General features: G+C 43.3%; 4 protein-coding genes across 4 annotated transcripts; 1 reads left to right on the plus strand and 3 right to left on the minus strand.

Annotated features, from left to right (window-relative positions):
- Positions 1 to 5957: 5957 nt before the first annotated feature.
- Positions 5958 to 20254, minus strand: LOC140076986 (cytochrome P450 2C16-like). The gene is made up of 9 exons (XM_072123807.1): positions 19892 to 20254; positions 16670 to 16832; positions 16428 to 16577; positions 15088 to 15248; positions 13547 to 13723; positions 11311 to 11452; positions 10306 to 10493; positions 9322 to 9463; positions 5958 to 7350 (listed from the first exon to the last, which is right to left on the minus strand). The coding sequence occupies exons 1-9, from the start codon at positions 20069 to 20071 to the stop codon at positions 7166 to 7168; spliced, it is 1488 nt and encodes a 495-aa protein (XP_071979908.1). The 5' UTR covers positions 20072 to 20254; the 3' UTR covers positions 5958 to 7165.
- Positions 20255 to 23513: 3259 nt separating this feature from the next.
- Positions 23514 to 33515, minus strand: LOC140077734 (cytochrome P450 2C5-like). The gene is made up of 9 exons (XM_072125169.1): positions 33277 to 33515; positions 31467 to 31629; positions 31187 to 31336; positions 30076 to 30236; positions 29174 to 29350; positions 27460 to 27601; positions 26565 to 26752; positions 25264 to 25405; positions 23514 to 24912 (listed from the first exon to the last, which is right to left on the minus strand). Exons 1-9 carry the CDS (start codon positions 33454 to 33456, stop codon positions 24728 to 24730), a joined length of 1488 nt encoding a protein of 495 aa, XP_071981270.1. The 5' UTR covers positions 33457 to 33515; the 3' UTR covers positions 23514 to 24727.
- A 1140-nt stretch (positions 33516 to 34655) lies between these two features.
- On the minus strand, positions 34656 to 46337 carry LOC140077766 (cytochrome P450 2C20-like). The gene is made up of 9 exons (XM_072125210.1): positions 46155 to 46337; positions 44456 to 44618; positions 42164 to 42313; positions 41929 to 42089; positions 41611 to 41787; positions 41031 to 41172; positions 39294 to 39481; positions 38626 to 38767; positions 34656 to 37366 (listed from the first exon to the last, which is right to left on the minus strand). Exons 1-9 carry the CDS (start codon positions 46332 to 46334, stop codon positions 37182 to 37184), a joined length of 1488 nt encoding a protein of 495 aa, XP_071981311.1. The 5' UTR covers positions 46335 to 46337; the 3' UTR covers positions 34656 to 37181.
- Positions 46338 to 48571: 2234 nt separating this feature from the next.
- Positions 48572 to 60241, plus strand: LOC140077748 (cytochrome P450 2G1-like). The gene is made up of 9 exons (XM_072125184.1): positions 48572 to 48825; positions 49304 to 49466; positions 50358 to 50507; positions 51891 to 52051; positions 52585 to 52761; positions 54078 to 54219; positions 55140 to 55327; positions 57972 to 58113; positions 58702 to 60241. Exons 1-9 carry the CDS (start codon positions 48646 to 48648, stop codon positions 58881 to 58883), a joined length of 1485 nt encoding a protein of 494 aa, XP_071981285.1. The 5' UTR covers positions 48572 to 48645; the 3' UTR covers positions 58884 to 60241.
- The last annotated feature ends 5371 nt before the right edge of the window (positions 60242 to 65612 follow it).

Genomic DNA, 65612 nt, shown 5'->3' on the forward strand with positions numbered 1-65612 from the left:
GTAGTTAAATCCTGAACTTATACTTCATCGTTTGCATTTACTCCATTTTATCTTTAGAATATCAGCAGAGTGTCACATGACTGCTGAATCCGACTACGAGTTTGTTTGTAGTCTGAAACTATGGTGACATATGGTATAAATAAAGATGTACACACCAAAGAGAATGAGACTTTAAATCCAGACTTTTTTAATGTAATGCTCCACCACTCCCGTCCAGCCATGGTGCCCGCCTTCTCCACAGCCACCACACCCCTGCTTCGGCAGCAGTTTCAATGTGTGGCAGTGGTTGGGGTGGGATCGCTGCAGATGGACTGGAGCGCCGGATAAGATGTGTGTAAGAGTTTTATTGTTTTTACACAGCCCATATATACATTTTTTAAGACTAAGGCTGAGAACAAAATGGTAAATGTAATAAATCTTTTATACTTAGTTTGCTTCTCCTCTTCATCTCGGTTAAAAAAAGTGAGATAATGGGGGTCATTTGCTAAGGGCCCGATTCGCGTTTTCCTGTCGTGTTACCCGAATATTTCCGATTTTCCCTGTATTGCCCTGGGATTTTGGCGCATGCGATTGGATTGTGGCGCATCGGCGCTGGCATGCATGCGATGGAAATCGGGGGGCGTGGCTGAGCGAAAACCCGACGGATTCGGAAAAACCGCCGCATTTAAAACAATAAAAGTGTCGCTTGGGACGCGCTTACCTTCACTTGGTCCGGATCGGTGAACTCCAGCGCGTTCAGATGCTTTTCAGCGCAGCACCGCCACATGGTGGACGGCGGAGGAACTACCTTGATGAATCCCGGCCGGACCCGAATCCACCGCATAGAACGCGCCGCTGGATCGTGAACGGACCGGGTAAGTAAATCTGCCCCGATGTGTAAGTGTTTTTTTGACAATGGTGTGAACAGACTTCTATAGAGCATTATAGAGAAAAGAGGATTTTTGGTCTTTTTAGCTCTTTTATGGACTTTCTTCAGGGGTGAGAAAGCCGTCAACACAAATATACTCGGCATATACCAGTATGTTTTATTGTTCTAAGCAAATACCATGATAGCCAGAGGGTGGGTAACCTCTTCTGTTCTTTGTAGTTTGGGGGAGTTGTCTGTGGTCTGTAAAATGAACCTCCTTGGTTATACCTTTGTTGCCTTTAGCACAAGTTCTATAATATAATATAATAGCATGTTGTGCTTTGTATATTGTCCTTCTTCACCTTTTGGTCCAAACATTAATAGGAGTGAAAGGGGAACATGTTTTGGATATTTTTGTGGACCCATGAATCCCAAGTCTGGACACCCAGTCATGTGTTGACGTGTTATAATATTCCATGGACCATGTTGTACCCATAACCTTAGACATACATTCTCATTAGAGAACTTCTGTTTGCTGAGAGGTTTGATGAAACTGCAGTTTGCATTGGCTGAAGTCCATGTAATACAAAGATCACCATGGAGATACTTGGAATAAAGAATTTGTGGGGCCTGTCTTGGGGGCCTCCTCGCTAACTGTCTACCCTCCATACATCTAAGCTCATTTATAAGAACAAGTTATCGCTCTCTTATGAAACAATACAGGCAAGAAATACAACATAATGTATGTATGAAGAATAACAAATAGACACGTCTCCATTACTGTGCACACAAGCCCCGGTCATCCTGTCATACAAGAAGCTGAGATCATCTGTTTCCTAAGATTGTCGGGTGAATTCCTTGTCCCTGTTATGATGTTTCTCTTTGCATTCAATGCACCACATGGAGTAAAGCGATGGGGTAGGAGGAGGAAACAGGAGTCACAATAGGAGCTCAGCAAGGGGTCCAATGGGGTGGTCTGTTCTACTTTTCGGTATACTAAGGGTTAGTAGAAGAATGCGAAATGTGCTCACGAGCATCCAGAGCCATTCATAAAAGGAAATTGCTCTGCTATGCCAGAATAATAATAATTTACCAGACCAGAGTCGGCTCCAGGTTTCAGTAGGCCCCTGGGCGACAGAGCCTTAGTGGCCCCTAAAAAATTCAGAAACTAAAACAGTCTGCAGTTCCGTAAAATGTTCCCTAGTTTATCATCTCAAACGGCCCCCTACAGATTCATTAGATACATTAGATTAGAGCCTAGTTCTGGTAAACCTCACCATAGTGACCTGTAGGCTCTGCCACCCATGTGGTATGTCAGACATTTAGCAACACCCATCACCCACTCTCCAGGAGCCAATTTGTTGTAGAGATACCAGTGACATTATTAAGTACCTGCTAGGGTTGAGTGGACCCAAACCCAGGTTTCTACCAGAAGTTCTACCCAACCTCTGGGAGCCATGATAATCTGCAGAACCTATCATTCTGTTCTCACCATCCTGTTTTCTATCCCAGAAGACAATGGAGCACAGGAGGAACTTGTCTTGCATTCTATTAATTGAACTTACAGGAGGGCTACAGAATTACGTTTCTCCAAAATCCTATTCACTATAGAAGAGGTCAGGATGACTTTCGGTGATATGGTGACTGCTGATTTATATGGTCCCAGCAGTCGGACTCCCCGAGCAATCGGGCATTAATGCCCACAATTAGGCACTAGGCATCTTAATAGCTTTCAATTGTCGGTGGACTAACACTTAGTAAGTACACTTAGGACACTTTTTGTGGACCTAATGCAGCCATTGTAGGGTGAAACCTTTGACCCACTGATGGGTCCACGAGAAATCGATAGGAAATTGCTTGTTGTGAGAAAGCATAATCAATAACTCATCTCCTTAAAAGCAACTTGTTGATAGGTCTGGAACTCCTCAGGAACCATCGTGCCTTCATTCAGCCAGAGCTTGGAGCCAAGGTCCGGATCCTTCACCTTATAGCCATTTTTTCTTGGGTTCCCATGTTGCAGATGGGGAAATTGAAAAGGATCATGTGACTTGGGTCAACTTCAAACCAGTGGTTGCCCATTGGCTACAGCCAATACAGTAAACATCAATAGCCCATAATGTTTTTATCAGTGGGAATATGTCATCCAGTAATTCGGAGGAATGTTTTAGCGCACAGCTGACTGTAGGAGAATGTGGGGTTTCCTTGTTCCTCTCGTGATGTGGACCATTCTTGTGTTCCATTATGGCTCTATGCTGCCTCCTCTATAACTGCATACAGCAAACATAACACGCATGCAGAAATTGGTTCGAAAACAACTTTATTGATTTATTAACACACAACCCATAACAATACAGGCAGTCCCCGGGTTACATACAAGATAGGGTCTGTAGGTTTGTTCTTAAGTTGAATTTGTATGTAAGTCGGAACTGTATACTTTATCATTGTAACCCCAGCCAAATTTTTTTTTGTCTCTGTGACAATTGGATTTTAAAATGTTGGATTGTCATTAGAACCAGGATTAACAATAAAGCTTCATTACAGACGCCTGTGATATCTGTTATAGCTGATTATTGTAGCCTAGGGCTAAAGTACAGGAAATTACCAACATCCAGAGGTCTGTTTGTAACTTGGGGTCGTATGTAAGTCAGGTGTTCTTAAGTAGGGGACCGCCTGTATACGACAAATGCTTGGGGCAGTGATCGATTTGGCTTTCCTGGTGCCTGGAGCAAAGCCGGGCAGAGCAGGCAATTGCCCAATACTCCAGCCAGGGCAGAATGTTCCTTCATGTGGGTGACTCAAGCAGCCGTCCAAATCACCCATCACAATGACGGACCTGTCCCCAATGTCTCCGCCTCTCTCCTGCTGTTTGGGCTGTAATAGAGCATGGAGCTGGAAGCTCAGTAGAGCTGCTGTAAGCAAGAGGCGCGGTGTGATGACGTAACTGCAACTTACTCCTGCACTACTAGGAGAAGAGGAGGCAGAAAGACTGGTGGGAGAGAGGTAAGTATTACCATTTATTATTTAATGTATTATTTTTCATTGTCAAGGGGAAGCACATTGTGGGGGGCATTAATGGGGGGCTGTGAGAACATTATGGGGGCTTCTGTAGTGGCTGTCATTACTGGATGGCTGTGAGGACATTTGGGGGTTGTGGGGGATATTACTGGAGGGCTTTGAGGATGTTGCTGGGGAACTGTGGGGGCATTACTTGGGGGCTGTGGAGAACATAACTGGGAGCTGTATATACAAAGGGGATTTTATATAAACTATGAGGGGGCTACCCAAAGACTGGGGGTGGCTGTATATAGACTGTATGGGGCTTTATATAGATTGTGGTGGGTGGGCTGTATATAGACGGGGGGGCTGTTTATAGACTTGTGTTTTGAAATGCATTATGAAACGCATGTGTGTTATATTAGTAGGTACGTTTGTTTTACATTGATTATCCTTATTATTAATATTAAAAGACAAAACCCGTGTTGTAAATAACTTTCATATGCGTCTGGTGATTTGTTTTTCCTTTTGTTTTTGCACTTGGTTTTAAAACACATTGCATATATATTAATAATAATAACTAGGGGCTCCTGTATGTAAGCCTGTTATCCAAGTGACATTATGCTGTAAGTGACTGTGGTATTTTTAGGGGCACAGTGTGGAGTTGGTGAATTCAGCAGTGATAAACCGTGGCTGGGAGAAGTGGTAATAAAGTCCTCTTCCCGATGGAGCAGATCATATCCTGTAAGGTACTAGATGTCACTAATGTCTGTGTCACTGACTGAGTGTCAGATAGATTCAGCCTGTGTAGTATCAGTTATTAGTAATGTTGTCAGCAGTTTCTGATCAGGGTGTAAGTGCTTTTTAAAGATTTGTTTCTGATTTGTGAATTCAGTGGGTAAAATATGCAACATCTATATCAACTATCAACTATCTATCGCTTATTTGTCCTACCTACCTATTTGTCCTGATACCTGGACTGGAGTGCTGCACCCACATGTTGAAGACATATATCTATCACATACAAAATTCTCCTTAAATACCCTACTAAATTTGATGGCTCATAAAATTGTATTATTTTGGAGCTTCATTTTTAGTTTTGCCTACCGCACTACTTTGTCTCAAACCAAAGGACAAAGTGGGAGAGTTTTATCACGACTGGTACGTCGCTATCAAGACTGGTATGCCAAATGTACCAGTGCATTTTCTGATGTACTAACAATCAGCTGAAAGTCAGAGTTGGTGTGATCCCCTCAGCTCAGTCCAGCAGCTCTTCCCATTGCCTTATGCCTCTTCTCAGCATTCAGCACTTGTCATGTCATGTGACCAGGGTGATGTCATCTAAGGTCCTTTACACCCTAACGTTTGCAAAAATCTACCCCATGTATGTATCTGATCACATGAAATCATTGCCGCCTTCATGGACGTCTAGTTATCCCTATGCATTCATGGAGGCATGCTGTGATTTCATGTGATCAGATACATGCATAGAGTAGCTTTTGCAAAAGTTAGGGGGTAAAGGACCTAGTCACATGACATGAAGTGCAGAATGATGTAACAGACCTCTCTCTATCAATGTTTCAGCAAAGCGCTGTGTAAAACATATGACGCAGTATTTCCTACGGATCTGTATATGTCTGTAGTTGAATATTGGCAGACGGTTACTAAGTACTGGTAGTATAGACCTGTTAATCAGGACTAGGGAGACCGGGCAGAGCTGTGAACACTGCAAATGCAGGACGCCATTAATATCATTGGACTCAACTCAGGTGAGCTGCATATAAATTGAACATTGCATATAATTTTACAAACCTAATGTTGCAGCCATTAAGGGCAATGCGTAGATAAGCATAGTTTTTTATAAAGATTTTTTTTATTTCGGTGGGTTAATCTGAATGGCAGGTTCCCTTTTAGAGCACAATTATAAGCTGTGTAGCCCCATCAGGGGCCCCATATGCCCCATATGCCCCATATGCCAGTGCTCCTGCGCTAAATGATATGATAAATGTCCCCTGGTAAGACTATATGCTGGGAGGATAAAAATCATAGAATAGACATTCACTATGGCACCTAAGCGTTATACCTGGGAGCCTGTAGCAGGATTTATCACATTTTTGCGCCTTTTTTAGTAGCATTGGTGGTTCTGTATATTTTTTTTTTTTGCAAAAAAGGGTTGAACGGAATGTGCACAAGTTACTACAAAAACACACAATGGGGGTCATTTACTAAGGGCCCGATTCGCGTTTTCCCGACGTGTTACCTGAATATTTCCGTTTTGCGCCGATTTCCCCTGAATTGCCCTGGGATTTTGGCGCATGCGATCGGATTGTGGCGCATCGGCGCTGGCATGCATGCGCTGCAAATTGGGGGGGCGTGGCCCAATGAAAACCCGACGGATTCGGAAAAACCGCCGCATTTTAAAAAAAAAAAGTGTTGGAAACTTGCACTTACCTTCACTAGGAATAGGCCGGTGTACTTGAGTGCATTTCAGCGGACTTCAGCGCAGCAGCGCCACCTGGTGGACGTCGGAGGAACTACCTTAGTGAATCCAGGCCGGACCCGAATCCAACGCAGAGAACGCGCCGCTGGATCGCAAATGGACCAGGTAAGTAAATCTTCCCCAAAATGTCAGATTTAACACCCTCTAGGAAAAATGAAACAAGCCCAAAACTCCTGAAAAAAGACAGGTGCAGAAATTCCAGAATAAAGATAAATGGCCCCTTTTGATTCCCATCTGCATGACCCCCGTGGAATTACAGGGAACCAATGGGTTGTCACGGCAAACAGAGGTCTAATGAAAACTTAATTATCTGCCTTTTTGGTTAAATTAACTAATATAATCACATGGCCAATTAATAAACCCCTCCCATATGTGGGTGTGGTTTCAGTTATATCCAACCACATCAAGATGCAGAAGAGTTGAAAGCAAAGGATTTTAGGTCCCGGCTCTATAAAAAGTAAAAACTTTGACGCGTATATGCCCTCAGTCATGTCTATGACATTGTCGTCGTTGTCGTTGTATTTTAATAGAGGATGTTTTTATTTTTTACGGAGCTGGGGCCTAAAATCCTTTCAACTCGTCTACACAGTTTTGGCTGCTGTTTCAGGCAGTCTGGTTTCGAGCCTCGATTAAGTCAACGGGACTCAGCTGGATTAGACCAGTGGCTGAGCTCTGAAGGAACTTCTACAAAGAACTTATTCATCAAGAAACCATGGCCTTAGTGGAGACTCTACATAATATGAAGTAGAAATAATGTAGTGTTCCCTCAACAAGGCAAATATCTAGTGAATAGCAGAGGGCAGGTAAGTGGTCACTCAGCTTTTCTATGTACGAGCAATAAATCGAATATTATGAGATGGAGGAACATTTTCCAAGCCACTTTCTGTGGGAGAGACATCGAAATCCTTGGGGTCCACCGTGGCCTTTAGGGTAAATTTCTGCAGGATCATAGTGAAGAAGATGAAAAGCTGCAGGCGGACTATGCTTTCGGCTACACAGGCCCGTTTTCCTGCAGGGATGAGAGAATACAGCACCGGAAATTAGAAGATTTGTCATAACATATATGAAGATAATATTCATGTATGTGGTGGAATTTTAATATCAGCTACTTGCTTGCTTTTGGATTGGTGCTATGTTATGGTGCTGCCATTTAAAGTGCACCTAATGGGCCGGGGTAATGTTTAGACAGAGTTTATTTAATACAGCATTGTGTCGCTCGCTATATGTTAACGTTGCACCTAAATAAAGGTGGTGCACCCTTGAAGAGCAGAGATAATTGGAGACCATGAGGGACCCTGCACATTCGAGAGCCATACTTCAGTTTGTGCTACTTTTTATAAATCTGGGCCTATACCTTTTGTCTACAGTGGCCAACAGAGAATTATGGCTTTACTCTACACCAGATCAAGCATATTGGGGGTCATTTACTAAGGGCCCGATTCGCGTTTTCCCGTCGTGTTACCCGAATATTTCCGATTTGCGCCGATTGTACCTGAATTGCCCCGGGATTTTGGCGCACGCGACCGGATTGTGGCGCATCAGCGCCGGAATGCTCGCGATGGAAATCGGGGGGCGTGGGCGAACGAAAACCCGACGTATTCGGAAAAACCGCCGCATTTAAAAACGGAAAATGTGTCGCTCGGGACGCACTTACCTTCACTCAGCAGGCCTCGGTGAATTCCGGCGCGTTCAGATGCTTTTCAGCGCAGCAGAGCCACCTGGTGGACGGCGGAGGGACTACCTTATTAAATCCCAGTCGGACCCGAATCCAGCGCAGAGAAAGCGCCGCTGGATCGCGAATGGACCGGGTAAGTAAATCTGCCCCATTGTCATGTTTGGGGGTTAGTTATCATAAGCCTAGGAGCATGTCACAGCTCTTTCTGGGCAACCAGATACAAAAAGAGCTGCCGGGCTGTGCAGTAATTGGAGCTCATTTGCTAAGGGTCCGCGGACCGCACTATAGTCGGATATTCCGACGCTTTCCGTTTTGCACTGCATTTAGCAGGAGTTTTTGGTGCACGCAATAGGATTTTGGCTTCCATGTGTCAGTAATCGGGGGGCGGGCTGTTGGACGATACGACTTATTACTAAGCGCGGGAATTAAGATTTAAATTGTATCGCAAGACAATGCACTTACATGCACCTGGAAGAAGAATGTGAACTCCAGCCGGATCTGAGCGTGGAAGTGACACATGCAGGATATCAGGTGCACGCTCGTAGTGAATCGTGACACAATTTATGATCGTTGGACATTACGGATCGGGGATCGCGACGTGGACTGGTGTGGAAATATTCTGCAGCATCTAAACATTCACTACTTACGGTTCGCACGGGGTACAAACTCCCTGCGCCATCGTACTCAGCCACCAGCCACACCCATTTCACGCCCCTCCGCGCCCACAAGGCAATGAGCTGTCGGAATGGGGAAAATAATCACAAATGCTACCAAATCACAAGCATCACAGGCTCCCTGCCAAGAAGTCCTGCTCAAGTCCTGGAGTGAAGTCCTATTCAAATCCTAAAGTTCACTGGGTATTAAGCATAACACTCAGTCCGGCCCCCATTGGTTGATATTCAATTTCTTACCCTTCTAGGTCCTTCCTGTGAATAAACCTACCTTTCTGAAGTCGGCTAACTGCACAGGAAACCTCGCTGTGAGCTGCGCATGCGCACCATCTCTGCACTTTCTAACAAGGCTCACAGCGAGGGTGTACAGCTAACCGCGGAGGCTCAAAGTTTCCTGTGTGGTGAGCCGACGTCAGAAAGGGAGGGATTTGAATAGGACTTCACTCCAGGACTTGAGCAGGACTTCTTGGCAGGGAGCCAGGTCAGCTTTAGCCGTGGACATTACACAAATAGAGGAGAACTCAGTTGGGAAAGTGAGTGTTATGGAATGAACTATGCAGTGACCTGACTATTGGGACCTGTCACTTCTGGTGACAGGTTCCCTTTAACATATGACATAGCAAAAAATCCAAACCTGCAGAAAACGGCATAAATCCATTTATTTTCTTAAATTTGCCATTCTCATCCAAGAAGTGATTGATGTCAAACTCTTCAGGTTTTTCAAATTGTGAGGGGTCTCGCAGCACTGTAGTCAGCAAGGTGAGAACATCGGTCCCCTACAGAGAAGAAAAAATTAGAGATGGGCTTATTTACACAACCGATAATAAATAATTCAGAACCTTCAATCATATTTCTAGCCTACAATAGACGCATTGCCATAAAATATAATAAATGCAAATAAAGATATAAAGAACTACCGTAATAATAAACAAATGAGACCATTGGTGAACACAGCCATAGAAGGACAGTCCTCAGTGTAGCCAATTTGTTCCAATTCATTTTTTATGGGATGGAAAAATAATATTTAAATTCTTGAAACTTCTGTAGAACTTGAAGAAATCTACCATCCAAGGATTGCAAGCCAAGCAAATATCATTGCAAAAAATGTGGAAAGGTCCATGTAATTGGGTAACTTTGATCATATACACTGGGGCTGATTTACTTACCCGGTCCGTCCGCGATCCAGCGGCGCGTTCTCTGCGGTGGATTCGGGTCCGGCCAGGATTCATTAAGGTAGTTCCTCCGACGTTCACCAGGTGGCGCTGCTGCGCTGAAGATCATCGGAACGCACTGGATTACACCGGCCTATCCTGGATGAAGGTAAGTTCAAGCTCCGCGACACTTTCGGTTTTTTAAATGTGGCGGTTTTTCCGAATCAATCGGGTTTTCGTTCGGCCACGCCCCCCGATTTCTGTCGCGTGCATGCCAGCGCCGATGCGCCAAAATCCGATCGCGTGCGCCAAAAACCCGGGACAATACAGGGAAAATCGTCGCAAATCGAAAATATTTGGGTAACACGTCGGGAAAACGCAAATCGGGCCCTTAGTAAATGACCCCCACTGAGAACCACTACACGGTATTTGATCTTGGCGTTTCCACATTGAATGTAGAAGTTTACCTTGGGAAGGAAGTAGCCATGGAAGGTCACATCTCTCGTAGTTGCTCGAATTAAACCCATCGGGAAGACGTCACTATATCTCTGTATCTCATGTAGTAGGGCGTTTGTGTAGGGCATGTGGCTCCGGTCATCTGCTCTAGGTTCTCTCTCACGTCCAATTACTTTGTCAATCTCCTGGTGAACTTTATCTGTAAGTGGGAAAATAAACCAGATATGAAGAATTTTTTCGGCCCAAGTTTTTTTTTTCATTTGATTGACATTATTCACGTATGTGTTGTTATCATTTCACCTGATTCCTATAGCGACCAGTTCCAGGCAGCTGCCGCCAAGGGAAAAAATGATGGGAGATCTTTCTTAAAAATTTTGCCTTACTCTACCCATACAAAATACTATTTCAGCATCTACTGTAAAGAGCTGTGCGACTATGGAAATCATTGCCACAAGGGGTTGTGATGTTTGATCCAATGGACATGCTCAAGGGTCTGGAAGCCATTGTCGAAAGCAAAACATACAACATTATGGGAAATAGGTTCTAAGGACATGGTTCCATGTCCTAGTCAAAATGTTGGTATGTATGTCCTTGTGTGAGTTAGATTCATAAGGTTGTGAATATGACTCTATGGGGGCATTCATCATGGATTGTTAACAGCTCACGAAATAGGCACTGAAAAAGTCGCCATCATCATACCAAGAAGACAGGAAGTTAGGTTGGAGGGGCAGGAAGTGCACCGGTCAGGGCAGTGAGCTAGCATAGAATTCAAATTGGCCCCCGTTATACCAAGAGGACAGAGGCTCTAGATTAGATATTGGATGGTGAGCAGGTGGGGGGACTATCACACCCGGCACACTATGCAACCAGTCTTAATAAAGTTTACACTACTCTATGCCCTAACAAGATTCTCAACAAATCGGCCTATTTTCATTTTATGCTTTGTCCCATCAATTTCTTGTAAGAAAGATGATCTGCAAATATTTAAAAGCTGTGTATTATAAGTGGTTTCTTACCTTGTATCTCAGGATGCTTGATAAGCATTAGGAGGCCATAGTTTACTGTAACGGCAGTGCTCTCAGACCCTCCAAGGAACATGTCGAATACGGTTGATACAAGATTTGGTATGTGAAAAGCCGTCTTGGGGTTCTTCTCCTCCTATGAACAAAAAAGAAAAGTTTGTGTTTATTTTCCATGAGAAGACTGTACATTAAGGGGCAGCGCAATATGTTTTTGAGGATCACCAGAGGGTACCAACTCTTTTGGTACTTTTTGAAAAAGAATGTGTTAGAATGTAGATCCTAATTATAGTAGTATAGCTACCCCAAAGCGAATTAGATGGCACCAGTATTTCTCACAATTCTATTGTAGTTACTGTACCGGTTAAGACCACCAAGGGCCCTGCGCTGTATGAGAATTTTAGCCCCTACAAGTCTGGAATCACTTCCTACATCTGGTACTAGAATCAGCTTCTTGGGGATGAAAAGATGTGTCCCTTCTGCCTGCATTCACTCTGCAGTTTGTGTGCATGTGTATTAAGAGCATGAGGATTTCATGGGTGAAGTTCCTTCTTAGTATAAAATTTGGTGGAAGGTTTGGTTGGCCATGGGCCCCCTAGAAGGCTTGGGTCGTGAGCTTCCAACCAAACTGCCTACATTATAATCCACTACTGTATAAAGGATGTACTTAAAGTTAGTCATAAATATGGGGTCAGTGACCTGGCATCCAACCTCCTGTTGAAAGCTGTTCCACTCATGGCATGTAGAAGTTCAGTCCCACTCAAGTTATTATTATTCACACTGTTGTTTATTTATGTGTACGTTATGGCAGAAGTATAGGCAGTGTATAGCATCATTATTTATATGGCTGATGTGTGACAGAATTATTTAAATGAGGTTCAAAGAGAGGAATTCATTAAGGGGGAATTTATTAAGACTGAGGTTTAGTAAATGTGGCCGCGATGATCTCTGCCAGGTTGGATCTGTTTAGACAAAGTTTGGCCTGGTGTCAGGCAACAGGAGTAGTGGACCTACTGGACCACCATGGACGATGACGTAAGCCTACACTTGGGAGTGGAGTATAAGGGGCACGTGGTTTTCACCAGAGCCTGCAGCAAAGCCGGTTCGAATTGATGCCGCGTGTTACCACCAGGTCTCTCCAAAGGCGTGACTTTGTCCGCGGTGGTGGCCAAGGCGTAGTACAAAGTCGTAAGGCAAGATCGTGTTCAGGGACGAGCAGGAGGTGGAGACAGGAAGTACAGGATTAGAGTTGGGGCGTAGTGGAAGGTCAGGACACAACGGGAATTCGGAATACAAGCACAGGACATCAGTCAAAGCTTTCTCTAGGGCAGTAAGGCACAAAAATCCGGTGGGGGACACAGCAAGGGGGTGGCCGTTTAACAGAACTGGCAGCCGGCCAGTGCCAATTATCAGTCGGAACCAGCGCTGGAGCGAGGGAAGTGCCTGCGACCCGGTACATGGGTTGCATGTGCACCTGTGACACTTGGCAGAGAAGTCAACTATAGTCTCCGGTGGAGATCATAGTAAATGTGGCAGGCCACTCCCACCCTCCTCGTTCTCCGCCCTTAAAGTGCAGTTCTCCGAAGAACGGGGATATTTACATGCTTTCTCTGCCATAAAAAATCTTCATTTATTATGTCAATCTCATTGGGGCTTATTTACCAAGGGTCTGCAGATCGTAATTTTGTCAGATTTTAGAAATTTTCAGGATTTGCGCCGCTGTGACAGCTATTTAACTGTTAACTGTTGTGTTGTATGTGATCAGATTGTGGCGCAATTGCGTTGGCTTTCGTGCTCCAGAAATGGGGGGCATTGCCATCGGACAAACCATCTGATTCGGACTGAGTGCGGGATTTAATATTCAAATTGTGACGCAACCAATGCACTTACATGCACCGGGAAGAAGAAGGTGAAGAAGAAGGTGAACTCCGGCGGACCTGAGGATATCCGGTGCACAATCTTTGTGAGTCTCGGCAAAGTTCATTCTCGTCGGACAACTCACAGTGGGGATCGTGACAGGACCGGATAAGTAAATGTGCCCCATTATGTCAATCCACTGTATTGTGTGTAAAGTGTAACCTATTGAAGGGGCAGAGACAAATTTATTTCCTACTGTCATTCATATTGGTTCTCTTCTCAGTATGGGCTCTGTAGACATTGCTTGATATTTCTCGACCATTCAGTAGTTACAATATAAAGTTAGTTTATCCCTTTCCAGTACACTTTCACTTACTTGGTTCATGCGGAGGAGAAAACAATCGGTGTAATCTCGAGGACCGGCTGGATCCAGAGTCTTTTGGTGGCTTCTTATTGACTCTTCCACAGTGTCTTTAAGTGGTTTGAAAAGTCTGAATATTTTTTGGTGGGGCCCAGGTACATATTGCATAATATCAGGAAACATATCAAAGAGCTGCATGGAAATGAGAAACAGAGTTGAGCCGGATTCACACCCAGTGAAGGAAGTTCCCAATGACATGAACACATAGGGGTGTGGAGTCATTTACCAGGACTTCTATGCCCCCAAAGTGGTGTAGAAGACCTGAAATAATCACACATGCTAGCTTATTTTCCCCTTTCCACCACCTTCACGCCAGGGGGTCTTGGAGGAGCATGAAGGGAGGTGTAGTCCCGTGGAGGGGCACTCGCTACAGCCGGTGACTTTTCCTACTTGAGTAGTTACTAGCTGCGCTTATTAGGTAGGACCTGGGGTAGAAATTAAATGCTGCGAAAACACCCGCCAGAGGCTCCAGCTTCTCAATGTAACCTGGAGGGGTGGGGTGGCTATCATATGATAATGCACGAGTGCCCATGGTCCTCCATAAAAAAGTGTATTGTTCTAAGCATGAGAAGGAATTAAAGGTGGCTCTGATGTATCAAGATGTCACTATCAGAAAGCAACAACATTATCACATGAAGTCAGAGTTTAGAATAGAGTTGGATTCCTGAAATAGTAGGTTACCAACAATCCCATACATTGGAAGGACTAGAAGTCCACTTCTGGTTTAAACCATTAAATAGGTTCCAGTTCATAGAGGTTGTCAGAACAGCTACTCAATGTAGGGTTTGTGCATCAGACCCCACGAATCTGGCATGAATTACCTATCCTACAGACATGTCATCAGTTTCAAAATTGCATTAAGGGCCAGAAAAACCCTTTAAAGGGAACCTGTCACCAGGGACCTCATTTTCACTAAAGACAGGTTACAGAAGCCCATCACACCTGCAGTGCACATCTGCCTTTCTGCTTTCTCTAAGCATTTGCATTACAATATAATTGTGTGTTATACCTTGCATTGCACCCTGACATAATCCTCTGTGTAGTCCCAGGGATTGGGCTTTGATGTGGATGCATTTCATAAAACATGTGACTCCTTAGCTCTCAGCCACCACATTTGTGCTCCTGTACAGCTCCTCCATCCTGCTACTTCAAAGTGCTCACAGCCTGGTGAGCTGACATCAGTGGGGGAGGAGCTGTACAGGAGCACAAAGGTGGGGCCAAGGGCTGAGGAATGAGCAGCACAGATAAGTCACATGTTGTTTTTTGAAATGTATCCAAACCAAAGCCCAACCCCTGGAACTACACGGATGATTCTGTCTGGGTATAAGGTAAGTTATAACACACAATTATATTGTAATGCAAATGCTTAGAGAAGGCTGAAAGACTGCAGGTGTAATGGGATAGTTTGGTGACAGGTACCCTTAATACCAGATCATTGTTTAACATATTGGAAGATGAAGCCAAAGGGGAATATGACTTGATCTTTTCATCCTTACCTGACCCCAGATTGATGATACGATGTGAAAAGCATCATGTGAGTCCTGCAATACTCTATTCCACTTCTTGTCATCATAGTTATAGCGAGTTCCCAGGAGCATGTTTGCAATTACATTAGAGGTGGCACACATCAGAGATGTGCTGGTGTCAACTGGTTGTCCTATAGAGTAATATGATGTAATTTTAGAATCCTTAAATTAAAGAGGACCAGACACCCAAAGTAAGCAGCTCCCTAGCCTAACCCCAGTAATAGTAGTATTAAATCGCTTGCTTTATAGGAACATAAAGCTAGCAAACACTGCAGTTCATAGCCCTCTGGATGTTGGACCAAGCTTACAGCAGTCTGGATTATTCATAAGGGGCGGCCCAAGGAGGCGGTGACTGCAGCATGGAGCCTGCCAATCATCGCCGATATATGTTGTGGGAGTGGTGATTGAAGGGAGAAGCTAAAAAGAGGGGAGCGCCTTTGGACTGCCCCCTCATGGACTGCTGTAAGCTTGGTCCGGGGTTCAGAGGGTTATGTAGTACAGTGTTTGCTAGTTTTATTGGTATGTACCGATAAAGTTGGCATTTTAATACTGCTATTACTCGAGTAGGGCTAGGGAGCTGCTTACTAATCCCTCCTAGAGGGATTATTTGGGTGACAGGGAATCTTTACATAATTATGCTTATGTACCAACTTTATTCCAAAATCACAATGAAAACTTTCCTAATCCTCCACACTGAAACCACCGACCCTCGTGGTCACACCAAAGAGGTATGAGACCATAGAGACACTTGCCTCTTTGTCCAAACTTCTATGGTACTATGAGGCTACACTTTAACACAGTCTGACCACCTGATGGTATTGCCCATCACCTCCCTCAATGCTCATGGCCACTTACATTAACTCTCTTGGAAACCTTGGCACTCTTGGCCACATATCAAACCATGAATGTTGCCTAATACTCTCCACCACAATGAAATACAGTCCTCAAGAAATAGTGAGGCTAACGAGGTTCTAGTCTCAGTTCTTATTACAGACCTTTACCATCTTGTTATCATAAAAGTATTCTATAACTGTGACTCAAGTGGGAACTCATCAACACTTCATCTTGGCTTCCACCAAATATGGCACACACCTGACTTGATGCTATCAGTCTTCACTCTACATGACCACAGGCCACGCCAAACCAGAGCACAAGGTTTCACCCTCTCTTCAGCAGTGGTTGCCTATTTCATGAATGCTGATCCAACACCAACAGGTCCTACTGACCGTATTTGGTCACAGCTTCCTACTTCCTATGTCCTCCCCCCTATATCCTGGGCCTCCATCCTCCAACACATGTCATAGACCCACCATTTGTGCTTTTGAAATGAGCGATCAGGTGTCGGGCCTCCTCCAGAAGAGGTTCTTCGAGGCTCTTCTTTCCCATTCCAAAATCTCTGAGGGTCATGAGAGAAAATTGCCTCAGCTGAGACCACGTTTCATCATTGGTTAGAGCTAATCCTTAAAAGAAAATAAGAAATATAAAATATATATCATCTATTAAGAAACCAGTACAATAAACTAATCACTACCAGCAATAGACATGAACTCACCTCCACACTGGAATAAACGATCAAAGACTGGGAGAGTCCCTCGATTTAAAAATACATCTCCTAATTCAACTAGCGCCTCCTTTATGGTCTGGTATCCAGTAAGAATCACTGTTGGTCTTGCGCCAAAGTATATAGTGTAAATAGGACCAAACCTCTCGGCCAGCTGTGAACAAGATCAGTGTATATGTTAGCAGCATTATGGAATATTGTGTACAGGCGGTCCCCTACTTAAGGACACCTGACTTACACACGACCCCTAGTTACAGATGCCCCCAGTGAACTCTGGTGAAGCTCTCTGAATGCTTTCCTTTAATCCTAGACTGTAATGATCAGCTGTAAGGTGTCTGTAATGAAGCGTCATTGATAATACTTCTTCACATTACAGCAAAAAATTTAGAAAATCCAATTATCACTGGGACAAAAATAACATTTTGACTGGAGCTACAATTATAAAATATACAGTTCCGACTGCAGTTTTTAACATATTCCCCATATCCAGTAGTAATTCAAAAAATGTTATTCCAGAGTAGAAATGCAGGGCTGACGTGGGCATCCGGGGGAAGCATTGACCACATTTCCAGTGTTGGAGTTGGGTTTCTAGGACCCATACATAAGATTCTTTGGTGGCCAGTTTTAGAGCTACATTAAAATATTACCAACTATAATTTGCAAATCTCTGAAGTACCTTGCTGCCTAGTCCCTACCTATCACTGGGGTCCCTGTCAGTATCCTGCTCCCAAGCTCTTGGTTTGGACTGCCCTTTTAGTACAGTATTTTGTATCTAACTCTTCTCTCTGACTGTTTATGGTACAGGGGTGCTGTTAGTATGGGGGTTCTGTCCTGTGAGTACCATGCTTTCTAGTCCTTGAAATGGCATAACTAGGAGATCAGGGCCCCATAGTGAACTTCTGAATGGGGCCCCACCTACTCTTTAAAAATATACATACCGTGTATACAAACCATATACACATATACATTCACCATATACACAGAGATACAGCATTTGCACACCACATATGCATACTTAGAGCATATACACATCACAAATACACACATACAGCATATTCATATGAAATACCCCAGATGCCGGGGCCCCCTGACACAGTGGGCCCCATAGCAGCTGCTATCACTGCAGTTACACCCCTGAGTCTTTGTATAAGAATCATGACTAAGACACGCTGCATATGCACTTAAGCCGTTATGTTCCTCAGATTGGAATAAGGAGAAACTACATTTTATTTATCCTGGTGCTTCTTCCAAGTGCAGAACCTTTTGCATTCCTTGGATCCTATGGCATGGATGTGGTAGCGTGCACCGAGGCCGAGACCAGGGAAGCTGGGATTGTCTCCTTTTGGGTGAGCTGAACATTTCACCTTTGGGTGTTCTTTTTATGTTGTTAGTGTAAGAATCCTGCTGCCTAGTCCTTCTCCCTGAATGTTTCTGTTATGGGGGTCCTGGCAGTAGTCTGCTGCCCAACCCTTCCCCGTGACTATTTCTGTTTGGGGGTCCTGCCAGTAGTCTGCTGCCCAACCCTTCCCCCTGACTATTTCTGTTTGGGGGTCCTGCCAGTAGTCTGCTGCCCAACCCTTCCCCCTGACTATTTCTCTTTGGGGGTCCTGCCAGTAGTCTTCTGCCCAACCCTTCCCCTGGGGGTCCTGCCAGTAGTCTGCTGCCCAACCCTTCCCCCTGACTATTTATATTTGGGGTCCTGTCAAGAGTCTGCTGTCCAGCTCTTCCGGTCCATGGTCATGTGATGTCACACAGGTGCATAGTTCGTTATATCATACAGTGGGGCAGATTTACTTACCCGGTCCATTCGCGATCCAGTGGTGCGTTCTCTGCAGTGGATTCGGGTCTTCCAGCGATTCACTAAGGCAGTTCCTCCGACGTCCACCAGGTGGTGCTGCTGCGCTGAAGTCCGCCGAGGTCACGATCCATTGGTGGGTGAAGGTAAGCGCGTGTCCAGTGACACTTTTTTTTTTAATGCGTCAGTTTCTCCGAATCCGCCCCCCGATTTCAGTCGCGTGCATGCCGACGCCGATGCGCCACAATCCGATCGCGTGCGCCAAAAACCCGGGGCAATTCAGGAAAAATCGACGCAAATGGGAAATATTCGGGTAACACGTCAAGAAGACGCGAATCAGGCCCTTAGTAAATGACCCCCAGTGTTATCAAAGCTGTGGGATGCTAACGAGCCCTGCAACTGTGTGACATCACATGACCATGGACCGGTATTAAGGTACAGGAAGTAAAGATAGAAGTTTCCTATGGAATGGCGGTAAGAAAGGATCTAGAAAGTGAGGAATTGAAACAGAAAGTATATTGGTAAATATATTTATTTTTTTTATTAGACAAACAATCTCAATCATTTGCTTTACTAAGTTTAAAGTGGACAATCCCTTCAAGGTATGTAATGTTAATGCTGTATTCACTCATGTGGTAGTCTGGAAACTGCCCCTTTGCACTGGTATCCGACTAAGTGCTTAGTCCGTTGTATATCAGTATTATTTAGTCTCATTTTATCTTGGTAAGATCTGGTATTGTGGCAATTTTAAGTTGTTACTGTGACTTTAATCATTCACTTTGTTCTTATGTTGCCAGGTGCCCTATACCTTAAGTTTTTGGTAATGTGTTTGTAAGTGGGGATAGGGGGGCAGGATATTAGGTAATTTACCAATATACATCTATTAATAGTTCTGCTCCGCTTTCTTGATATGTAAAGTGACGTCTCCTGTCTTTTACCTCATCAGCCGGAGATTCCTGACTATAAAATGGCCGCAGATGGAGGGTCATGTGATCTCTAACTGTCCATGAGCAATCGCCCTTATATCTTATATTAATAAATATGATCACAAGGTCAGGTCAGGACGATGGACCGACAACGACCACATGACCATCCATCTCGAGACATTTAATGGTCTGGAATGTCTGGCTGATGGGGTAAAAAAGTTTAACACTTTTAGTACACCAATTGGGTATGCAGCAAAAAAAAACAGTGTAAATAATACAAAAATGTAGACATTTACTTCTTAATTCACAAACCCTAAAGAGTTTTAGTAGGATTTGAAAAACATTTGCTAAACGACCTTATCAAGGTTCTTGCTCAACTTCATAGAAATAAATTGCACACTACCCATGGATGCTCCGGCATGGAGCTGTTTTTGGAAGAAAGCTGGACAACCCCTTTAATGAATTTTGACATGGTATTTATTGTAAACTTACCTTCGTTAAGCACGGCATCAACCCAGCAGAATGGATCTGGAGAAAATTACCCAGAATTGGCAACGGTAGAGGCCCAGGTGGCATCTTTCTTCTCTCCCACACATGTTTCCAGTAATATAAGACTATCAGAAAGGTAACAACTCCAACCAAGATGACCATGACATTCTGCTGGTCCATCATGGCTCGGTCAATCCCTGAGACTTACTCTACGCTTCTTCTCTAGGTTTCTCCTAGTGCTGTGTGAAGATTTTGTGGAGCTAGATTTTACCGTTGAATCGGATCGAGCACCTCATGCATAATGATCAGATTGAGCAACGTGAAGAAGGAAAACAAGAAGATCATACATTCATCTGGTATTGTTCAGACAATGCTCTGTAGTAAAGTGATGTTGGGGCATGCCAGGGCACCTCCCCAGTTTTGGCTGACGTTGAAATATGTTCTTAGTTTTTCAAAAGTGAAGCAAGGAATCTACTAATTTATTACGGTTGGGGATTCTGGCCAAAACAAAAATAACAATCCTACACATTTTCCCCTGTGTTCTCGAGAGGGACAAATCTGCAACCGTGATATTAGTAACAAAGTCCTCAAGAGTTTTCCGTTCACATGAGGAGAACATCTATCCAAACCAGAAATGGAATTTGTCCTGTTGTCTGCCAATGTAAATGGATTTTTAGGGATGGTCGACACAGGAAATAGGGGATGATGGTGCCCATGGCAAGCAGGGCCCGCTCCAGGTTTCAGTAAGCCCCTGGGCGACAGTGCCTCACTGACTCACAGGCTCCATTAATAAATATACCCCCCCCAGCCAGGCTCCATTAATTAATATACCCCCCCTTAGCAAGGATCAATTAATTAATATACACCCCCCTCCCAGGCTCCAGTAATTAATGCTAATTAAATGCTAACTTACCTTCCCGGTGCACGCATCTTCTACATCTTCAGCGTCTACTGTGCAGCAGCAGGGACGCGGCATGAAGTCATCACGTCGGGCAGCATCCTGCACAGTGATAGACGCTCTGCTCCAGAAATACACCGGCAGCGCCGATGCTATTACGTCCTGTGAGTGTCCGCTTGCGGCACCACCCCCCTGTTACCCGCGCCACACTGAGAGCGGCGCTTCTCTCAATTACATCGGCGATGTATACCGATGTAATTGAGTTTTCCTATCTTGCCAGTGTGTGTCGTGGGCCCCTCTGGAACCTCTGGGGCCCAGGCACTTGCCCGTGTAAGCTGGGTGCTGGTGCCGGCCATGATGGCAAGGACATCCCCCCAAATAGAGGCCGGATATAATTGGGACTATTTCAGATTACATTTTGGACAAATAAACCCTAAAATATGATGTTAGAGGAAGAGCCACCAATGTGACCCCGGTGGACCAAAATGCAAACTTTAGGGCAAAATTGACCTGTAAAATAGATTACACCAATAGTTTCACGTAAAATGATATCTGTATTTTCTGTTGCACTTTACCACTAACCAATAACTGCTCGTAGCTATAACAAAACAGAACGGGTGAACAAAAATATATTTTGCACATAAAGATCACAAATCAAAGATAGACATTTTATTGTGAAAAATATAAGCATTTCAGATCTTATATTCAAAACCACAAATATGCAAGAGAGACTAACTACATAAATGTCCAGGTAATGTGAAGCCCTTTATCTGTAACTCCTTATTCCGGAGCCTTTTGATAAACAACATTCTTTGTTTTTCCTTAAGGTTTTTGGGGTTTCCAACTCTTGAACAAGCCACGTAAAGCTGACAATTCCTGCTACTTTCAAAGACTGTCCCTAAGCCTTGTTGATAATGGCAGATTGATAATCCTGTCATCTGAGATGATATAGTGGTAGATAGATAATTGCAGCTCTGGATGTGACTGGAGTATATAACGGTATGGGTAAGACTGCAGCTCTGGAAGTAACATATGACATATGATGTAAGCAGTGCAATTGAAAACATATTACCTTACACATAAACTGCCGTATATTAAGAATGATAATGGCAAATTGATACTCCAGTCACAACCTGAGATGTAGGCATTTGTCATGATCTAACAGTAGATAGTTGATTACATTGTAATTGAGAACATGCAAACTCATATTAACTCACATATTGCCTCATATCATGTTATATATAACTTCACAAATTACCTTATATAGCTTCACATATTACCTTACATATTACGTCATATCATCTTATGTATCACCTGACATATTACCTTACATATTACCTCATATCACCTCACATATTACCTCACAGATAATTCATCTTATACTCAATCTTATAGCAACCAAACAAAGCTGAGAGCTCACATTAATGGCCTGTGGCAAAATAGAAACTGAATTCTGAATAGTTGCTAGAAGCTGAGCTGTGATTGGTTGATTGGTTGGTAACTGCCACAGCAGCAACAGACAATGCTGGGTATTTTGGAAAGTGCGGGGTAAAAATTTTGAGTCACAGAGAGCGGCTGTGTACAATTTAGTGATTGTAAATATGATGGTGCAGATTCCATTAGTGGACATACACACACACACATACATACATACATACATGCATACATACATACACACACATATGTACACACACATACATACACATACATACATAAACACATACACACATACATACATACATACATACATACATACACATGCATACATACATACATACACACACATACATACATACACACACACACATACACATACATACATAAACACATTCACACATACATACATACATACACATGCATACATACATACATACATACACACACGTACACACACACACATATATATATACATACACACATACATACATACACATACATACACACACATACATACTTACACATACATACACACATACACATATATACACTCATACAGTACACTCAGCTTCATATATTAGATTTGCAAAACTTGTACTTAGCCGGGCAGAGCAAAACAGGAATGTACTTGTACTTGAATTACCAGGTTATTTGTGATTCTCTGCTCTCCCAGGAGTCATGTATATTTACTTGTATTACTTTGATTGCTTTGTGATATTATTAAAAGTGTCATATAAAGCTTAAAGGGATGGGCCACTTTACCTCATGTTTCTTGTGCGTGTAATGTGTATGTAAGTGAGGGGGCAGGATATGAGGTAATTTATCAATATACATGTATTACTAGTTCTGCTCCGCTTTCCTGATATGTAAAGTGACGCCTCCTGTCTTTTACCTCATCAGCCGGAGATTCCTGACCATAAAATGGCGGCAGATGGAGGGTCATGTGATCTGTAACTGTTCATGAGCAATCGCCCTGCCAGGACCTTGATCTTATATTCATAAACACTACCATAAGGTCCTGGCAGGGCGATTGTTGACAGACATTGAACATTGGCATGACTGTGCTGATGTTCTGTGCAGAATGTGACCCCAGGTCCTCATGTGGTGTCAAAAATACCTCTTTTAAAAACAAACAAATAAAGGAAAGCTACAATTTCATACAATTTATGTACAGCCTTATGTGCCCCCCCCCCCCCCAGCAGTCCTGGCCCCTGCCACTTTCCCAGGTAAGCCCAGTGCTGGCCGGCCCTGGCGGGGAGAATTTTCTAGAATAAAAGATACACTTTGTAGCTTCTCTGAAATCATATAATAATATTTATAATAGCAACACATAGTATATACAGTATACAGCAAGTACAGCATACGGAATGTGGTCAGGACATTATTATTGTACATACATCAATCAACTAATATAATCCATTTCCTAAAATGTATTATGCATTTATTTATCCCTTTTTTAATTTTTTTTTGCATAAAATATGTCTTTTGTATTATATCAAGGTAAAGCAAGTGGGGGGTTCCGATGACGAGGCTGTAACAGACCACTGTCTCCTTTCTTTACCAATAGACATCATATTTTATCGGATTATGTAACCTCTTAGATGCTTCGGTCAATTGCCATTATATAATCTAAGGGTTATAACAAGGAGATTGGGACTCACCATGCAGTCTATGTAATTTTAGGGTGCCAAAATGTCGCCATGGCAGCCAGAAGTCACATGCAAGCCCCTATTCCTGCCATTTTTGTGCAACAATACTGTAGAATATCCCTTCCACGGGACGTGGTGGTGGTTTCAGTCAGAAGACTCTACATCACTATTATATTAGAGCTAAAGACTTAGAACTAAACAACTAAAAAAATTCTCTTTTTCATTTTCTCTAGATTGTCCTTTGTGACTTTTTAGATGCCACACAGGGTGCACCAGCCATGAGGCAAGTTGAGCCTCTTGCATCAGACAGCACCACCTGCAGAAAGGTGGGAGGCAGCATCGGGGGTAGAGTTCCCTGCTATGAAGCAGGATCTGACAACCGATGTCGGCATGGGTGTGGAAAACTCCACCCCCTACTAAACCCACCTACTAAAAAATAAACTTATATGATACTACTAGATGGGGGGGGGGGTGGAGATCTGTTCTATAGATCACCTCAGGCGGCAGAGAGCTTAGGTTCACCCCTAATCCCATGGTCGATTTACAAGGAGACAGTGGCTCTCCATTGCATACCCCTATGTAAGTATAGGGGGCCAAACAGTTGGGTAATATTCCCTGATTATTTTATTTTTTGTAGAATATCAAACATAATCATCTGGTCGTTCGGCATTCTATTTATAGACTCCACCCACTGTGTATCGGCAAGGTCTTGGTCATAAACAACCACTTAATGAAACCCCAAACTTATTGCAGAACTTTGGCCTGAAGCAGAAAAATGTAACGTTCCTTTACGACCCACAATAAAGCAAAAGTATAGTAAATGGCCGATCACGTAAATCTATTCCGCGAGCTACATTATGTACGAGCAATGAACAGAATCTTATGGGCCGGAGGAAGATTTTCGACACCACTTTCCGTAGGAGAGATGTCAAAATCCTTGGTGTCCACTGTGGCCTTCAAGGTAAATTTCTGTAGGATCATAGTGAAGAAGATGAAAAGCTCCAGACGCACCAAGCTTTCGGCTACACAGGCCCGTTTCCCTGTGTGAAAGAGTAAATGAACAGATTTATGATGATATACAGGTCACTATAATTTAGAGCTATCGGTGTAAATAGAGTTGAATCAAGATTAGAGCCACGTGTGGCTGAGGTCAAACTGGCCAGATTTGGTCTACTTGGGATCGTAGCCCCGAACACATGTTTCGGCTCTGACTAAATTTCAGTATTTTTGGTTTATTTTTGGACTATTATTGATGTGTTAGGTATTTTAGACTTGGCCACGTCTATACATCTTTATTGTGGGTGTATTCTGACATATAGGTGACATTTAGGTGACATCTAGACAAATGTTGAGAGTAAATAGAAGAGAATAGTAGACACTAAAAATCAAACCTGCAGAAAACGGCATGAACCCGTTATTTTTCCTAAAATTGCCCTTCTCATCCAAGAAGTGATTGACGTTGAACTCTTCGGGTTTTTCGAACTGTGTGGAGTCCCGCAGAACCGTTGTCAGCAAGGTGAGAACATCGGTCCCCTAGGGAGAACATTTTTTGTTATGCTCCGTAATTTCATGACAGGATGTGAACTTTTTCAAGAATACAGACTGACAAAAACAGAAAAATGCAGGGAGATGTGTCCCATTCAGGGAAGAGTCTGTACGGCTAACTATTCATGGCCAACGTACCTTACAGGACCTTAAACGTTAATTCATGAATACAGTCCTAAGGTCCTGGAAGGTAGATTGGTCATGGACAGTTAGGGTCACATGACCCTCCAATTCCAGACGCTTTTTGAATGGCCACATGGCCACACGTGTGGCACCGTACCGCTTTGTACATGGGAAAATAATAGGACACGTCCTATTTTTCCCCATGTGTACGGCCCGTACGCCGTGCATTTCTATGGAGATGGGAGGGGTCATACGTTGGTGTAAATGTAACCTAAAGGCATATTCAGATCTTAAGAACAGGGGCCACGTGAAGGAGCCATGTATATGGATGTTTCACAATTCACGTCCATGGGACTGCAAAGAATTTCCTAACCCGTCCGGAATAATGGAATCTCCATAGAAGTAAATGAAGGAAGACTCACATGCGGGACCACCTCTCCTCACACTTCAGCCACGAGACATCTGGCGACCCCTACGTGAGCCTTAATTCACACAAACATAAATTTTGGCATGTACTAGATGTTGTTTCAACAGCTTCAACATGTCCCCAATCACTTCTATGGGCACATGGACAGGGTCGTGGTTACCACCTCCACGTGCATGAGCCACCACTTGAGCCGCATAAGAGTGCAGTGTTTTATTATCACACATTGATGACACACGGGACAAAAACAACGGTCCATGTCACTGATGTTTGGGTCCGGTGATACTACACTTGGGCTGAAATAATTTCCAGTTTCAATTTTTTTTTTTGCTGTCACCGGGGTATAAAAAAATTTCAGTCTTAGAGTTTACATCTGCTTTTTCATTTACAGTTTTCTGTACAGTGAGGTAGAAAACGGAAAATTTCAGATGCATTTGACACACAACGGACACCAGCGCATCCTCGAATGACCCCATTACAATAGACTAATTGCCATGTCATTGGAAAAAGAACATCCCCGTAGTTGGGTCACTTTGGCCATCTGTGTACTAATACATTGAATTTGGCCTTAATATCACCACACTGAACATAGAAGTTCACCTTGGGAAGGAAGTAACCATGGAAGGTCACATCTCTCGTAGTGGATCGAATAAAACCCATCGGGAAGACGTCACAGTATCTCTGTATCTCATGTAGTAGGGCGTTTGTGTAGGGCATGTGGCTCCTGTCATCTGCTCTAGGTTCTCTCTCCATTCCAATCACTTGGTCAATCTCCTTCAGAACTTTAGCTGTAGGTGAGAAATTATATGAAAACCATAACTCTCAGGTTTTTTGGGGGATACAGGCAGTCCCGGGTTACATCCAAGATAAGTTCTTTAGGTGTGTACTTTAGTTAAATTTGTATGTAAGTCGGAACCGGCATATTTTATAATTGTAAATCCAGAAAAAAAAACTTTTTGTCCCTGTAAAAGGGGTTTGCACAAAAAGTTCTCACATTTTGATCCCCTAGTGATGTTTACACAGTAAAGATCATTTTTAACCCCTTTACTTTACAATTTTACTTAGTTTTATTGCTGTTTTATTGCTTAGTTTTATTGCTCCTATCACTCAGTGATAGTCAGTGTAATATTCCAGAAGGTGGGCGGGGACTCTCTAAGCAGACACGTTGGGGCTCATTTAATAAGGGTCCACGGACTGCATTTTTGTCAGGTTTCCTGATGATTTCCATGTTGCGGCGCATTTAACAGGGGTTTTTGGTGCACGCGATTGGAATTTAGCATATCGTCGCCGGCTTTCACGCGACACAAATCGGGGGGCGGGCCGTCGGGCGATCTGACTGATTCAGGTCTATCTATCAAGAGGCAACCAGCATGTGCATGTTAGCTGCATGTTTACATGTGCTGGATGTATTTTGAAAATGTTATGGGATATAAGAATGTAAATACACGTTAGAATTTAGTATATACCTCATACAGTGTCAACTATGACCACTTACCTTGTATCTCAGGATGCTTGATAAGCATTAGGAGGCCATAGTTTACTGTAACCGCAGTGCTCTCAGACCCCCCAAGGAACATGTCGAATACAGTTGATACAAGATTTGGTACAATAAAAGCCGTCTTGGGGTTCTTCTCCTCCTAAAAGGTAAAAAAGGTTACTTTTTTATCTTTCTTGTCCAATGAGAAATGTACTTTAAGGGGCAAAACACAATGGGGCTCATTTACCAAGGGTCACGCTGCTCACTTTTGTCAGACTTTGCACCTTTTTTGGGGATTGCATAGCTTGGTGAGGTATTAAACAAGTGTCTTCCCTTGGATTTTGTTGCACCCTATCGTTTTTTGGCACAGCTGCGCTGCTTTCATGCGGCACAAATCAGGGGCCAGGCCGTCGAACGATCTGAACTGAGGGCGGGATTTAACTTTCAAATTGTGGTGCAAGACCAAGCACTTACATGCACCAGGAAGAAGAAGGTGAACTCCGGGGACCTGAGCGGGGAAGCGACACATGCAGGATATCGGGCGCACGATCTTAGTGACTCCCCGCACAGCGCATTATACACGGACAATGCACTTACATGCACCAGGAAGAAGAAGGTGAACTCCGGGGACCTGAGCAGGGAAGTGACACATGCAGGATATCGGGTGCATGATCTTAGTGACTCCCCGCACAGCGCATTATACACGGACAATGCACTTACATGCACCAGGAAGAAGAAGGTGAACTCCGGGGACCTGAGCGGGGAAGCGACACATGAAGGATATCGGGTGCACGATCTTAGTGACTCCCCGCACAGCTCATTATACACGGATAATGCACTTACATGCACCAGGAAGAAGAAGGTGAACTCCGGGGACCTGAGCGGGGAAGCGACACATGCAGGATATCGGGCGCACAATCTTAGTGAATCGCGGCACAGTGCATCTTCGTTGGATAAACCACTTTCTGTAAACTCCTCCGGACGGGTAAGTGAATGTGCCCCATTATGTTCAGTAGTTGTAATATGAATTACAGTATTTACTCGATTTATTAAGAATTAAGAAATGCTAATTTATATATAATTGATAAATTGTGTTTATCTTCTGTACTATCACTATTTATTATCACCGATAAAAAATTAACCTTTAATGCATGAGAGAAATAACAAAAATCATACTCAAAGGGGCTGGACATAGTAATGAGGCAGATAAACATGGGCCGATAGGTATGAAGAGGGAGGGGAAGGGGTGGCAGGATGTGCACCAGTTTGGTCAATAGGGTGGACTTGCCACCGTGTGTCCTCAAGAATAGGTAGAAACACACATGGAGGGCTGGTCCAGAGACTTCCACAGTCTGGTTATAGCTGGATGAGCAGCGATAACATAAAGCCGATCAGAAAGCGTTTAGCCTTGTGCATGTGGAGTGGGAGGACTGAGAGCAACAGAGTAGAGGGGATATGGCCAGCTGAACTTCTTAGCCTGGACTTCATTTTCTGAGCCACTAGACAGTGACATATTGTGACACAGAGTGGGTGTCTTATCCCAGTCATCCTCGCTCAGCACTGGACCACCATCCGTCTCCTGCTCCTCCAGGAAAAGATGAGCCCAGTTATCCAAACTGAGAGGTTTATTCCCTATATTTATGCTCTATCGCATTGCAGGTACTGCTGGGCTTAAGACTATCCCTTTTCGGCTATGTCTATCCTTAAAGCCATACTGTACATTCTCACTGACCTGTTTCATGCGGAGTAGAAAACAATCAATGTAATTTCGAGGACAGGCCGGATCCAGACTCTTTTGGTGGCGTCTTACTGATTCTTCTATGGTGTGTTTAAGTGGTTTCAGAAGAGTGAATATTTTTTGGTGGGGTCCAGGTACATATTGCATGATATTAGGAAGCATATCGTAAAGCTGCAAGGAAACAACAACACTATAATTCTATACTGTAATGCACTGTAAATATATAAGGACACAAACTTGGGTTCCATGGCCACTTTATCTACTGCTCATGAAGAAAGGGAAAGTCTAAGATGGTGGAGGTCCACGGCAAGATGGTGGAGGTGGAAACACCGCTGCTTAGCTCAATGAAGAAATGGTTTTCTTGTATCAGTTAGTCTTTTATTGGTTAAACACAACTCGTTTCGGCTCCGGACAGGAGCCCTCGTCAGGTGAAATCATATGATATGATTTCACCTGATTAAGGCTCCCATCTGGAGCCGAAACGCGTTGTGTTTTACCAATAAAAGACTAACTGATACAAGAAAACCATTTCTTCATTGAGCGACGCAGCGCCGTTTCCACCGAGTCCATCTTCCCGTGGACCTCCACCATCTTGAAATAGCAGATGATCAGCAAGAGTCATCTCCTGGCTCAATCCATTGTATAGAGTTTTTGACATAAAAAAGGTTTCAGAATGGCTAAATGCTGGTGTAGTGTCTCGGTATTGGACACCGATATTTCCTGCAGACAGGACAATAGTATCAGGTATAAGGGTTAAGACAATCCCTTCAACGATGACATATCAGAAGATGTTGCCAAAGGGAAAATGGAGTATTACAACATTATTTGCAGTTCATGTAATGCATTTACATGTTAGGTCCTGAGATGTGATCATGAGAGGGTCCTTTCAACCTTACCTGACCCCAGATTGATGACATAATGTGAAAAGCTTCATGTGAGTCCTGGAGAATTTTTGTCCACTTCTTGTCATCATAGTTATAGCGCGTATCCTCAACTAAGTTTGCAATAATATTAGAAGTGGCACACATCAGAGTTGAGCTGGGGTCAACTGGCTGTCCTAAAAGGATATACAATAGGATTTGGTTCAGTAATGCTGCTTGGGAAGCAAATCTATTCTACAATCACAATGAAAACACATGAAAAATATTGAAAGGCTCGAAATGCGTAGGTCGAATCACAATTATCAGATGTCTACGATTTTTAACAAGATGGAATAAAGGATACATTTTTAAAATATATTAATTTGATATTCTGGAAAATGTTCATATTTTTCATGTGTTACCGTATACAATGTGGAGGATTTCTCCCTCTCCCTTCTGAGTATCCTCAACAACACGTAGAGGCACACAAGATTTTGGATCAATCGGGTGAGCTGACTCAAATGAATATGTACTCTTTTTTCTTTGTTGTCACAATGAAAACATCAGTCAAAACTTTTCTAATGTTCCATATTAGGACAATGGACTCTCATGCTATAGACAAACTCCAACCAAGTTGGACTCATGGCTCTTTGCCGGAACTTTTGTGTTACTATGAGTGGCTAGCCCTTAACAGAGTCTACCCTCCTCACAAAGTTTCACCAGTTACTATTTTTAGGTATTTCCTACCACCATTTTGGATCCTTATGGACACTTATCCAACACAACAACTTTTACAGAAACCTTACCATTCCTGGTGGCGAGTAGTTACCACGAAATAATATTCTTGACCACAAACAAGTACAGTCCTTAAGACACATTGAGGAAGTTCTACTAACAGTTCCTATTAGATACAAACAGATCTTCACAACAGTTAAAGATGATAACACATTTATCTAAATACTGTATAGAAATGGTTTGTAGCAATCCTTCCTAACTATAGCAGTAGGGCAAAGGACCACTCTACCACTGTATGTGTTCAAGGTCCTCTCGTAGACCTGGATGTCGGACCTGTTCATTCTCTGCTTCTCTGGTGAAGAAGGCATTGTCAATAGTAAGATTCTGTAAGGGCTGCATGCTATGGACCCACCATTTGTGTTTTTGAAGTAAGTGATGAGGTGACGGGCCTCCTCCAGAAGAGGTTCTTCTAAACTCTTCTTTCCCATTCCAAAATCTTTGAGGGTCATGAGAGAAAATTGCCTCAGCTGAGTCCATGTTTCATCATTGCTGAGACCTAATCCTTTGAAGAAAAACATAACATATGTATCACTCACCATTGAAAATGTTCTCTGAGGCTCCTTAGTGGTTAGCACAGTAGTTTCTATGTTTAGAACCTTGTATGATAAATTTAACATTACTAGAAGACTCACCTCCACTCGGGTATAGACGATCAAAAACTGGTAGCGTACCCCGGTTTACAAATAAATCTCCCAATTCAACTAGCGCCTCCTTTATGGTCTGGTATCCAGTAAGAACCACTGTAGGCCTTGCACCAAAGTATATGGTGTAAATAGGGCCAAACTTCTCAGCCAGCTGTGAACAGAGCAGAGAGAGGCTGGGACAGTTCTATTTAGTATACTATATATGGTAGCAGCAGTATCGTACTTCGATGCTGGGAGGCTAGTCAGTTACTTCTACCTATTTTCTGTCTCATACTATTTCTGTTGTGGGGGCCATGCCCGTAGCCTGATGCCTAACCCTTGCCTCTGTTTTTTTATGGTCTCCTGTCTCTTGTCTTTGACTAGGACTTTTTTGATTATGTGAGTTTGTCTCTGTGTAGTTGACCTGATGTATTTATTTAATTACCTAAATGCTTAAATAAAAAAGCTCCGTCTACATCAATGTCTGACTTTCAAGAAGTGGGTGCAAAGCAAGGTATAGTCGTAGACAAGCCAAGGTCAAAGTCAGAATTGTCTGAAAAAGCTGATGGAGAGGATACAGGAATCAAATCACAGAACAACACTATTGTGGGAAAAGTCCACATGCAGGGGGCTTCTTTAGGACAGGGCGCCCTGGGCAGATGCCTAGTTTGCCAAACCTAACACCAGCTCTGCTTGTAAACATTTTAAATACTGTAGCTGCCCGGTACCATTTATCTTGTACTCATGCCTGTTGTGATTTGAGACTGTCCATCATACACGTATAACTACATTGATCTATGAGAAAATAACTGCATTGACTAACTAGTGTGTATACTGTATTGTGTGGCCCCAGTGCCTACGACAATACGAGCTTTGACCATAACCTGTAACTTGTGGTGTTTCCTAGAAAAGTTGTAATTTTTTTTTGTATACTTGTTGGGCATGGAACCAAAGATACGGAACAACATGTTGATATTTACGCCTCAATTCTAACTTATCTATGTGGGAAATGTATCTTTAGTCAGGACATTTGTGTATGTCTATTTTGCTTTTTGGGGGGGTTTTGGACTTGTTTCATTTATCCTAGAGGTTGGTATATCAGGCATCTGCTTATTTTTTCACTTTAAAAAAAAGAAAACGTCACATTGCCTTCTACTGCCTTCTAAACTTTTTCCTACGTCTGCTCGAGACTGGAGTTTATTTGTGAAGAAAATGGCAGAACCATGTTACAGTGATTTGTGCCAAAATCACCCACATCTGGATTTCAAGGAGCGGCTAACTTTGCTAGACCACTGGAAAAGTCAGAAATTTTGGTTCATACATGTGCCAAAATTGCAGTAATCTTGTTTAGCACTGAATAAATTCGGACTCAAATAGAATCTTCCGAAAAATTTGGCAAAGCTTCAGCAAATGGAATCACGGATGATTCTCTCATCTGTAATGGCCACCACCAACATGCTGCTTCGTATGCCCTTGATTTTTTACACAGACTTCTCCTTACTCCCCTTCTATTAATCTGCTCCTTATGGTTCACCTCTTAAAAACAGACCAACAGGGTTCCCTCCTCTATCACATATGTTAAAAAGTTACAAATATAAAAGAAAAAAGGAGAAAAGCCTAAAATAAATGACCCCAATGATTGGAGCATTGCTGAGCAGGGTTTGTGCCGATATTGCAGCTCCGATTACCCAAGTTGCAGTTCCACCCACTATCTGTTGCCAGATGTGAAGTTGTTTTTGGAAATAAAAATCAGCAATGTTTTTCTAGTCCTGGACAACAACTTTAATAAATGTAAACATGGTATTTGTTGTAAACTTACCTTTGTTAAGCACGGCATCAACCCAGCAGAATAGATTTGTGGAAGGTTACCCAAAATGGGTAATGGTAGAGGCCCAGGTGGCATCTTTCTTCTCTCCCACACATGTTTCCAGTAATATAAGGCTATCACAAAGGTAACAACTCCAACCAACACGACCATTAAATTCTGCTGGTCCATCATGGCTCTGCCGTTCCCTGGGACTTCCTGTTACTCTGCGCTTTGTCTTGCATGTTGTGTACTGGGAGGTTTCTTGTGTTATGTAAGGATTTTGTGGAGCTGCCATTGGCTCAGATCAAGCACAACACGCATAGAGCAACGTGAATAACAAAAACAAGATGTTTTGGCTTTCTACAAATATTACTGTGCGGTGTAATGAGGCCTGAGCATGAACGGGCCCCTCCCTATCATTTTTTTGGCTGACTACTACAGAGGGCTCTGCCATGTTATAGCATGTTGCGAGGGATCTGTGAATTTATTATAACTTGTGCAGCATTATGGATGTAGTTCTACATAACTTGCATATCGATAAGCTAAATATGCAGTAGTGTTCAAGAGTTTTGGAAAAGGGACAGAACTAGATCCTTGGTAGAATGAAGGTCACATGATCCGACAGTTCAATTTAGGTGAAAAATCTTGCAGGAAGAGATTATTGCTGTGGAAGGTAATGAAAGGACAAAGAACGTGTGGGAGAAGTCTGTGTGTGAGATGGAGAACTATGGGGAGAGAAGGCTAAGGGTACCATGGGGAGAGAGGGGGAACTATGGGGAGGAGTTTGTTATAAAGAGGGTGGAGGAAACCAATTTAAGTAAGGGGGAAACCCTGTTAAGTTGTGTTTAAGTCTAGTATTAGGAAATACAAAAGTGAGATCGTGCTCCTCTAAGGTAGATAAAACACAAATGGTGGAGACCCCTATTTATCCCTATTAGGGTGGGGGTTTCCCTTATTAAAGGCTAGGTTTAAGCCTTTGATTAAATAGTCAGGAGGAGCCGTCCAACAGTCAGTTACCGTGCATAGACTGCAGTCGGTGGTTAGTACTTGGGGAGACCACGGAGGGGTGACTGGAACGGCGCTAGCTGGATGGTAATCAGTTCAGGAAAGGTGTCCACGCTACATGAGTATTGATTTAAATGTTGCTTTATTGATGGCGCGTTTCGGAGACACGCCGTCTCCTTCTTCAGATCAATTTGTGTAGCAAGTGTTACTGAGAGAGGTGGAGTAAGAGTGTTGTGTAGAAGAGCAGTCTCTTAGTAGGGAAACAATAGAGAGTTCGGAGCATCAATATGTGTGTGGGTGACCGTTACAGACGAGAAAATCGTCCGTGATTCCATTTCCTGAAGTTTTGCTACATTTTTCAGTAGATGCACTTTTGATCCAAATTCATTCCATACAAACCAAAGTTGTTCCTATTGTACCTAATTGGAATATAACCCTTATAGTCCCCTATCTTATTTTACAAACTTTCTATGGATTTTTCACTATACCTTACCCATCCCCAGTCCCTAAGCCCTTTTGAAGGTGTAAATAACAGTGCATTGAAAAACTCTCTGGGAAATCATCATATTATAAAAAAGTGGCAGATGTTCTGCTTCCTCATTTTACCTCCTGGTGTGAGGTTCTTCATACAGGTGCATCCTTCCCTAAACAAGCTTTAGGAGCAACAATAACAGTATTACATGAAGAGGGCAAAGGCCCAGACAATTGTGGAAGCTACTGCCCTATCGCTTTAATAAACGTTAATGTAAAAATTTGGGCAAAGATCTTCTCACAGAGACTTATTTGACTGCTCCCCAGGCTACTGCATCCTGACCAAGCAGGATTTGCCCCAGATAGAGAGGGTACAGGAATGCTATAGTAAATGCTAGGAAGCTTAACATCCCATTAGTCCTTCTTGGCACTGATCCCGAGAAGGCATTTGATAGAATTGGCAGGCAGTACATGTTTGGTCTCCCAGAATTCTTTACTACAGCAGTGGGAGTCTCTCTATACCCAGCCTAGTGCCAGGATCAATTTCAATGTCATCTTCTCTGACCCATTTTTGATGCAGAATGGTACGAGGCAAGGCTGCTGTCTATCCCTGTCTCTTTGTGCTAGCCATGAAGGCGTTACCCCAGGCCCTGAGGGATTAAAGCAACAAAACCAACCACATAAACACTACTTTTGTGGATGATCTTGTGATGGTGGCAACGAACCCCAAGATAGTATTCCCACACATACGTACATGAAGGCAGAAGCCGGTGCTGCTATGGGTCTGAAAGGTTTATGCAGAGTTGCTGGGTCTAGTTATGCTACGTTCCAACGTTCATCCAGTTGTACAATTGACAAAGAGACATAATAGACACCCAATGTAAAATCTGTGTCAGGAACCGTTACTCATTAAAAGTCTGGGCACTTCTCATATGATCAAGAGACCATTGGGTTCCTTCAAGAACCAAAATCCACTAGATGTCAAATATCTAATGTGACAGTACAATGTTAGAACAGTTACCCAAAGAGAACATGGTCAATTAATTTGTGATAGAGCAAGATGGATGAGTTTAGAAAAGTTTCAATTTTGTCCCCAAAGTCCATGGGGCTCCAACCAGTAGAACCACCAGTAATACGCAGAAGACTTCTACAGCCCAGTCACAGCACGCTCATAAAAACCTAAGATCTTTGATCAATTTTCAAAAACTTTTATTAGACCTTGAGTAAGTTTAAGGCATTGTTATATTTTCTTGTCTACTTCTAAAGTTTGCCTTGAACAAGCTGAAGCTCTGAAGCTCGCTATGAACCTCTCACCCTCATCTTACCATAGACATACAAGGTGAGGTTTATTAATGTGTGGGTCTTGAGGCTAGTGCAGAGTAGAACTAGACTGTTCTCTACTGGACCAGATTTATCACAGTGGGGCAGATTTACTTACCTGGTCCATTCGCAATCCAGCGGCGCGTTCTCTGCGGTGGATTCGGGTCTGGCCGGGATTTATTAAGGCAGTTCCTCCGACGTCCACCAGGTGTCGCTGCTGCGCTGAAGAGCATCGGAACGCACTCAAGTACACCGGCCTATTCCTAGTGAAGGTAAGTGCAAGCTCCGCGACACATTTTTTGTTTTAAATGCGGCCGTTTTTCCGAATCCGTTGGGTTTTTGTTCGGCCACACCCCCCCCCCATTTCCGTCGCGTGCATGCCGGTGCCGATGCGCCACAATCCGATCATGTGCGCCAAAATCCCAGGGCAATTCAGGGAAAATCGGCGCAAATCGGAAATATTGGGGTAACACGTCGGGAAAACGCGAATCGGGCCCTTAGTAAATGACCCCCAGTGTCTCATGCTGGATGATTAATCTGGTGCAGTGTGAGAATGGCGAGTTGTACTTTGCACCTCCTTTTAGATGGTCTAGTTTCTGGCGCACAAGTCATGTCTTGCACAGACACACCCCTTTTCGTTTGAGTCGGAAAACAGCCTAAAATTGGTCTAAAACCTTCAGTAAATGTGGAGCACATCATTTCAGGTGCAAATGACTCCAGGTTTCCAGCATAGAAAGATTGATAAATCTTCTCCACATTGAATTTACAACAAGCTGGCCGGATGGCTTTGAAACATCATAGTGGATTTATGTAGATTCTCATTGTCTGCATTTCATCTATTCTACAGTAAAAGCTTAATTTTATAGGTCATCCAGACACTGGTTCCCATCCTCACATCTAGTGGTGGTGACAAATCGTATCTGCCTTCTGGAACCAGATTGCAAACCAGTGTTCCTGTTCTTATGAATCCATCATCTTAGGTATTGGATTAGTTGTCTTACGTAACCAGGTGACTGGTTGCCTTAATTTTAGATTTTCAGTTTGGACCGCACTACCTCCACCGCAATAATTGTCAGGGGTGTGCTAGATGTCAGGTTTTTCACATTTTTCCAATGACATTTTTAGGAACGAGCGATGAATCTAATTTTATGGCTTGGAGGAAGATTTTCTATGCCACTTTCTGCTGGGGAGATGTCAAGATCTTTGGGGTCCACTGTTGCTTTCAGCGTGAAGTTTTGTAGGATAACGGTGAAGAAAATAAAAAGTTGCAGGCGCACCAAGCTTTCAGCAATGCACGCCCTCTTCCCTGCAAGGAGAAAAAATACAAGGAGAGTAAATTATGCACAGCACAGGGGATCAAAAATAGTTATGAAAATGTCAACATTGTAAAGTAAATTTTTGTGCATCACAGAGTTATGTTCATCAAAACATCAAAATCGTATGAACAGAATGGGGGGGATTCATTAACACTTCAGCCTCTTAGTAGATACGGGTGCAAACTCTGACACTTCCAATCTGTAGACCACATCGGAACTCGTTTTTTCCTATAGTCTCCACCTTCTGCATTCTCTGCCCACCCAGTTCTGGTCAACTCTCCGGCGCGTCACGCCCATAGTCGGAGAAGCCAGAAAACTGTTGGGTAGTGGGAAACTCCTGTGCTTTCTCAACCAGTTTTCTGGCATAATGAATCTCCCCCCCCTGTCCATATGTTGTATTTGTAAGGTCCTGGAGTCTTCTCTAAAATCAATGCTTTATGATTACAATATTTGTTTTATATAGAATCCAATAAAACGAGACGTGGTTCTATTCTCCAAGAAGTGGGCTTCATTTGCAACTACGAACGATCAGAGAAATCTGGAGGTCCTTTCACCATAGGTCTATAACCATTGACCAAGAAGAGAAAGAATAAAATGAGAAGAGGAGTATAAAGAACAGGCGGTCCCATACTTAAGGACACCTAAATTACAGACGACCCCTAGTTAAAGACCGACTCCTCTGCCCACTGTGATCTCTGGTGAAGTCTCTGGATGTTACTATAGTCCCAGGCTTCAGTTATCAGCTATAAAGTGTTTGTAATGAAGATTTGTAGATAATCCTTGGTCCAATTACAGCAAAAAATTTTGAAAGTCCAATTGTCACTTGGGGGGGGGGGGGCAAATTTTTTTTGGTCTGGATGTACAATTAAAAAAATATACAGTTTTGACTTTCATACAAATTCAACTTAAGAACAAACCTACAGAACCGATCTTGTATGTAACCCGGGGACTGCCTGTAAATATTTTGGTGGTGGTGACATGGTGATCTCAGGAGCGCCGCATACAATTACGAAATGTAAAATTAACCTGAAATTCACCCAATTCCCAGTGAATTCAGCATTACGTAGAGTTTACAGTGAAGAATTTATAACTTGTGTTTCCAAGGTTTGTCTCCAACCTTAGAAACCCACCAGTAAATGTGGCGGTGATTTCTCGTAAAATACTCAACAGATTTTTCCAGTTTATAACAAATCTTGTGTAAATATCCTGATCTAACTTCAGCCATTAGATGGAATATGGATTTTCAAACCTGCAGAAAATGGCATAAATCCATTATTTTTCTTAAACTTCCCGTTCTCATCTAAAAAATGATGGATATTGAATTTTTCAGGTGTTTCAAACTGTGTTGGATCATTCAGCACTGACGTCAACATAGGAATAATATTTGTACCCTGAAAAGAAAGCACAAAAAAAGAACGTTCAATTAAATACTTTAAATTTTTAGCTAGGGATTTTTTTTAACACAGTTGGTAATTTAGTAATGAAAATGCCAAAAATCTGAAGGAGTTTACTCCCCAAAAATGGCTAGCGTCCCTTAAACAAGCACTAAATTTCACTTTTATTTCATGTGCCTTAATTTTTCAGGTGAGAAGCACAAATTCATATGCCATGACTAGTGAGGAACATGCTGTACATTGCGTATTAGGGTTCCCAAACCCGGACTTCAGCCAGAAGTTCTGTGTCTGGCCCCACCGGTAACACCTGTGATCGGTGTTAACTCTTTAAATTTAATGTGCACCCCATCATTTACTCAGGGATCATCATTCCTCTTATGATGTCAAGGGGACCAATGATCCTAGAGAAAATGGCAGTGTTACCATTGGGGGTTGGGCGTTGGTGGGGGTATGTTGGCCGGACCCAAACTTGAACAAGTCTGCTCATCAACTCATGACCCTATAGTGAAGTTTTACTATTCACCTTTGGGATATGGTAGCCATGGAAGGTCACATCTCTTATGGTGGATCGGGCAATACCCATCGGGAAGATGTCACTATATCTCTGTATCTCATGTAGTAAGGCGTTTGTGTAGGGCATGTGGTTCCTGTCATCTGCCTTAGGTTCCCTTTCTCGTCCAATCACTTGATCAATCTCCTTTTGAATTTTTTCTGTAATGCATTTATAGAGAAGACATAATAAGACACAAAATTATTAGGATTTGTTTTGAACGTTTCCATGTTGAATAAAGAAAATATATAATATTGTAAATTCAGAATAGAAGAGTTTTACAATCATCCAAATAACATGAAAATTTGTCACACACCATAATCTCTTCTTTTTCCTCAATGGTTTTGTACCTGAACACCCCCTGGATGCTGCGGTAACCAAATAAGAAAGGAGACTTACCTTGCTTCAGCTCTGTCTCCAATCTCATGGCTGTCTCCTATTCTTTGGCACTGCCTGTGGGCCGCTAGTTTTGGGGGGGGGAGTCACATGCTGGAAATGTCACTTGCAAAATACTAACCCCAGCAGCTCCACATTGAAAGTTGAAAAGTGTTTTCCGTATTTGGTCCACAAGACATTGATTTTGTCTTCCTCTTCTCATTGATGCTTTAGTTTTAGTAAAAAAGGCTATTTGGGTGGGATATTTGACCTTATCCTGCACTATAGAGGTCAAGTAGAACCCAACTTGAAGGCTCCTTGTGTCAAATTCCCAGGGGTTGATTGAGATTAAGCCTCAGATTAATTTGATATTTCGAGCTCAAGGAACCCTAGTCCGACACTACTCCCAAGTCCTACAGGAAAGTTGAAACCATTGCTCATGGCCAGAGTTCATTAAAGGGAACCTGTCACCAGGGACCTCATTTTTACTAAAGACAGGTTGAAGAAGCCCATCACACCTGCAGTGCAAAAATACCTCTCCACCTTTTATAAGCATTTGCATTGCTATATAATTGAGTGTTATAGCTTACCTTGCACCCTGACAAAATCCTGTGGTAGTCCCAGGGGTTGGGCTTTGGTTTGGATGCATTTCAAAAAACAACATGTGTCTGTGTTACTCAATCCTCAGCTCTCAGCCCCCACCTTTGTGCTCCTGTACAGCTCCTCCCTCTACCACTGATGTCATCTCACCAGGCTGTGACCTCTGGAGCAGGAGGGAGGAGCTGTACAGAAGCACAAAGGTATGGGCTAAGATCTGAGGAGTCTGTAGCAGAGACAAGTCACATGTTGTTTTTGAAATGCATCCAAACCAAAGCCCAACCCCTAGGACTACCCCAGGATTTTGTCAGGGTGCAAGGTAAGTTATAACACACAATTATATTATAATATAAATGCTTATAAAAGGCAGAGAGACATTTTTGCACTGCAGGTGGGATGGGGTTCTGCAATGTGTCTTTAGTGAAAATGAGGTCCCTGGTGACAGGATCCCTTTAAGTTGATCATTTGGGGACATATGGGAGGGGAAGCCAGCCGTCAGACCCCCAGCTATAAGTTTGCTCATATACTTGTAAACATAATCACCATACAGACATCCCATCTTCCCCAATAAATGAGCCTGATGAAGCTTGGTCCCCTACTGCTCCATACTTCATGGTCATGTAATAATGTTTCCAATTTGAGTATGGACTTTTCACCCCCAATTCTGTGTGGAGAAGAAAAAAATTCTTCCACAAAAAAAAAAAACTATTTCTTCATAGTGACAATTTCTCCCATTACCTTGTATCTCTGGATATTTTATAAGTATTAATAGACCAAAGTGCATAGTAACCGCGGTGGTCTCCGAGCCTCCTAGGAACATGTCAAATGCTGTTTCTATCAGGTTGGTTACATTGAACACAGTGTTGGGGTTCTTCTCCTCCTGTAAACAAGGTTATGACTTAATCACATTCAACTTTGGTAAAACAGGAAATAAGAAGAGAGAAACGCACCCCAAAACTAATGTGTTTTAGCCATCAGGCAGTTGCTGAACCAGTAAAGAAATGTTTACTTCTGGAAGTCGCTCTGCCCATCAGGTGAATTTACATAATTAAAAAAAAAAATCTTTTACATAAAAATTAGGGCATTAGACGCTAAAAGTTCAGCAGATCCTGCCAAAAGGGGCACACGCCAACAAGTAACTGTGCTAGGTTTGCAATCATTGATCCTGGAGGTAGATGTCCTTTAAGCCACTAAAGATTTGTTGACCAGGAATGACTCACTACTACTACTTACCACTCTTTTGACACATCTACTGGGTTTTAAATTCCAATACTGTGAGTGTACAACAACTACAAATGTTGTGTAGATGTGGACTCACCTGCTTCTTTCGGATGAGGAAACAGTCAATGTAATCTCGAGGACAGGTTGGATCCAGCGTATTCTGGTGGCTTTCGACACTTTCCTCCACAAAGTCTTTGAGTGATTTAAGAAGTTGAAATATTTTTCTGTGAGGTCCGGGAACACAATACATGATCCTAGGGAAGATGTCATACAACTAAAGGGAGAAAACGTTATAATGAGTAGGATTGGACCTATAGTCTATGTAGGATAAAACCGAGGTCATGTATGATGGAGACCCAACAAGGAACCCATGACCCATGATATTGAAATTGTAGTTGGCCAAATTTTGCCATACCTGGCCCCATGTTGATGACACGATGTGGAAAGCATGACGCGAATCTGCAAGTGTTCTCATCCATTTCTCGTCTTTGAAGTCAAATCGCTTTCCTATCACTAAGCTTGACATGATATTAGAAGAGGCACAGGTGACAGCAGTGCTGGGGTCAAATGGTTGCCCTAAAGAGAAACCGTGAATAAGGCAATTAACTTCCGTACTTTAGAATTTTTTACATTTTATTCAGGTCACGTACCGTTTAAGCTTCTGAAGTAGTCTACAAGGTGCTGAGCTTCCATTTGTAGAGGTTCTTCTAAACTCTTCTTACCCATCCCAAAGTCTTTTAAGGTCAGAAGAGAAAATTGTCTCAGCTGAGTCCAATGTTCTCCATTCGTGAATGATAAGCCTTTAGAAAATACCAAGGTGGAACAAAAACTTTTATTCAATCTCTGATCTACTGTACTTGTATCTACTCAGTGGTAAATAACCTTTATTATATCGGTATCTTATCCTAAAGTAAGAAGAGAGTAAAAATAAAGTGGTCAGACAAATTCCACTTTATAGGGGATCTACTGGGGCCCCCCCAGCCATTACAAGAACTAAGGTTCCTGAGTGTGCAGTTAGGAAGGAATGGTGGATGGCATCAGTTTTGGTATAGAAAAATTAGGTGACTCCTTGTACAGTTCTAAGTTTTTCTTGTGGAGCTCCACTGCCCATCAGATTCATTAGTGGCTTTGGCCCTTTAATAAATGCTCTCATGGTGTATTTTCTGTCGGGGATTTTTTTTCACAAGGTCTCAAAATGCATAAAAAGTCCCAGCACAGAGACCAGCAAGGGACTAGAGGGGCTAAGAGACTTTTTATGAGACTATTTGCAAAAATCCCAAATCATGAATCTGGCTTTGCACGGTGTCATGTGACGTTTTAATAGCAACTAATGAGGAGTTGGAAATAGCCCTGTGAGACGTTTTAGCAGTGAAGTAAAAAAAAAAGTAGAAGTAAAAAGTAGAAGTAAAAAAAAAAAAAAAAACCCTCAATGCGACTACTTTGAGCCTTTTTTACGCCAAGAAAGCCCAGGAAACCAATGATAAATAATCCCCCATTACTCTATTCACATAAAGGGGGAGATTTACTAATTCTGTCACAAGCAAGACTGTCGGCATCGAAGATCAGTTCCGCAAAGCACAGCCCGATGTATTGAACTGGCTCACGGCTGTTAATAATTAATGGGTAGACGGAACTCATCAGTCGCACGCTATAAAAATGCCGACATCAATGAGATGTGCGCCAAAATCTTACATGGACTATCTGACCATTTTTTTCCTGGTCCATTGTGCGGCAAAATTTGCACCTAAAATGCAGACAAAATTCATATAAATGTGATGGATAATGTGGAAAAGTGAGGCCACGCCCACTTGTGCCAAAAAAAACCCGGAAAAGTTGCGATAGTTGGAAACATCTGTTCTTTATGGCGCTAACTTATTATAAATGATCCGCAACACTTTTGCGCCTAAAAAAATTGAGTTCCCGACAATTTTTAGGCGCAGATACTATATCAAATCTGCCCCAAAGTGTCCAAAGACACTGGCTCAGATTTCCTATGGCAGTATTCTGGAGTAGACTGTACATACAGTAAATATATGTGTAAACTGGATCACATGGATGTATGAAGTGTTTGTGATAATATTCTCAAGCGGCTGCACTGTGCACGCGTCCACACAATACCGCGGACAGAAAGGGGCGTTATGGTGAGTACTCGCACCGGCTGCCACATTTATGTCAGCAAGTCTGACAGACGTGGCGCACAACCCATTGGGGGATTTACAAATTCTGGCGCACGCACGACTGTCGGCATCGGAGATCAGTCTCCGGAAAGCACAGCCCGATGTTATAAAGTGGCGCATGGCTGTTAGTAATTAATGGGTAGACGAAACTAATCAGTGATGTGGCATAAAAATGCCGACATCAATTAAATATGCGCCAAAATCTTACATGGACTGCGCCTTAATTTTGCTCTCTGCCCATTTTTTCCCTGCTCTATTGTGTGTCAAAATTTGCGCCAAAAAATTGGGATAGTCGGAGACATCTGTTCTTTCCGGCGCAAACTCAATATAAATGATCCACAGTAATTCTGCGCAAAAAACACTATAAAATGCCAGCATTTGGCACATATATGATAATACATGTTCTCCATTGAGTTGAGTGCACCAGAAAAAATCTGGGGCACACAGTTCATGCACTTTGGACATGTGCAACGTGCGCCACATTCATGAAGACTGAGCTCCAGTCTTCATGAATGTGTCGTCCACTGCACGTAGAGTAGTATGCCTCACTAACAGTAAATCTGGTCCACTATGTCCCAAAACACGGTGCTCTATGCTGTAGCTAAGGGTAATTTGGGTGGAAAACCACAAATCGGAAAATACAGTCTGAGGGTCCATGACTCCATTTAGTCCCTGACCCGAGAGTAGTGTAGCAATTAATAAGGAGATGTTCCAATTTTGCAGTAGATGCTATTTGTATATTCCATCTGATAAATGATAATGTACCTGAGTGACGGAAGATACGTTCCAGCAGTGGAAGAGCCCCACGATTCACAAAGACATCTCCCATGTCTACTAGAGCTTCCTTTACCATCTGGTATCCAGTCAGAACAACTACAGGTCTTGTGCCAAAGTACACCGTATAAATCGCTCCATATTTTTTTGCCATCTGTAAAATTGTCAAATAGTTCGTTAAAAGGAGGGCTCCATCTGGAACAAAATCTACCTTAACAATGTTTACTTAACCCCTTAAGGAGGCAGCCAGTTTGCACTTTAAGGCTTAGACCATATTATTGAAATCTGACCAGTGTCTCTTTGAGTCGTAATAACTTTTTAACACTTTAACTGATTTTGAGTTTTCTCGTGACACATTGGGGGTCATTTACTAAGGGCCCGATTCGCGTTTTCCCGACGTGTTACCCGAATATTTCCGATTTGCGCCGATTGTACCTGAATTGCCCCGGGATTTTGGCTCACGCGATCGGATTGTGGCGCATCGGCGCCGGCATGCACGCGACGGAAATCGGGGGGCGTGGCCGAACGAAAAACCCGACGTATTCGGAAAAACCGCCGCATTTAAAAAACGAAAAAGTGTCGCTTAGGAAGCGCTTACCTTCACCTGGTCCAGCTCGGTGCATTCCGGCGCCTTCAGATGATTTTCAGCGCAGCAGCGCCACCTGGTGGACGGCGGAGGAACTGCCTTCATAAATCCCGTCCGGACCCGAATCCTGTGCAGAGAACGCGCCGCTGGATCGCCGAATGGGCCGGGTAAGTAAATCTGCCCCATTGGGTCTACAGAACACACTTTTGTTGGATTTTGGAAACTTTGGGGATTTGCACCGCTGTGACAGCTATTTAGAAGGCGATTGTGTCACACGTGATCGCAGCTGCACGATAGTTTGTCTCTGCACATGGGCAATAAGTGCTGAGAGCGACGTGACATCACGGCTCTTGGCACCAGAAGAAGGGCACATAAGAAAACAGAGGCGTGCATAGTTACTCATCGGAAGGAAATGAAAGGCGGCCAGTGACGTAGGGGTAGCACCCAAGGCTCATTTGAATATGTAGGTAAATTGATTTTTTAGCTAAACTAAAGGTTGATGTCCCTAACCAAAGTATGTGCCGGCATCAGTATTAAATACCCTACAGGGTGGTGTGCTCGCAGGATTTCCTCATGCGGGCAGTGGTAGGTTTCCTTTAAGTTGAATTTTATGTATGTCTGAACTATTATATTTTATTATTGTAGATCCAATTTTTTTTGTTCCATTGACAATTGGATTTTCAATAGTTTTTGCTGTAATGGGACCAAGGATTATCCATAAAATTTCATTAGAGACACCTTACAGCTGATCATTGCAGTCTGGGGCTATAGTAACATCCAGAGACTTCACCAGAGGTCACAGGGGGCAGAGGGGTCTGTCTGTAACTAGGGGTCGTCTGTAAGTCGGGTGTCCTTAAATTGGTGGATTGCCTGTATATAAAAAGATATTCTTCCCTGCATGCAAAAACTTCCACACATTCTTCTGAATCCAGAGTCTTACGGAAAACCTCCCAATATTTGTATTAAGTAGGTTCTATGTACTTTTAAGGGAAGTATTAATCCAATCCTTTCGAAAACAAACCAACACCAGTCATGAAACCCATACAGAAGATGCTAAGCCCACAACCGTTATTCTTCTTGACTTGATATGAAGATCCTACTTACCTTTGCTAAGCTTGGGACTATTCCCTCTACGTGAGTCTGTAGAAGGTTCCCTACAATGGGCAGTGGGAATGGGCCAGGAGGCATGTTCCGTCTTTTCCATGCATATTTCCAGTAAAAGAAAATTAGAATGAAGGTGATGGCTCCAACCAAGATCACAGCAATATTCTGCTGGACCGTCATGGCTCTGGCAGTCTGAGTACTGTGCTCAGGTGTTGTGTGTGTTGGGAGGGATCAATGGATTCAGCTCAATTCTCCAGCTTTTGGCTCAGATGAGGCCGGTCATGTTACCAGGATTAAACCATTTGAAGCAAATTCTCTGTCCAGGTGTAACATCTGAATGGAAATCTAAGCCTTTAAGCCCTTCATTATACACAGTGACGTCCTTATAACCAGATATTTTATGACCCTCTAACACCTTGCAATAACCGAGAGCATCTCTAAGAGGAATATAGAGGATAGTGTTGTATGTTAGGCGTTGAGCAAATTAAGCTTTGTCATGTTGTAGTCTGGGAAAAGGAAGGCATTAGGACTCGGGGGAATAAGCTTTAGTAGTTGGTTTGCTATTTTGATGTGTTAAGGCCGTATGCAGGGGCTGTTTTGACCATGAAGGTGAAATCGAAAGATAAAAGTCCTATAGCACCAGAGGGAATGTGGGGTATTTGGGTTCACCACCCACAATTAAGGAGTTGTGTTTAGCGGACCACAAATAGGAGGGGTTTGGTTTAACCTAACCTGTCGGTGGGACATGACGCCATTTTGGGGAGGATCGTTGCTCCACAATGACATTATGATGATCTCATGTTAGTACCGATGGTGCCGCATTGATCTTAGTACTGATGTGTCCGTATTGATTTAGGTGCCACTGGAGACTTTGCTGGCGCTGATTACAGGTCTTACTTGTTGGGTACCTGAACCTGGACTCAAACAAGTTATTAAAATGAAAATTTGAATGGGTCCACAGATGACTATAAAGGAGCTTAGGAAAGTTATACAATTGTGTGGGTTATTTCTTTCATGACTCAACTTGTAAGGTCCAGTCTTCTGTGCAGTTTTTCTGATGCAGTTTTTGAAGCCAAAACCAGGTGTGGATCATAATGGGTGAGAACATATCATCACGAGAAGCTGCTCCTCATCTGTTTTCACTTCACTGCGGATTTGGACATCAAAAGCTGCATCAAAAAAGCTGAGCGTGTGAACGCACCCTAACACTTATGAAAATCAGTGCATGTTTTTTAGGTGCAAACTGCTTGCACATGTATCAAAGAAGTAATCACACCATATTTGTGTCTGTCTGTTTTTTGGTTCTGCTGCACTATGCTTCATGGGACACAAATTTCTGCACAGAACGGGAGTTCCGGTGCTCAGTCGGACCGTGTGCCAGATTTAACATGCAAAGTTCGACAGAAGTGTGTTGCACACCCCATGTTAAAGGTGCACCAAAAGAAGTGTGGTGCACTCTGTCGGAGCAGTGCAGGGGGCGCCGGATTCATGAATAACATGCACCAGAAATCCTGAATGTTGCGCCCCCTGCACACTGCACATAGTACACACTGCACTGCCTTTAGTAAATCTGCCCCAATGGGTCGTAAATGTAGCATCTTACTACCAGAAGTAGCAATGAGAATTGCAGCTGGGTGTATGTGATGTCTATGGGACTCCCAGTCAGAGTCAGCGGGAGAGGAAGAGTACTATGGGGCTTATATACTCAGGATCCGTGGACGCACTTTCATTGGATCTTCCGATGTTTTCGGGTTTTGCTCGGGCATGACAGGTATTTAACAGGTGTCTGTGCTGGGATTGTGTCGCACGTGATCAGATTTTGGCGCAACTGGGCTGCTTTCATGCAACAGAAATCGGGGGGCGGCTGTCAGACGATCCGACTGATTAGGACTGAGCGCAGGATTTAACCTTCAAATTGTGTCACAAGACAATGCACTTACATGCACCAGGAAGAAGAAGGTGAACTCTGTCGGACCTGTGCGAGGAAGTGACACATGCAGGATATCGGGCGCACGATCTTAGTGAATCGCGGCAAAGTGCATTATACACGGTCAATGCACTTTCTATGAACTCCAAGGAACGGATATGGCTTATGGCTTATAGAGCTTTGATCCTACTATATTATGATGCCATAAATCAAAGCTTTTGCCCTTAGGCCCCATTTACTAATCATTTTGTCCTTTTGACCCATTTTATCTGCCAGAATTGTATGAAACTGTTTGTGAAAGTCCTTGCAGGATCATTCCCCTTCCTCCCTAAAATTCTGGTTTTTGTACCTATTCTTCCATCTACTTTGTACATCACAATTAGTGATGTAAAGAGCCCCCCATGGATTGGAATGTAGCCCCCCCCCCACCACCAATTCTTTCCTATCTTGTTCTGAGAACTCGAAGTGGAGAGCAGCCAGATATCGCTGGATTCTGGCCTCCTGGCTCTCATCCATGTAAACACAGGAGCTGCGGCTCTGCTAGGGGAGATCTACAGGACAGACATGGAGTCACCGGGATGTGGGACACTTGTGTTCTCTGCTCTTCTAGGTCTTCTAGGATGTTATCTCCTATGGACATATCTCTGTAGGAGGCTCAGGCTTCCACCAGGACCGACCCCCCTCCCATTGCTTGGAAACTTGCTGGAGGTCAGAAATGGACAAATGGCCAAGACGTTAATGGAGGTGAGTGGGATTTATCCTTCATCATGAGATTTGTTCTGTACTAAAACCTTCGCACCCCAAAACAAACATAAATGAGGGACATTTTCACAGTTCAGCGGCAGGTCTGACCGGTTGCTCCGTATGTCTGATATGTAATGTGTTTCAGGAGCACTTTCTGGTAAGCAAGTTGTACAGTATGGGGGCAACATGGAGAGTATTGGCCATTATCTGGCTTGCACTGTGTATAGTGCTATTCTCTGGCTGGTACTGTGTATAGCGCTATTATCTATCTTGTATTATTATGATCTGTTTCTAAGTTTGCAGTAAACTCACCCTCTAGTAATGTAATTTCCTGGGGGATCTAATATCAGCACATACTGTACATACAATGGGAGATATTCCGAAATACTGTACATAGTATGGAAGATATTCCGAAATGAAGCTTCTGCAGCATCACCAATCCCACCGTGAGTTGTCTCTTTGTCCCTCTTCTCTGCAGTTGGGTAAGAAGTTCGGTTCTGTCTACACCTTTTATTTTGGACCTCACCCTGTGGTCGTGTTCTGTGGCTATGAAGCTGTCAAGGAGGCAATGGTGGACCATGGAGAAGACTTTATGGGTCGTGGCAGACAGCCCACAGTGGACAGAGTCTTCCAAGGATACGGTAAAAAATTACTTCACAGAGTTTTTTTATATATATAAAAAATACTCACAAATAAAAAGGAAACTCATTCATGAGGATTAAGGACCAGAGATTCCACCAACCTGTTATTCAGGACCGTGTTAGGATATCCTTCTACAGGAGATTTACCCATAGATTTTCCCAGAATACACTGTGCACTGTATACAGGGATCATACAGATGGCGGAAATGTTATGTTGCCGATAAGGAGTTTGTAGACGTCATAGGCTGAGCTATCCTCAAACATGCCCGGTGTTTGCCACATTTGCAGCACTGGTGCCACCCATGACTATTGGTCAGTACCAAGCTCACCATATACTGCAATACGGTGGAATTACTGTATGTGGTAGGAGTGAACAGACCCTCAGGTTCAGCTGACCAAACTTTGTTCAATGGTTGGTGGATTTGGGCAAAACTGAACCTGAACGGGTCCACTTATCGCTAATGATGAATTTATGGGACATCACTAAAGACAGGAAGGGGAATGGACTCTCACTCTTCTTTTGGCCCCTTGGGCAGTGTTGGACTAGCCAACCAGAGTACAAGAGGATCCTCCGGTGGGCCCAGGCTCTAAACCAGTACTGGGCCCCAGAGGTACAGCAGAATACCACCCAATTTGGAGTCTGTTTTCTAGAAGCTGATGGAGGGTGGGCCCCCAGCATAGTTAATCTGGTGGGCCTAAGGAACCCCAGTCCAACACTGTCTTGGGTTTTATGTTTTCAGCATTCAGATTGCATTTTATGGGCCCACCTGCATACACATTTCCTGCACCAGCGCATGCCCTCCCCCCATCGTGAGGGTCAAATTATGCAGGAGGCAACAACACGAGCATAAAACTGGATTCATTAGAAGAAACTCAACATTTTCATTTCAGGTCTAATTCCAAGTGAAGGAAACCGTTGGCGTCAGCTGAAGCGTTTCACCCTATCCACATTTAAATATTTTGGGGTGGGTCGGAGAACTATTGAGGATAGGATAAAGGAAGAATGCAGCTGCTTCGTGGAAGAGCTGGTATCCTACAAAGGTAAGTTACTACAGCAAATGCTATCATACTGTTATAAAAGAAACGGCTCCTGGTCATGTTGTTTAGGATTGGTTGAGAGAGATGCCATAAGATTACAGACAGTTAAAGCAGTTTATTTTTTAACCAAACAGCGCCACTGGTGTATGCAGGCCACGTGTGGTAATGCAGGCCCGTGGATCTTAGCTGCCATTGAACTGGTGATGTTAATGAGGGACGTGACTTATTTGTAATTTTCTTTAAGACTCTTTAAAAGTCTTTTACTTCAAAGAAAGGAAAAATGACATTCCCAAGCAAGAAGAAGGTAAGGGGGCCTATCGTTTAGGCTATGTCCAGAATATGGCCGCCATCTTGAAAGTTACCATATTGGATCAAGGGGAAATTTTGTCTTAGAAATCGATTGTGGTTAAAAAATGATCAAAACAGAAAGTCGTAACAACAACTGGGAACATTCCCTGTAATACACAGCTACATTCAGTCCCCTGTTTATGTACAGCATAGGTTCTTTAGGTTTGTTCTTAAGTTGAATTTGTATATAAGTCGGAACAGGTACGTTTTATATTATATATATATTATACATTTTTTCTTTCCCTGTGACAAGTGGATTTTAAAAATTTTGTCATGAGAATAAGGATTATGAGTAAATCTTCCTTCCAGACACCTTAAGCTGATCATTGCAGTCTGGGACTCAAGTAACATCCAGAGAGGTCACCAGAGGTCACAGGGGGCAGAGGGCTCCGTCTGTAACTAGTGGTTGCTTGTAAGTTGGGGACCGAGTGTATTTGAAACTGCATGAGAATTTATGAAGAATTTCTGTGGTGATATGAACTTATGAACCACATGAGATATTGCAGATCTGCCTTTGACTTGCTACATGACTGCCTCGCCATTGGAAAAACTCACCCATGATCCAAATTGTCTGCCTTCCAAAATAAGTGTTTTTGTTCATCCCATTACCAAGAAAGCAGAACATCAATGATCATAAAAGTCCATGTACTCCAAAAGGACAGTGAAAATGAAATCCTCCCATAAAAAACAAGCCCTCTCACTATGACACTGATGGAAATTTAAAAAATAATTTCTCTTATGACTTTGTAAAAAGTAGTAAAACACTGACAAACACTGAATCACCATAATCACACTGACCCATAGATTAAAGTTATTTGACACTGGGTTTAAAAATACATCTCATCCTACAAACAAAAAAAACAAGCCCTCACAAACCTGCTCTACCGAGAAGCTAGAAAATGTATGGTTCTAGGGATGTGATGATGACATTTTTTAAAATAATGCTAGAACTCTAAGAAATATACATTTAACTCTATGAAGAACCTACTAGGTCACTACAAGATGCCGATCCTACAATGATGTCTTTTTTCTGTCCAGGGCGTCAGTTTGACCCGGCGATAATCATCTCCAAAGCTGTGTCCAATGTTATCAGCTCAGTGGTGTTTGGGAACCGCTTCGAATATGACGACCCCAGGTTCCACAGAATGCTGGATATTTTTTACGAAACTTTTGAGCTCATGAGCTCCACCTGGGGGCAGGTACTATAAAATCCTGACCATGGGTATTTTTGATTTTCAATAAGTTTTACCAAATACCAATTAAATCACAAGTTACTGATATGAGCTTTTCTCAACATATACCAAGGTGGATGGTGCAAATGGTATAAAAAAATCATGAGCCAATCCTATCAATCCTATGTCTGCCTGTGTGCTGCCGCCCCAGTGGCGTTGTTGTGTACTGCAGCCTGTTAAGGAGTTTTCTAGAATGTTGTATGGAATTTGTTGTATGACATATCTATGCCAGGTTTGAGGTTTCAGCTGAAGCCTCTGCCCTCCGCTGTAATTCTGGTGCAAGTTATATTAAATTAATCTGCCCAGGTCCTGTCTGCTCAGGCCCGTCTTGTGCCGCACCACACACACAGGTAGGTAGGTGGATTGCAAACGGTTCAAAAAATCACTAAATATTTGGTAAACCCCCCCCCCCTCTGATTTGTGACTTTTTCATGCCTTCTACACCAGAAATGGAGCACAAGGCGAGATAATTAAGAAGTTTATATTTTTTCATATTCCAGATCCAAGACATGATCCCAATGATAATGAATCACATCCCGGGACCCCACCAGAAAATCACCACCTTATTAGAAGAGCTCAATGATTTTGTCGCTGAGCGAGTAAAACTGAACCAAGAAACATTGGACCCGGAGAATCCCAGGGATTACATAGACTGCTTTCTCATAAAAATGCAAGAGGTATGTACAGCACATCTAAAGGGGAGCTGCTGCAAAGCCAGAGACTATGCTAAAGGGAACTGGAAGGTCACTGTTATACGATGACAGTTTCCAATAGCCTCCGGTGCACCTGAATAATCCACTGTTTTTTAATAGTTTCTTTAAAATGATCTGCTCCCTGCCAGCAGTGTGTGCTAAGTCCTGGGGGGGGGGCAGTTGAAATGGTACAAGTCATCTTCTCCTTAATGCCTCCTCCCTCATCTCCTGGCAGAGGCTATTGGAACCTATCATGATGCAAAAATGACCTTCCTGATGACAGGATCCATTTCAGTCCAGTTATGTCCCTGAAGTGAAAGATAGTGATCTCGGAGAGGACGATGGTCCCACCTTTTGCTTGTCCTAGCCACACCCCATTTTAACTCCTTGACGCTCCATGGCATATATATATGAGACATGGGGTTTGCTGCATGTTGCAGCAAACACCCACCGCTAACACCCATGATTGGTGTTAGCACTGATCTCGGGTGTTAACCCTTTGATTGTGGCCGCAGAATCTTTGTTTTGATCGTCGCTCCATGTGATGTCATTGGGAGTGACCATTTGTTGCCTCGGGTCTCGTTTTAGTTGATCCATTGCAATGTAAAATTCCTTAGAACTGATATAAAAATAAATGAACAAGTAAAATCATAAACATAAAAAAATTAACAAAAAGTCATCTGAAGGTTGTACAATCCTCAAAATGGTCGCAATAAAAACGTGGGCGCATCTCGCAAAAAATTACCCCTCACAAAGCTCCAGACACCGAAGTATGAAAAAGTTATTAGTGTCAGGAGATGGCGGAACTAAGACAAATTTTTTTTCTGTACACAAGGTTTACATTTTTTAAAAAATGTATTAAAACACAATAGAACTTGTATAAATGTATTATCCCCGCATCGTACCGAACCAAAGAATAAATAAGAGGTGTTATTTGGAGCGCACAATGAAAGTTGTAAAATGGTGCGAATCCGTTTTCTCATCAATTTTACCGTATGTAGAATTTTTTTCCGCCTTTCCAGTACAAGGCACAGAATAATAAATACCATCAGTAAAAAGTACAATTAATTACGCAGAAATAAGCCCTCACACAACTCTGTACACAGAAAAAGGAAAAAGTTATAGATGTTTAGGGGGGGGGGGAGAAAAATGAACGAAAAAACGTTGTGTCCTTGAGGGGTGACAGGGAGTGCTGACAATGAAGAAAAACCATAGACTTGCTTAAAACTCAGTTCACAATAAGAGAAACCGAAAATTTCCCAAATTGTCTTAGAATTTTCCGCATCCTTACATTTTTTTAGGAGAAGGACAATCCTGAATCGGAATTCCACATGCGGAATCTCGTTCTTACTCTTAACAACCTGTTTTTCGCTGGTGGAGAGACCGTGGCCACAACATTAAAACATGGATTTCTTTTGCTCCTCAAGTATCCGGAGGTACAAGGTAGGTAGCCAAGTCCAGGTCCAGAGGATCTGATCTACTCTCCAGGGTTTGGACTAGGTGATCAATGTCTGATCAGCGGGTGTCTGACACAGCACCGGACATGGTTGTGGTTGGGCACAATGGACATGAAGTTGAAGCAATGTGGATATGGAGGCCACAGTTGCAGCTAAAATGTAACTACTACAATGATGGTATCTTAGGGCCCCAAAAACCACATTTATAACGTGACCTTAAATGGAGACTCTCAACAAAAAGATACCATAAAATATCACCCAAAAATTGTAAAATTCTGGCCATGTGGTGACCCTAACTGTGTCCCACCTTTTCCCACCGATAGGATATGGACCTCAAGTGTTCAGGTATTTATGGCTGTTTCTAAGGGAGAACTTAGTAATTTTTTTTCATTACCATGGAAACCATGGATAGATAATTGCAGAATACTTAACATTTATTACCTGATCTACTCAATGTGAAAAGCTGTTGGCAGCAGCGGCCACTGCTGGAGGAATGTGGAATGACATGTGCCCAATGATATACGGTCAAGAAGCCGTTCTCTGCTTTGACTGAGGGCTCATTCAGACGAGATATATTTGTTTCACATCTATTTCCTGCCCAGCCCAGTTGGTTGCCTTCCAACATTTGAGGTAGAACAGACTGCATACTGCATACAGACGTCATCCGTATATATATTTTTTTCTATAGAGGTCCGTGGTCCGCACGCGAGAAAAAAATAGTGCAGACAAAAAAATTACATGTGAACAGGCCCATAATAAATAGTGGATCAGCGTTCTAAGATGGATGCTATAAAGATTTCAGAAACCTAATAAAGGGAATCCAAATTCAAAGACCCTTTTTATATTAATCTTCACAAAACAATGTTCTGAATAAATTAGAAAGATTCAAATTTCTTACCATTTCAGCAAAGTTACATCAAGAAATAGATGATGTGATCGGACGGAACCGGCAGCCGAATATCACTGACCGGAGTGAGATGCCCTACACCGAGGCGGTGATCCACGAGATCCAGAGGTTCAGTAATGTGATCCCCATGAACGCTCCGCACTCTACTACCAGGGACACCGTCTTCAGAGGATACAACATCCCAAAGGTATCCCGTAACCAAGTCCCATCACATCAGTACATGGTCCATCTGCAGTGAAACGGGTTTAACGAGATTTTATACTGATGACTTATTCCTTTTGATAGGTCATCAATACTAGATAAGGGACACGGATAGGTAAGTGAGGGACACGGATAGGCAGGTGAGGGACATGGATAGGCAGGTGATGGACACGGATAGGCAGGTGACAGACACGGATAGGTAGGTGAGGGACACGGATAGGTAGGTGAGGGACACGGATAGGCAGGTGACGAACACGGATAGGTAGGTGACGGACACGGATAGGCAGGTGACGGACACGGATAGGCAGGTGACAGACACGGATAGTTAGGTGAGGGACACGGATAGGTAGGTGGTGTCATATTCACGTCACGTGTCCTGGCTGCAGCTTAGTTTCATTCAAATGGGATGAACAAATGGGATGTGTGTGTGGGGGGGCAGGATATTAGGGAATTTACCAAAAGTCATCTATTACTAGTTCTGCTCAGCTTTCCTGACATGTAAAGTGAGGCCTCCTGTCTTTTACATCATGAGCCGGAGATTCCTGACCATAAAATGGCCGCAGATGGAGGGCCATGTGATCTCTCTCTGGAAATGAACAATCACCTTGATCTATATTCATGACCATAAGGTCCTGGCAGGGCGATTACTTATGGACCAATAGAGATCACATGACCCTCCATCTTGGGCCATTTTATGGTCAGGAATCTCCGGCTGATGAGATAAAAGACAGGAGGCGTCACTTTACATATCAGGAAAGCGAAGCAGAACTAATAATAGATGTGTTGTGGTAAATTACCTGATATCCTGCCCCCACATCAAACAACATTACAAAAAACATGTCCATTAGGACACGGCACCTTTTTATGTTTTTGCCTCCCCTATCACCAGCAACCTGCTCAATGGGGGTCAGACTACTGGGCCCCAGCTGATATATAGAATGGGGGCATGGATTTTACTATTTGATGGAGGGGTCGGTTGAGCATGAATCCTGCTGCTCCACTCAAAGGGGGATCTTCATCAGGACTTGTACGCTAGTTTCCTGGCCGAGAAATAATGGTAAGGCCCAGTGAGCTGCCAGGCTTTGTGATTATTTCCCCCTTACCTCCAAGCCAAGTCGGTGAGGAGTGAGTAGTGGGCTTGCGGAGGGCATTGTTGCAGGGTGCACTCGCTATTACCTGTGACCACTCAGGCCTCAACAGTCACCGGATGTAGATTTGTATCTCACTGTAGCCAGATACACCAGGAGGCAGTAGCCAAAAGTACCAGCGCTATAGCAGTGCCAGGAGTCGGCTAGCACAGTGCTTGGGTATCTCATAGATGATACCATTTATTGGGGGTTATTATCATTAGGAAACTCCTTGGGACACTTCTATGACTGCCATTCAGATTTATTATAGTAGCTTTGGCCCTATGTCAGCACATACCCCAGGAGTGCAGTAAGGTGACTATACAACTTTTTATGCAATTTGTTGCCAGTTTTAATGACAAAGAGTTAGGAAAATCCTATGATAAATGTCCCTATTAAATATTTAACCAGGACGCATAATGGACCTGCTACTCCATCTATTGGAGGGGACAGGACCCCATTATCATGATGTTTGGATGTCTGCAATGAGACCTCCACCAAACAAACCGTTGTTCCAGCTCACTCGTTGTAACTTGTGACATATGATGTAATAAGAGGAGACTCTGAAAGCCTTAGGCTTAGCACATTGTAGAGAAAGTCTCCTCCGCGTCCAAGATGAACATCACAGCATCTTTATTGTGGTCAAATAAAATACATGGCGCAGTTACAGATGGCACAAAGGATACAATGGTCAGTTTTATCTAGAGGGACATCTGTAACTCCCCCATGTTTTTATTTGGCCTCAAAAAAGATGCCAGGGGGCCCCTTTAGGACAGGGGGCCCTGGGTAAATTCCCAGTTTGCCACCCCCACCTAACGCCGGCCCTAGATAGAGGATTACAAAAAAACTTTGGAAAATCGTTTTAATGGGCTGGATATGCTGGGTTCTACTGGGTGAGATATATTAATTTGTGGCTAATCTTTGTTAAAGGGGGGGATTCTGAGAACATAAAAAGACCTATTTGTGGCCGGAGGGGTCTGGTTAAAGAAAAAACATTTAATTTACTTTCACGGCATCCAGCGCTGCCATCTCTCCGGTCCGTGCCCAATGTAAACAAACAGGGGCACAGAAGCCACGCTGCGTTCAGCTTCTGGTCGACCAAGGTTGTCGGCCCACCTGTCCCTATCCCCAGCGCTGTATCATGTGGGACTGATGTGCGTGGGCGATCACCTTGGCCGGGCGGAGACATAGTACAGCGGAGCTTCCGTGCCCCTGATTGTTTAAATGGGTCACAGGCCTGAGTATTGCCAGCGCAGGGCACTCGGAGGGACAGTGGAGGTAAGTACATGTTATTTTTTTTAATCAACCCCCTCCCCGCCACCAATAGGCTTTTTTTTATGCTCTCGGACAACCCCTTTAATAGATAATGATATCTTCTTTTTATAAAACTCAATCACCACATTACACATCTACAATATCACAGATGGTTATATTTGTCCACAGCTGATGATTGGCTCCAGGATGATTCACATTGACTCTTTATACTTTTTTCCCACTTTCTAGGGCACTGGAGTCTGCGCCTTGCTGTGTTCTGTACTAGAAGATCCAATGTATTTTGCTACCCCAGACAAATTTAATCCGAACCATTTCTTGGATTCTGAGGGAAATTTCAAGAGAAATGAGGCATTTGCCCCATTTTCTTTAGGTAAGATCAGTAAATTATAAGAAATTGCTAAGAATTTGAGGAAGCTGTATGAAGATCGGAAGATCACTATGGAACATACATCAAAATATCTACCATGAGCTATGGTCATGTGTAGTGATGAGCAGAACCGTTCTAGTCCGCTAGTTTCAGCTGAACCTTGAACAAAAGTTTGGTTTGGGTACCAGAAAGGCGCTGGGAGCTGGTGCGGACCAGCATTTTGCCTAAGATCGTCACTCCCCATGACATCATGGAGAGATGATTGGCAGAAAAATGGCGGCAGATTATCACCCGCAATGGTACAAATTGGTATTTTTCCTAGGATTGTCGCTCCCTGTGATGCCTTCAGAGAGCAAGGTTCCCAGGGAAAATGGGAAAATGGTGTTGGCGGCTTTGACAACACTTAAATGTGACGGCTTTGCCGATGGCATTTCACTGAATAGCACCTGCGATGGGTGCCGGCACTGATTGGGGTGTCATAGGCAAGGTTGAGCCCAAACACCAAACTTCTGGCTAAAACTTGATATTTAGTGACCCAAGCTGGATGCAACATCTGAAGATTGAATACTTAAACATTTTCTCAATTCACAGGGAAGAGGTCCTGTCTTGGAGAAGGTCTGGCTCGCATGGAACTCTTCCTGTTCTTGACATCGATTCTACAGAATTTCGAGCTGACCTCTGAGACACAGTTTACAGACTCCGATATTTACCCCAGAATGACCGGTTTTGCCAACGTTCCGATCTCCTACCAGTTGTCCTTTGTGTCTCGTTGACGTGGACATCCTTTGAAGACCACTCCGTCCTACACACATTAATGTTCTAGAACCTTAAAGGGAACTTGTCACCAGGTTTTATCTCCCCTAAACTACTAGTCCCCTCAGGTAGGGTATGAAATGTCTTTTCTAGAATTCCTTTTTTTCAAAAAAATAAAAGAACAACCCCAAAGTCAGGCAAATATGACTCTTCTCACCTCATTTTCACATCAGATGAGATACGTTTAGTGGTTGCAGGGGTCGTGTTACATCAGAAACCCCTATCTTTGCTTCTATGGCACCTAGAAATAAGGTTGATAATAAGATGATAATCACATGGGTCAGTGAGCTACAGTGCTGGACATTCAGGGAGTTAAAAAAGTGCAGGGACTTTGGCTGCAGCTTGCATCTCCAGCTATGGGGCAGATTTACTTACCAGGTGTGCGTTCTCTGCGGTGGATTCGGGTCTTCCGGCGATTCACTAAGGCAGTTCCTCCGACGTCCACCAGGTGTCGCTGCTGCGCTGAAGTCCGCTGAGGTCCACCGAAGTTCACGATCCATTGCCGGGTGAAGGTAAGCGCGTGTCCAGCGACACTTTTTTTAAAAAAATGCGGCGGTTTCTCCGAATCCGTCGGGTTTTCGTTTCGCCAGGCCCCCCGATTTCTGTCGCGTGCATGCCAGCACCGATGCACCACAATCCGAACGCGTGCCTCAAAATCCGGGGGCAATTCAGGGAAAATCGGCGCATATCGGAAATATTCGGGTAACCCGCCGTAAAAACGCCATTCGGGCCCTTTGTAAATGACCCCCTATGTCTTTGGCTGCCTGTATCTCTGGTTCTGTAGCTCATAAAGCCATAAGCCTGATGTGATCTAAAAGATGAGATCTGTATCTTTAATATGAGACAAAAACATGTTTCTTATTGAACAGAAGAGAGAGGCTTCTAAAGTGATGCTACTAAAGTGTGCAAATGCTAAACTTGACTCATCTCATGTAAAAATGAGGTGCAAAGTCATATTTTTTAGATTATTTTTTTTTACAGGTAAACACATAAAAGAGGAAATTCTAGAAAGGACATTTCATACCCGACCTAAGTAGGTTGAGTTGGGTAAAACCAGATGACAGGTCCCCTTTAAAGAATCTTTTCATAAGAAAACTCATATACTTACCTCTCCGGAGAGCCGCTTTGTTCTGGGTAGACTCTTTGCTATTAAACCAGAAGTGATAAAATTAAAGTTATACATTGTCACCGGACATCTGTTCTTAGTTCTATCCTTAGCAGTAACTCTGGACTGAGATCAGGTCAGACATTACAGTGAGCCCACTATGTACAAGATGGTATCAATTCTGGTTGTAATAAAGCTTTTCTAGTCTGAAAACGCAATCATTGAGTTCATTTGTGGAGGCTCTACCGACCATGGAATGAAATGCCTAGTATGGGTTGTATTTAGTACCTGTTCAGTACCTGGTGTTGCTCTGTAAAATGCTTTGTCGCTCTTATTTTAATCTTTAATCTTATTTCAATCGTGTCCCTGACCATGATCCTGCTCAACGTCAACAACCTGGACCGATCCGCTTTGCGGCGTGCTCTGGTGAGAACCGGCTGCCACTTAGACTCCGCTCCGAGGTGTTGGCTTGCATCATCGCTCGTGGTGGTACAACGGGTCCACTACCCCTGATCCTGACAAGTTAAAAAACCTCTTGGGGGTTTCCTCAGCAGACATGGCACATTACATGCAGTCTAATGGCTTTCCATCAGAGGCGGAGCTAGATGTTAAGCATAGGGGGTGTAAGCCCACCCACGTGGATCCTCAACCCAGGTGTACCAGTATTTCACCATACAATGACAGAGTAGCAGTAGATACTGGTTATCCTAAATCCTCCTTATAAATAATTATGGGATAAAAAATGTATTGACTTACAGGAGACATTTCTGTATATATTTCCTGTCTCTTCCACTTATACCTACAGGTCCTTTGTGCAGTGAAGCCAGGGTGTACTACTCCGGCTTCATAGTTCATGCTGTGTACCTATAGCGCTTGTGCAGTGATACCAGGGTGTACTACTCCGGCTTCATAGAACATGCTGTGTACCTATAGCGCTTGTGCAGTGATACCAGGTAGTACTACTCTGGCTTTATAGTACATGCTGTGTACCTACAGCGCTTGTGCAGTGATACCAGGGTGTACTACTCCGGCTTCATAGTTCATGCTGTGTACCTATAGCGCTTGTGCAGTGATACCAGGGTGTACTACTCCGGCTTCATAGAACATGCTGTGTAACTTCAACACTTGTGCAGTGATACCAGGTAGTACTACTTCGGCTTCATAGTACATGCTTTACACCTACAGCGCTTGTGCAGTGATACCAGGGTGTACTACTCTGGCTTCATAGTTCATGCTGTGTACCTATAGCGCTTGTGCAGTGATACCAGGTAGTACTACTCTGGCTTCATAGTACATGCTGTGTACCTATAGTGCTTGTGCAGTGATACCAGGGTGTCATACTCCAGCTTCATAGTACATGCTGTGTACCTATAGCGCTTGTGCAGTGATACCAGGTAGTACTACTCTGGCTTCATAGTACATGCTGACTACTCTGGCTTCATAGTACATGCTGTGTACCTATAGCGCTTGTGCAGTGATACCAGGGTGTCATACTCCGGCTTCATAGTACATGCTGTGTAACTACAGAACTTGTGCAGTGATACCAGGGAGTACTGTAAGGCAGTGGCTGCAAGCAGAGGCAGTGTGGGGCAAAGACACCACTCCACCTGACACCCTGGTAGCTCCAACTCTGCTTTCCATGAAACATAAGTTCCTCCAGATAGAGACACCATTTTAGGTTTTAATTCGAAACTATTCAATCTCACCAATCCACAGGAAATCCAGAATCCCCAGATGTTTCACAGAAAACATTTCCTCTAGTACACACTATGACCGCGTGCACCTTGTATCCTGAGACCTGTCCTCCAATGACCCTGGTCACTTTATGATAAGATACAAATCATTGACAAACACAGCAAGAGGATAAATATTCAGCTTCATGCCAGCTGTACAGATAGGATCAGTGCCAGTCCAACCCACCCATGAAGCAGCACTGTCCAACCATCTATTGTACATGTGGCCTTCAGATGTTCCCCTGATGTCAGATATTGAAGGATCCAGGTCATTGAATTTAAAAATGTCAAATCCCTTTTATCTCAGGTCACCTGAGGACAAAACTCGCTTGTACTTATTGTACAACGTCAATCTATAGTTAACTGGACGATGTTACTGTCAGTTGTGTAGCATATACAATGCCAAATGGATCAATGCGCCAATGAGAGGCAGTCCCAATGCTAAATGGCCTTCTGATACGGCTGAGATCCCACCACTAGGACCCTCACTGATCACTAGAATGCTCCATTTAACTGCTGGATTGCCATATCGTTTTGGTGTCCTGCCACCCCATTTAGTCTACGAAATGGATTTTTGAGAAGACCCCTTGAAGCCCTAAAATTCCAAACAGCGACAGCGAATTAGACTAATCGTTAAGCAATAGTTTAGATCTAGGAACTATATAAAAATTAAGGGGCCACAATAATGGAGTATAGTTAAGTGTGTGAAAGTGCAGTCCAAAAACGCACCAAGAACGCACCATGTGACTGCACCCTAACTGCATAGTAGATCGGGATTATCCACACGTCTCATCTACCGGCTTCATAAAAACCGCAGCATTTAGCTTTTGCAGTGAATTTTTCGACTCTTTCCGACATTCTTCTTTATTTAAAAGAAATTCATCAAAATAGCCCCACCTCCAGATGTAAGTGGCTGTCCCACCGGCCATGGGACTAAGCTGCGTCTGTTATGGGCCGGAATGGGTTCTGGCTATAGCTAATGTGCAGGCACAGGACAGGAATGACCCACGCTGGTCCCCTCCACCACGGGGTGCGCCTCATCTTGCCCACTTGGTGATAAGATGGCTTATAGAGGAAGTCATCGCAGTTCCTGGAGGTGTGCCAGATAACTGATACATGCCCCCTATCAATGACTAATAAGCTGTAGTCTTAAATATAGAATTCAGATGGCAAATGTTAACAATATCATCTGTTAGGTAACATGTGTACAGATGGTCCCCAACTTAAGAACACCCGACTCACAGATGACCCCTAGTTACAAACGGACCTCTGGATGTTGGTAATTTCCTGTACTTTAGCTTTAGGCTACAATAATCAGCTGTAACAGTTATCACAGGTGTCTGTAATGAAGCTTTATTGTTATTCCTGATTCTTATGACAACCCAACATTTTTAAAATCCAATTGTGACAAAAACAAATTTGTCTGGAGCTAGAATTTTAAAATTTACAGTTCCGACTTACATACAAATTTAACTTACTACACAGGTTACTACTGTTATATTAATTAGTTTGCGTTGGAGGCAATAATGTCATTGGTGGAACTAAACTAGTTGCACCCTCATGTACGGTGTGATAAATCCTTTTACGAATTGACTCCTGTATGAAACATCTCACACACTTAACAACAACAAAAAATAACAATAACAAAAAAATCTAAAAAAGTTTTTAAAAAAGTTAATATCATTCAGACTTGTAGAAATGCTGACTAGACATCGGAGCATCTAATATATTCAAATCTTTCCACTCACCTTGTACTTACCTCACTCCTAGGCACCAATGGTCTGGGTTCTGGAAACAAGGGAGTGGTTTGAGATCTATATAAAGAGTAAGCCTTGGATCTATATACAGCCTCCTGGTAGTTGGTTTGAGGTAAGAAAATGTGGGTCATAAAGTAAATGCAAAACCTGGCGCATTAGTAGGAGAGGGAGGGCCCCATAGCAGATTTCTTAATGGGGCTCCCTTAAAAAAAATATACATTTATTTACAATCACACACATTTATGTACTTATATACTGTAGAAAAGTGCAAGGTGTCGTGGTGGGCGGTAGATACGTGTCACCGTGGTGCCTGGCCTTGGTGAAGTAAAAACCATTATTGCTGGTGTCAGCGGCGTTTGGCCACTGACACACTTGGTTATTTTAGCATCGCTGCAATGCAGCTGATCCGAGACGGGTTTTTTCTGGAGCAGTCACAGTGCTGGGTGGGATGGCTGCTCCCACGTTCCAGGCCAGGGCATGCAGCCCTATCTGAAGCCACCTGTGTCAGATGAAGGTGTGTGGTTCCCTACCTGTGTGTAGCTGAGTGGAACACAGGGAATAGCAGAGCCAGAGCTGAGCCTTGCTGTGTGGGGAAGTCTGAGGACTGGAAAGGTGCTCCTAGCCTAGGAGGGTGAAATATGGTACTGTGCATGTTAGTGTGAACTGTGCTTGATAACATGGACTGAGATTTATCATATGGACTATGTGCTTTGTTTTGCCGGCTGGAGCAAGCCCTTTTGCCTGTTATTTTAATGTCCAAAATAAAGACACCTGTTTTGTTCACTTGAAAGACTGCTGCCTGGCGCTTCTCTAAAGGCTACCATTTGAGTTGAACCCCTTACAATTGGTGGAGGATGCGGGCACGATTCCCCTTTAAAAGACTTCATGTCCTGGGTTAAGGCTGCTGCTGACATAAAAGTCCACAGAGAAAAAATGGAGGACCTTGTAAAGCATCTGGTGCAGCCCAGCGCTCAGCAGCAAGAGACAAAACAGTTGCTCATTAAACAGATGGACATGGTGGCAGAAGCAATCAGCGTCAAGGAGACCACAGCGCCACCTACCAGGTAGATGGGCAGCGTGTGAGAAAAGCAGAGGCATTGCAAAAAATGACTTCCGTACTGTCTTTGAGAGGGTCGCTGAACGTGAGAGACTGCCAGTTGAGTAATGGGCTGAAGTCTTGGCCCCGTTTCTCACAGGTGAGCCACAAAAGGCCTACTATGATCTGTCTCTGCTAGGGAATATGAAAAGTTGAAAGCTGAGATCCTAGAACTCCTTGGTGTAACTGTTACGGTTCGAGCTCAGAGAGTGCATTATTGGGGTTACAAGAGGGACAAGCCCCCAAGGTCCCAAATGTTCGACCTTCTGCGCCTTGTCCAAAAAATGTTACAGCCGGATGTCTGTTCCCCAGCAAAAATGTTAGAGCATGTGGTGATGGACCACTATGTTCATGTACTCCCCAAGCCAGTGCAATGCTGGGTTGAACAGGGAAATCCCCAGACCGCAGATGACTTAGTGGGTCTGGTGGAGAGATATCAGATGGTTGAGAACTTAATTGCGGACCCAGCACCCCTGACCTCTCCTTACTGGTGTGCCCAAAGTGACTCTGGAAGCCAAGTCCTCTCGTGAAGGACATTCCAAGGCCAAGAATGTACCTGAGACAACATCTAGACCCACCGTGAGAAAAATCATCTGCTGGAGATACCATGCTCCAGTTCATATGGCGGCTCAGTGCTCTCTCAATGCGGAACCCATGGACTGTTCGGTTGGGAGGCGGAGCTCTATGTTTGCATCTTGCATGCAGTGCTGTGTCAAATACGGAAAAGGGATTACCACTTTGTACAATTAGGGTGAATGGTACCCCCATAATCGGACTCCTGGAGTAAGGGAGTTTGGTAACACTTGTGACAGCCCGTATATCTCATGAGTTGGTCCCTGGGAAGACTTTGGGGGTCACCTGTATAAATGGGGATACCAAAGTATACAGAGTGGGCCATTTCACCTTAAAGAGAGATGGGGGCACAATATCCCACCAGGTTGGAATCGTGCAAGGACTAATGCATAATTGTTGGTCGGGACTGTCCTTTGTTTTGGGGT

Source organism: Engystomops pustulosus, chromosome 9 (assembly GCF_040894005.1).
Source record: "Engystomops pustulosus chromosome 9, aEngPut4.maternal, whole genome shotgun sequence".
In the NCBI taxonomy this organism is placed as follows: domain Eukaryota; kingdom Metazoa; phylum Chordata; class Amphibia; order Anura; family Leptodactylidae; genus Engystomops; species Engystomops pustulosus.

Coding starts and splice junctions, on each gene's coding strand:
- LOC140076986 (XM_072123807.1), bottom strand. CDS start 20,071: ATGATGGACCAGCAGAATGTCATGGTCATCTTGGTTGGAGTTGTTACC. Junction 11,453..13,546: donor TTCTCCTCCGCATGAACCAA/GTAAGTGAAAGT, acceptor TTTTGTTCATAG/GAGGAGAAGAACCCCAAGAC. Junction 7,351..9,321: donor ATTTATGCCGTTTTCTGCAG/GTTTGGATTTTT, acceptor TCATCCCTGCAG/GAAAACGGGCCTGTGTAGCC.
- LOC140077734 (XM_072125169.1), bottom strand. CDS start 33,456: ATGATGGACCAGCAGAATTTAATGGTCGTGTTGGTTGGAGTTGTTACC. Junction 31,630..33,276: donor TGATGCCGTGCTTAACAAAG/GTAAGTTTACAA, acceptor CTCTGTTCACAG/CTGGCTGAGAAGTTTGGCCC. Junction 31,337..31,466: donor TCGTCTATACCCGAGTGGAG/GTGAGTCTTCTA, acceptor TTTTCTTCAAAG/GATTAGGTCTCAGCAATGAT.
- LOC140077766 (XM_072125210.1), bottom strand. CDS start 46,334: ATGACGGTCCAGCAGAATATTGCTGTGATCTTGGTTGGAGCCATCACC. Junction 42,090..42,163: donor CTACTTCAGAAGCTTAAACG/GTACGTGACCTG, acceptor GTTTCTCTTTAG/GGCAACCATTTGACCCCAGC. Junction 41,173..41,610: donor TCCTCATCCGAAAGAAGCAG/GTGAGTCCACAT, acceptor CCTTGTTTACAG/GAGGAGAAGAACCCCAACAC.
- LOC140077748 (XM_072125184.1), top strand. CDS start 48,646: ATGGAGTCACCGGGATGTGGGACACTTGTGTTCTCTGCTCTTCTAGGT. Junction 52,052..52,584: donor TGAGCTCCACCTGGGGGCAG/GTACTATAAAAT, acceptor TTCATATTCCAG/ATCCAAGACATGATCCCAAT. Junction 55,328..57,971: donor GAGGATACAACATCCCAAAG/GTATCCCGTAAC, acceptor CCCACTTTCTAG/GGCACTGGAGTCTGCGCCTT.